The following is a 68,887-nucleotide window of genomic DNA, read 5'->3' as shown; positions in this document are numbered from 1 at the left end:
AAACCTGCTGGGGAGAGGGGCTTGCTGTGCAACTTAGAGGCTGCCATATTCTGTCCTCCAGAGGGAGTGTCTGTGTAGCTCCTGGTGCGAAAAGCACCTGATCTGGTTACTCTGTGGCTTCTGAAAGGAAATGGGGATGACAGAAGTGGTCATGTCACACCGTGCTGGAAAAGCACCCCAAGCTGAAACAAATTGTTGCATCTTTTGAACCCTAGAGAATAAAGATGTTAGTTAAATTCGAGATATAGAAACAATACAAATAGTTTACTAAAGGGATAAGCCATAGTCATGTGTAAAACAAAATCCTTTGTGAAGAGCTCAACTAGAAGGAATATAACACACACGTTATAAAAGAATTCAAAAAACAAGGGATAATTTTTAAAAGGCACTCACCCCCTAAATTCCCACACTTCCAGTAAAAAATAAAGATACCTTAGTCAGCTTGGGCTGCTATAACAAAATAACATAGACCTGGGATCAGGGGCAGGGTGCTTAAACTATAGACATTTATTTCTCACAGTGCTGAATGCTGGACGTCCTAGATCAAGATGCCAGCAGATGTGGCTCCTGGTGAGAGCTCACTTCCTGTCATGAGCTCCCTTCTCACTGTGTTCTCCCACAGCCTTTGCTATGCACTTTTGGGTGGAAAGAGCGAGATCTCTATCTTCTTCTTCTCTTAAGGGCACTAATCCCTTATAAGGGCCCCCCTATGACCTCATCTAAGCTTAATTACCTCCCAATGTCTCCACCTCCAAATACCATCCCATCAGGGATTGGGGCTTCAACATATGAATTTTTAAAATTAATTAATTAATTAATTTTTAATTTTTGGCTGCGTTGGGTCTTCGTTGCTGCACACGGGCTTTCTCTAGTTGCAGAGAGCAGGAGCTACTCTTTGTTGTGGTGTGTGGGCTTCTCATTGCGGTGGCTTCTCTTGTTGCAGAGCACAGGCTCTAAGCACAGGCTTCAGTAGTTGTGGCACATGGGCTCAGTAGTTGTGGCTCACGGGCTCTAGAGCACAGGCTCAGTAGTTGTGGTACACGGGCTTAGTTGCTCTGCAGCATGTGGGATCTTCCCAGACCAGGGCTCGACCCCATGTCCCTTGCATTGGCAGGTGGATTCTTAACCACTGTGCCACCAGGGAAGTCCCCAAAATATGAATTTTTGGGGGAGACACATTCATCCCATAGTGGAAGGTAAATTTGGTAAAAATAATCAACCATTACATAGATTTGTACAAGAGCTCAAAGAATACATTTGTTGTTTCATGAACTCCTACAACTCCTTTGACTTTGGTACCATTGTCTGCACAAGTTTTTCTGTATCTGATCACTGTCCTGCATTTTCTTTCTTTCTTTCTTGTTTCTCTAGCAGATGAATCTAAATTCTTGTTTGCTTTTGCTTATGGAAAAAGTCTAATATTTATAGCAAGGGACTCCTCGAGGGTTTCACACTCTCTTATTATTACTATTTTTTACATATGGAACGCTTCACAAATTTGCTTGTCATCCTTGTGCTGGGGCCATGCTAATCTTCTCTGTGTCGTTCCAATTTTAGTATATGTGCTGCCAAAGCAAGCTCCACACTCTCTTATTATTGTCTCTATGCATTTATGGGAAAATTTAGAGAGATGTGTCCACCAGAGAGCTCTAAGGTTATTCAGGATATAGATGACTTGCTGGCCAACAGGCAGCGCAGGACTGTGATCAGAAGGAAAACAAATGTGGTGACTGCTACGAGCAGCCTGCATTTCTGCCTGGAGGTACTTTCCAGAATATGGTGCAGGAAGAGGGGGCTCCTGAGCAGAACCAGTGGTCTCAGTTATTAGAGCTAACAAACCAACAGCAGAGAAAAAATAGAATACCAGAAAGATTTGATTAATCAAAAGAAATCAGGAATAGAGGAGAAAAGGAACAAACAACAGATGGGACAAACAGAAAATAAATAGCAAGATGATAGACTTAAACCTAACCATCACATGTAAATGGATTAAACAGACCAATGAAAAGGCAGAGATTATGAGAGTGGTTAAAAAAGTAAGACTGAGGGACTTCCCTGGTGGCACAGTTAAGAATCTGCCTGCTTTTGGGTTTTCTTACAATTTCTCCCTGAATAAGCACATAAGCCTCACCAGACGAATTGCAATCTTGCTAAACTCAGGTCAAATATTTAGAGCATCTGTTGTCAGTTGCCGGCCATAGAGTGTTAGAGTCTAGGAGTCGGCCCATTTTGCAGATAAAACAGCTTACTCAGACTGAAAATAATCAGCCAGTTTGGGGACTAGTGCAGTATAATCCACAGTGGATTCCCTCCAGCTTTTGCAGAGCACACCAAACCTCAGATGGAGCAACTGCATGGACATTCTCCCAGTCTCTGCTTTGTCTCTGGAACCTGAAGAGGCTTTTGAACAACTGAAATTGGATTCCAGTTTCTCCCCCAGCTTTGGGGGTTCCAAACTGTGAAAACCTCAACCTGATTCATCCGATATTCCTATTCATATCGCACATTTGATGACGTTTACTCATGGGTCATGTACTTGGGATAAAAGTGGCCCACTTAAATCTAAAATATGACACAAATGAACTCGTCCATGGGCTTCCTTGGTGGTCCAGTGGTTAAGATTCCGCGCTTCCACTGCAGGGAGCACGAGTTCAATCCCTGGTTGGGGAACTGAAATCCCTCATGCTGCGAGGTGCAGCCAAAAAAAAAAAAAAAAAGAATATATCTACGAAGCAGAAACAGACTCACAGACATAGAGAACAGACTTGTGGTTGCCAAGAGGATTGGGGTGGGGGAGGGAAGGAGTTTGGGATTAGCAGATGCAAACTATTATATACAGAATGGATAAGCAACAAGGTCCTACTGTATAGCACAGGGAACAACTATATTCAATATCCTGTGATAAAACACCATAATGGAAAAGAATATGAAAAAGAATGTATATATATGTATATGTATAACTGAATCACTTTGATTTGTACAGTAGAAATTAACACAACATTGTTAATCAGCTGCTATACTTCAATAAAATAAATTTAGAAAAAAAAGTGGCCCACCTAAAGCTTCCTGTACTGTGGTGACTTGTCATAAAACTGTGGATGTTTGTGTTTTGTCTGCAATTAAGCCTGAACAAGCAGACAAGTTAATGTCAGTGACTAGGGCTGCAATTCTTGGTTCTGGACTTAAAATGAATACATATTTTATATATACAGTTTATATACAACATATAAATAATAACTATATGTTTGGTATCAGGCCAAACCACAGGGTGAATTTGAAAAAATAGAGGATTTCTGGATTCCATGGGAACTAAAATATCTCATGGAAAAATTGATAGTTGATTCGTTAGAGGCTTTACAACTGCCTGCTCAGATATCAATAAATCATTGCAGAGCTCACACAGGACAGAAGGAGGAAGTTGCTAAAGGCCAGGATTGTCTGGCTAGAGCTGCCAAAGCTGCTGGTAAAACACGGCAGACTCCAAACACAGGAGCTCCGTTTTTTACAATAAGAGGCTTTTGTTCATTAAAAAAAAAAAAAAAAAAAAAAAAAAGCTCCACAGAAGGAAATGGGCAAATGAACTGAAAAGGGGGCTAAAAGAAGTCTGGGCTATGGGAATTCAAAATCGTTCTTATACCACAATCCCTATTTGCCTGGTTAGTGTTGTTGTGTCATCAACAAAAATCATCTAAGAGAGGAATTTTAAAGGTACTAGACTCTTACTATGTCCACTAAAAAAAAATGAAATTATTTGGGGCTTCCCTGGTGGTGCAGTGGTTAAGAATCCGCCTGCCAATGCAGGGGACACGGGTTCGAGCCTTGGTCGGGGAAGATCCCACATGCCGCGGAGCAAGTGAGCCCGTGTGCCACAACTATTGAGCCTGAGCTCTAGCGCCCACCAGCCACAACTACTGAACCCACATGCCACAACTACTGAAACCCACGTGCCTAGAGCCCGTGCTCTGCAACAAAGAGTAGCCCCCGCTTGCCACAACTAGAGAAAGCCTGCACGCAGCAACAAAGAACCAACACAGCCAAAACTAAATAAATTAAAAAAAAATTTTTAATGAAATTATTCAAAGCACAACAAAGAGATGTGTCATTTATCAGCAGAATCCTCTACAGGCAATTGCCAAGTTAAGCGCAGGAAGTTCTCCCTGACCCACTTTACTGGGAACCTAGTAGAACTAATGCTTGTAAAAGGTAAGAGGTTTAAAATTTGAAATAGTTTGCTCAACAGCGCTAATCATCAGGGAAATGCAAATCAACATCACAATGAGATATCACCTCACACCTGTCAGAAAGGCCATTGTCAAAAAGACCACAAATAACAAATGTTGGTGAGGATGTGGAGAAAAGGGAACCCTCCTACACTGTTCGTGGGAATGTAAATTGGTGCAGCTACTGTGGAGAACAGTATAGAGGTTCTTCAAAAGACTAAAAATAGAGTTGTCATATGATCCAGCAATCCCGCTCCTGGGCATATACCCAGACAAAACTCTAATTTGAAAACATACATGCACCCCCTATATTCATAACAACACTATTCACAATAGCCAAGACATGGAAGCAACCTAGGTGTCCCTCAATAGATGAATGGATAAAGAAGATGTGGTATATGTATATATATATGTAGTATATACACATATACTACATATATACATGACTACTATTCAGCTATAAAAAAGAATGAAATTTTCTGCAGCTAGAGGTTATCATACTAACTGAAATAAGTCAGAAAGAGAAAGACAAATACCATATGATATCTCTAATATGTAGAATCTAAAATATGCCACAAATGAACCTGTCTACAAAACAGAAAGAGACTCAGAGACAAAGAGAACAGACTTGTGGTTGCCAAGGGGGAGGGGGGGAGGGAGAGGGATGGACTGGGACTCTGGGGTTGGTAGATGCAAACTATTACATTTAGAATGGATAAACAACAAGGTCCTACTGTACAGCAAAGGGAACTATGTTCAATATCCTGTGATAAACCATAATGGAAAAGAATATTAAAAAAAAGAATGTCTATATGTGTATAACTGAGTCACTTTGCTGTACAACAGAGATTGGCACAGCATTGTAAATCAACTAGACTTCAATTAAAAAAAAAAGAATGGGGCTTCCCTGGGGGCACAATGGATAAGAATCCGCCTGCCAATGCAGGGGACACGGGTTCGAGCCCTGGTCCAGGAAGATCCCACACGTGCGGAGCAACTAAGCCCATGTGCCACAACTACTGAGCATGCGCTCTAGAGCCCACAAGCCACAACTACTGAATCCTGTGCGCCTAGAGCCCGTGCTCCGCAACAAGCCACCGCAATGAGCCCATGCACTGCAGCGAAGAGTAGCCCCCGCTCGCTGCAAATAGAGAAAGCCCTCAGGTAGCAACAAACACCCAACGCAGCCAATAAAAAAAAAAAAAATGAAATTTTCTATACTTCAATTTAAAAAATTGGTTTAAAGAAAAAGAATGAAAAATTGTCATTTGCAGCAACATGGATGGACTTGGAAGGCATTATGCTAAGTGAAATAAGTCAGACAGAGAAACACAAATACTGTATGATCTCACTTATATGTGGAATCTAAAAACTACAACAGGAACTTCCATGGTGGTTCAGTGGTAAAGAATCCACCTTCCGATGCAGGGGACACGGGTTCGATCCCTGGTCGGCGAACTAAGATCCCACATGCCACAGGGCAAATAAGCCAGCAGGCCACAACTAGAAAGAAGCCCACGCACCACAACTAGAGAGAAGCCCACGCGCCCCAACAAAGGATCCTGCATGCCTCGACAAAAGATCCCACATGCTACAGCTAAGACCCGATGCAACCAAAAAAATAAATAAAATCAATATTAAAAAAGTAGATAATTTAAAATGACAACAGGGCTTCCCTGGTGGCGCAGTGGTTGAAGGTCCACCTGCCGATGCAGGGGACACGGGTTTGTGCCCCGGTCCGGGAAGATCCCACATGCCGCGGAGTGGCTGGGCCCGTGAGCCATGGCCACTGAGCCTGCGTGTCCGGAGCCTGTTCTCCGCAATGGGAGAGACCACAACAGTGAGAGGCCCGCGTACCGCGAAAAAAAAAAAAAAAAAAAAAAGACAACAAATTAGTTGGTATAACAAAAAAGAAGCAGACTCACAGATAAAGAGAACAAACTAGTGGTTACCAGTGGGGAGAGAGGGACAATATAGGGCTGGGGGAGCGGGAGGTACAAACTACTGGGTGTAAGGTAAGCTACAAGGATGTATTGTACAACACGGGGAATGTAGCCAATATTACGTAATAACTGTAAATAGAGTGTAACCTTTAAACATTGTATAAAAAATTAAAAGACAATTACATTTAAAAAATTTGAAATAGTTTAATACTGGGAAAAAAATCATCCCACCAAGATCTCAGAGACCTTCACTAGAATAGTCCAGCAGCAATCAGCTATAGAAGAGCACTGAGATATCATTACTAGTTCAAAGTTACAGGACTATTGATATTTAAAGGAACAGTTAGGTATTGGGCCACGACTTCCAAAAGAGATGAAAGGATGGTGTTGAGAAGAAAAGAATCTAATTAATAGACAAACAGAAATCTGGCATTGCAGACAGAGGCTCCAAAAGACAGGTCTAATATCACTTGATTAACTTTCAGACACAAGCTCCCCCAATCCCAGTACGGAGGGATAAACAAAGGTTGACTTTTATTCAGGGAGATGTAGTTGACTTAACGTTATAATACTATTGATTTGGACTGATGCATGAAAAAAATGGCCCAAGGGACTGGTTTGTCCCAAGACTAAAAACAAATACGGCCATGGACGTCAAACACTGGAAGTTCCATCTGTGCCCTTGAATTGGTGCCACCTAAGACTTGGATGATGGCCATGGGTGTCTTTGTATTCCACATATGAGACACAGTATTTGAGAGATAGAACAATTACAGAAGGGCCTAAATTGATGTACATATGATGTTACCTATATATTTGATGAAAACTCAGGAGAAAGGTATTGGGCCTTACAAGAAAAACTCTTAATTAAAAATTTAAATTATAAAACTCCAGAGTTAAGCTACTCTAGACTTGGATTGGACAAGACTTTGTAAGGAACTTCAAAATAATACTCAAATAGTTAACCATTCTAAAGCTCAGTTAATAAAGAGGTCATAACAGCTAGTAAAATTAATCTATGAAGAAGGAAAATGCGCGTTGCTTCCCAAGAATCTGATTTAACCCTTCCCCATTGGTATGATGTATTTAAAGCTTGTTCTCTTCCGAGGCAAATATGGTACTGAATTGTGAAATTGTAATTTTTGTAATTGTAATTTTGTAATTTTTGTAATTTTTTTAAATTAAATTTTATTTTTTTAACATCTTTATTGGAGTATAATTGCTTTACATTGTTGTGTTTGCTTTGTTGTGTCTATAACAAAGTGAATCAGCTATATATACATATACATATATCCTCATATCCCCTCCCTCTTGCGTCTCCCTCCCACCCTCCCTATCCCACCCCTCTAGGTGGTCACAAAGCACCGAGCTGATCTCCCGGTGCTATGTGGCTGCTTCCCACTAGCTATCTATTTTACATTTGGTAGTGTATATATGTCCATGCCACTCTCTCACTTCGTCCCAGCTTACCCTTCCCCCTCCCCATGTCCTCAAGTCCATTCTCTACGTCTGTGACTTTATTCCTGTTCTGCCCCCTAGGTTCTTCAGAACCTTTTTTAAAAATTTTTTTTAGATTCCATATATATGTGTTAGCATACGGTATATGTTTTTCTCTTTCTGACTTACTTCACTCTGTATGACAGACTCTAGGTCCATCCACCTCACTACAAATAACTCAATTTCGTTTCTTTTTATGGCTGAGGAATATTCCATTGTATGTATGTGCCCATCTTCTTTATCCATTCCTCTGTCGATGGCATTTAGGTTGCTTCCATGCCCTGGCTATTGTAAATAGTGCTGCAGTGAACATTGTGGTACATGACTCTTTTTTTGAATTATGGTCTTCTCAGGGTATATGCCCAGTAGTGGGATTGCTGGGTCATATGGTAGCTCTATTTTTAGTTTTTTAAGGAATCTCCATACAGTTCTCCATGGTGGCTGTCATCCTATTGTAATTCTGATAACCGTTTTGCCTCGTATTTTTACGTCTGGCTATTTAGGCATCTGCAACTTGTCCCTTGCCCAGAAAAAGTTAAGAGGACAATGGAGATAATGAAATATTGTAATGTTACTATTTCATAGGAACACAGGGAGGCGACTGTAAGGACAAATACAAATTAAGAGTAAGAGCCTTAATTCTCCTGGGAGAAGATAAGGTGAGAGGCTCCCCTTCCTAGACATTTTCTTTCAGAATTTCTCCCTCTGTCTTTTTAAATATATGTAAATCTTTTTAATGGCTAAATAAGCGTCCGGTCATTCTCACAACTCAGGAATGTTTCCCCCCCTCCAGGGTCTGGGAGCGTCTTTTTGAATTGTAATTAAGGAAGATGCTGGCCCTGCAGACCTCCCAGCTTCCTGAAAGGAGAGGGGTCTGACTTCAGCCGACCAGACTCCAAATGGCAAAAGCGAGTGCGGGAGGCGGGGGGCAGGGCTGTTGTCGGCCACCCCTGTGGAGGAGATGTTCCTTCTGTCTCCGCATCCCTCGGGCGGGGTGCCTGCGTTTGCACAGATCATTCTGTTTTCAGGCTTTTTACACCGTTTTCTATCTTTTCTGCTTTTGTGGAGAGGTGTTCCAGGTTGGGAGATTTTGTTTTTAGTTATGTTTCTCCAACACACTTCGCAGCCAGGGAGAAAGGGCAACTTTTGCTTCAATGGAGATGCGTTCATTGAATATCCACATGGAGAAAAGTCTTCTCATTGAACTTTTCCTCAGTTGTAACCACCAGGCAGGAAAGTGAAAGGTCATAAATGTACTGAGCCTTTTTCTTCCTGAGAGCAGGAGCTAGCCCGCCTCCACGAAAGTGGCTCCGTGCACCAGGGACGGGCGCGAGGGCCTGGAAATCTGCACAGACCTTGTGAGGCTCACCCTAGTATTCCGACTTGTTTCTTTACTACCTGCCACCCAAGCCCAAACCCCTTTCTCTTGTCAATTCTTCACAAATGCAACATGCCTGTGTCTAAAAGGTAGAAAAGCTTCCCGTTCTGGTCACTTCTTTGGGTCTTCATTCTCTTGTGAAGGCTCCCAGGTACATGTAAACATTTAATAGAATGTGTATGCTCGCCTCCTGTTAATGTGTCTTGTGTCAGTTTTATTCTCAGGCCCAGCCAGAGACCCAAAGATGGTAAAGAAGCATTTACCTTCCACATCCCTTTGGGTCACCACCCTTCCCAAGAACAGAGGTGCTTTTGCAAAGCCTTCCCCAGCAGCAGCAGGAAAGATGGGGGCTGAGGGGACTTTGAGAGAAGGTGGGACCCCAGGCAGCAAGGAGAGGAAGGGTCAATTGAAGTTTGCCAAAGCGAGAGACTCCACAGCAGCCCCTCCCCCAGGAACTCAGGAGGTGCATTTCCTCCAGGAAGGAATTGTGATCTGGCCCAGAGAATTTCCAACGGCCCCCTTACAATTGAAAAATGGTCAAGCCTCGATATGGATAAGCAAATGCCTCCGCCCTCAGAAGGACTTGCATTTCAATGCACTTGAGTGCTTAGAGGAGTGGAGCTTAGTCAAAGCGAGGGCACCCACCACACCCCCTCCCCAGGAACTCACGAGATGCATTTACTCCTGGAGGACTTCGCTTAAAACTTAAAAGTGCCCAAGACCCAGTCTGTAGAAGCAAATGCCCCGCCGGCAAAGAGACTTGCATCTCAATGCAGTGTCTTTTTAAAGGAAGAGAGTACTTTGGTCAGCTTCCTGGCATTGTTAAAAATAACAATCTGGAAAACCAGCCTGGACCTCGTGATTAGACCCTACAGAGCATCTTCAACCTGGAAGAGTCTTTTTCTTCTCTTTTAAGAAAAAAAAAATCTTAACCACTGCCTGACAACATACACAAAAATCAATTTCAGTTGTACTGGAAATTAAAAATAAAAGGCAAAATGACAAAACTTGTAGAAGACGACAGGAGAACATCTTTATGATCTCGGAGTTGGGAAAGGTTTCTTAGTTGGGACACAAAAAGCACTAACCGTAGGAGAAGATATTGATAAATTAGTGTTTTCTGAGCTCTGCCGGCACTGGGCCAATTTGCTATTCTTCAAGTCTTCCCTGCACCCTGCCCCTCCCCCCGCAGCGTGGCTTCTGCTCTCTCCTTTCTCTTGACCCCCATCTCCAAGCTCCTGCTTTAGGATTACTACGTCAGGATGAGCCCCTCACCTACAGAAGTGTATTTTGTTTCTGGTGTTTTCTGAGATTTTCTGCCCCTTGGCTGCTTTTCTCCGCTCTTTACCCTTTAATTGCAAGTATCCCCTGTGTGGCTTCGGTCCGCCTCCTCCCAATGTTCCCCAGGTCCTATAGCTCTTGCTGTAGTCAGGGACATAGGGTTACCATCACAGAGTCATCTCGCTACTTGGACAGAGTGCGCTGGTCTATCTGGGACACGCCAGGGTGGGGCCGCCTCACTGTGGACTCTGCACGACGCGAATTCTAACTGCCTTGGGACTGAGGAGATCTGTCTCTTAGTTTTGCTGAAAATGGAAGTTTTTTTTGGGGGGGGTTCCATGCAACTTACTGCTTTTGTGATATCACCAGAAGAGTCAAAACACTGTCTCACTGCCTTGCACTTTAAAAAAAAATTATTTTATTGAAGTATAGTTGATTTACAATGTTGTGTTAGTTTCTGCTGTATGGCAAATTGATTCAGTTATACGAATATATACATTCTTTTCCATATTCTTTTCCATTATGGTTTATCATAGGATACTGACTATAGTTCCCTGTGCTATACAGTAGGACCGTGTCGTTTACCCAACCTATAGATACTAGTTTGCATCTGCTAATCCCAAACCCCCAATCCTTCCCTCCCCCATCCCCGCTCCCCCTTGGCAACCACAGGTCTGTCCTCTATGGCTGTGAGTCTGTTTCTGTTTCCTAGATAAGTTTGTGGCATATTTTAGATTCCACATATAAGTGATATCATATGGCATTTGTCTTTTTCTTTCTGTCTTATTTCACTAGTATAAGATCTACCTCGTACTTTTTTAAAGGAATGAGCGTTGAATTTGATCAAATGCCTTATTAGCACCGACTGATGTGATTAAGTTGTTTCCTCTAATTTGCTGAGTAATGATTTCTATGAAAAGACTTTCTCATGTTGAACTGATCTCCGGTGGCCTCGGCCTGCAGTGGCTTGAAGCAGGGCTTTGGTTCCCGGCCAGAGATTGAGGTCAGGCAGCGGCAGTGAGAGAGCTGAACCCTAACCACCAGACCACCAGGGACCAGTGGCCAGTGACAAGGCCCTGGCCCGTCAGCTGTGTAGGTGAATTTCCACATAGAGGAGGAAAATAGTGAAGCAAGTAAAGTGTTTATTAGGAGGAAAAAGAGTACAGTACGTGTGGATAGACACACGGGCGGGCTCAGAGAGTCACGCCCGCGTGGTGGTTTGAATCACTTTTATGGGGCATTTCTTCCAGGTTTCCTCTGGCCAGTCGTCTTGCTTTGCCTGGTTCTGAGTCCATATTTGGTATAACTCAGGGTCCTCCCATGTGTACGTACTCATCTCTTAGCCAAGATGGATTCTAGCGAAGAGGCCTATGGATAGTTGGCGTTACTTACTATGGGGTGGCACCCCCTCCCTTTTTGACCTCCAAGGAGCCTTTCTGAGAATGTGTAGTCAGGGAGGTCTCCTTGACTTCGGGAATGCGAATATGTGGCCTCTTATCTCTTAACTGGGCAGGGCCAGCCTCCTCCACCATCCTGTTTTTATGGAGTTTCTGTTATTATGGAGTTTCCCTCCACAGGGGAGAAACTGTTCAGCCTGGGGCCCATCTATCTCCTGCTTCAGAACTACCTTTGTATTTCTGGACTAGATCCTACTTGGTCATACATAATATCTCGTTCTTTTGGTATATTGCTGGAATCTACTCGCTTATCTTTTTAGAATTTTTGCACTTGTCTTCAAAAGTTTTCATTCTATACTCTCTTTACTAGGTTTATATATTTGGTTTATTGTTGGCTTTACGAAACAGCAAAGGTCAAGACTAGGTAGAACACCCCTGAAGAAGATGAATGAGCAGGGGCTTGCCTAGCAAATAGCAATTTTATTTATTTAATTAATTATTTGACCACGTCCCCTGGCATGTGGGACCTTAGGTCCCTGACCAGGGATCGAGCCCACGCCCCCCTGCATTGGAAGCGTGGAGTCTTAACCACTGGACGACCAGGGAAGTCCCCAGCAAATAACAATTTAAATGTCAAAAAGGAAACTTTAAAATTCATATAAGAAAATATAGGTAGGGCTTCCCTGGTGGCGCAGTGGTTGAGAGTCTGCCTGCCGATGCAGGAGACATGGGTTCGTGTCCCGGTCCGGGAAGGTCCCACATGCCGCGGAATGGCTGGGCCCGTGAGCCATGGCCGCTGGGCCTGTGCATCCGGAGCCTGTGCTCCGCAACGGGAGAGGCCACAACAGTGAGAGGCCCGTGTACCGCCAAAAAAAAAGAAAAGAAAATATAGGCAAGTATCTTTTTGACCTTGGGGTACGGAAAGACTTCTTAAACCAGACATAAAAGGCATTAATCCTTAAAAAAATTTTTTCTGGGGGCTTCCCTGGTGGCGCAGTGGTTAAGAATCCACCTGCCTCTAGACACTGTCATACAGAGTGAAGTAAGTCAGAAAGAGAAAAACAAATATCGTATATTAACGCATATATATGGAACCTAGAAAAATGGTACAGATGAACCGGTTTGCAGGGCAGAAATAGAGACACAGATGTAGACAACAAACGTATGGACACCAAGGGGGAAAGTGGGGTGGTGGTGGTGGTAGGATGAATTGGGAGATTGGGATTGGCATATATACACTGATATGTATAAAATGGATAACTAATAAGAACCTCCTGTATAAAAAAATAAATTAAATAAAATTCAAAAAAAGAAAAAAAAAAAAAAGAATCTGCCTACCAATGCAGGGGACACAGGTTTGAGCCCTGGTCCGGGAAGATCCCACATGCCGTGGAGCAACTAAGCCCGCGAGCCACAACTACTGAAGCCCGCATGCCCCAGAGCCCGTGTTCCGCAACAAGAGAAGCCACTGCAATGAGAAGCCCGAGCACCGCAACGAAGAGTAGCCCCCACTCGCCGCAACTAGAGAAAGCCCGCACGCAGCAACGAAGACCCAATGCAGCCAAAAATAAATAAATAAATAAATTTATTTTAAAAAATATTTTTTGGTAGATTTAACTACATTAGAATTGAGAACTTCTGTTTACCAAAGACTCTTTCAAGAAAGTGAAAAGGCAGGCCACAGACTGAGAGAGAATATGTGTAATATTTGTAACTGACAAAGGGTTAGTATCCAGAATATACAAACAATTCCTACAAATCAGTAAGCAAATGGAAAAAGAAAACAATACAAAAAAAGGCAAAAGTCAAAACCAGGTGTAGCATAGAAGAGAAAATGCAAATGGCCAAGAAACCACGGAAGAAAATATTTGCCTCACTAGTGTTGACGAAAATAATCAATAAACAATCTATAATAGGAATAGAAAAGATTTTTTTTTGAGCCAAACTGAGGACTCTAGCCTGGAAGACAGCCTCTCATATAACTCTGAGAAACTGCTCCAGAGAGGCATGGTTTTCAGCACAGTTTTAGAACTTGTCAGAACAAAGAACATCAAACAAGTCAAGGATACATTCCTTCAAGGTTTAAAAAAAAGAAAAAAACAGACCAGCACATACACAGCGAGTCTGTATGGCCTTGGCACCTGGGAAGGGAGTCTTATCAAATCAAAGGAGTTCTAGGAGGGGAGGCATTTCATATTTTTATCACTGACGTTCTTTACTTCTGGTCAATGCACCCTTTTCTTTAATAAAGCAGATGGACAATGTATGTTCGATAGGCCACAAACAGACTGTTTTAGTTAGCCTCAAATTCAAATGAACTCATGCATAAGCCAGAATGACTTCCCCAGACCTCAATATGTGAACATTTCTTCCATCATCAGTAATCAGGGAAATGCAAAATCATAGTGAGGGACCATTTCCACCCACAAGCCTGGCAAAAATACCAAGAGTTGAAGAAGATGTAGATCCCAAAGGATCTTTTATACATTGCTAGTGGGAGGGTGCGCTGGCGGGACCACTTTGGGAAACAACTAGGCCTCATCTGTTGGTTTGAATATGTGCACATGTTCAAGAGAAACTTCCATACACTACACTAGGAGACTGCACACAACCCACTGGTAGCAACTGAAATGCCCTTCAACAAGAGAATGGGTAGATAAATTATGCATTATTACCTATTGTTACCTATTACCTATAGCTACGAAAAACATCATGGGGAAAAGTCTTAGTTATATAATGTTGAGGGGAGAAAAGCAAGTCACAGAAGACTACAGATGAGATAGTTTTTGCATAAAGTTCAAAAATAAGCTAAACTGAAAGCATATATGATAAAACAAGGGGAAGCAACCCAAGCGTCCATGGAGAGATAACTAGAGGAATAAATGTGGTCCATTCGTACAATGGGATACCATTCATCCATAGAGAGGAATGAAGTTCTGATACACACACTACAACATGGATGAAACTTGAGGACATTATGCTGAGTAAAGTAAGCCAGTCGTGGGACTTCCCTGGTGGCGCAGTGGTTAAGAATCTGCCTGCCAATGCAGGGGACATGGATTCAGTCCCTGGGCTGGGAAGATCCCACATGCCACGGAACAACTAAGCCCGTGTGCCACAACTACTGAACCTGCGCTCTAGAGCCCGTGAGCCATAACTATTGTAGTCCGCACGCCCTAGAGCCTGCATGCCACAACTACTGAAGCCTGCATGCCTAGAGCCCATGCTCTGCAACAAGAGAAGCCACCGCAATGAGAGGCCTGTGCGCAGCAACGAAGACCCAATGCAAACAAAAATAATAAATTAAAAAATAATACTAATAAACTAACAAATGTTATACAATCCCACTTATATGAAATATCTAGAATGGACAAATTCATACAGACAGAAAGTAGATAGAAGTTACCAGGGGCTCAGGGACAGGAAGGGAGAGCTATTGCTTAATGGGTACAAAGTTTCTGTTTGAGGTGATTAAAGGGTTTTGGAGATATGGTGATGGTTGAACACTGTGAGTGTAATTAATGCCCCTGAATTGTACTTAAAAGCGGTTAAAATGGCAAATTTTGTGTTATACATATTTTTTCCCAATTTTAAAAAGCAAGAGAATGATAAATCCAACTGTGGCCTATTGGTCACTGTGTGGCATGGGGGAGGCGGGGTCAGGATGGTATACATAAGTTACTGGTAACGGTCCTGTGTCAGGGTTGGGTGTTGGCTTAGTAGGTGTTAATAAGCTTATTTTTAAAATAAACAAAATGAAAGTGGGCCTTGAGTGGACAAATTTGGTGGATAGTGAGTAATCCAATTCTGTGCATCTGAATTAAAAAAACAAAACAACAGAACAAAACTAGAAAAGCAAATACCTATGTTCCCATGAGCCAAGACATGTTCTCATATAGAACATGAGAAGCCCCCTGGGCCCACCATTTGCTTCCTCCATGTCATCAACAGGGTTTTCAGTTTTGCAAAATGGAATAGCAGAAATAGTCCCTTACAACTACTGTCAACTGATCTTTGACAAAGAGCAAAGGCAATTCAATGGAGAATGGATAATCTTTTCAACAAATGGTGCTGGAACAACTGGACGTCCACATGCAAAAAAATGAATCTAGACACAGACCTTATACCTTTCACAAAAATTAACTCAAAATGAATCGTAGACCTAAACATGAAATGCCAAACTATAAAATCCTAGAAGATGATAACCTAGAGGAACATCTAGGTGACCTTGCGTTTGGTGATGACTTCTTTGGCTTACAACACCAAAGACACGAGCAGTGGAAAATAGAGTGGCAAACACAAAGAATTAGGAGAGTGCAATCTCTTCATTCTAGGATGACAGACAGCAAAGAGTCCAGACTCTCCAGAGATGAGAAGCTGGACAGTTTCTGGGTTGTGGTCTGGCCTCTGCTTCCCTGGGAGCTCCCTTCTGGGGATGCCAGTGGACAAGGTCATGAGTGACTACTGGGAAACAGGGCTTCCCAGTTGGGCATATGGCAGGGCTGGGGTGAGGACCAGGCAGGGACCACCGTACATCCACTGGAAAAATAGGGGTTTGGCTTCCTGACCTCTTTGCAGCAATCAGGGGTGAGCTGGAGTGCAAACTTTCTGTGGGGTGACATGGTGTCCTCCGCAGGACCAAGCTTCAGGGCATGGAGAGAAAGAAACACAGAGTCACAGGATAGGACCAATCCAGATAAGAACCTGGGCTGGCTCACCTTGGTATTTGGTCTTCAGGTTAAAGAATGCTGCAATGGCCATGGAGATTATGGTGGCGACTGCCCTCACCATGTCTGTCTCTTGAGCCGGCTGTTCTGTTCCAGCCTGGCTGCCTGCCATACCTGTTGCCCTCCTTCCGTGCTGGGGCATCCCTCCACCCTCCTCCTCATTGCTGAATTGCTGAGCTCAGATTAAAGTAGCTGCTCCTCGATCGATCGACTGTCTCTGATCTTCCTCTCCCACACTCTCAGAGGGTTTTGCATGTTAGGACTTTTTGATTGCAGGAAGAAACTGACTCTACCTTAAGCAAGAAAAGGGATTTATTTGGCATGATGCTGGGTAGATCACTGAATTGGTAGAATGTCTATAAGCAGGTCTTGAGATGCACAGGTGTCACTTGTTTTGAGAGTGGTCCAGAGCAAGAAAGGGCCCTGCAGAAGATCTGGGCTGCAGTACAAGCTGCTAGGCCACTAGGGCTATAAGATGCAGCCCGTCTAAAGGCTCAAGGGGATCTGTCCATGGTAGATAATGATGCTGGGGGGAGTCTGTGGGAAGCCTCTGTAGAAGGATCCCAGTACAGACCCATAAAGGTCTGAAGCAAGGCCATATCTTCTGTGGCAGAGCTACTCACCACTCAAAAATGCAGCTGCTGGGACTTCCCTGGTGGCGCAGTGGTTCAGAATCTGCCTGCCAATGCAGGGGACACGGGTTCGAGCCCTGGTCGGGGAAGATCCCACATGCCGTGGAGCAACTAAGCCCGTGAGCCACAACTACTGAGCGCATGTGCTGCAACTACTGAAGCCAGCGCACCTAGAGCCCATGCTCTGCAACAAGAGACGCCACCGCAATGAGAAGCCCTCGCACCACAATGAAGAGCAGCCCCCGCTCACCGCAACTAGAGAAAGCCCGCATGCAGCAACGAAGACCCAATGCAGCCAAAAAAAAAAAAAAAAAGAAAGAAAAAAAAAGCAGCTGCTGTCATGCTACTGGGCCGTGGTCCAGACTTAGAGCCTGATGCCAGGATATCAAGTGCCTGTGTAACCAGAGCTGCCCATCACGAGCTGAGTATTGGCAGACCCACTGAGCCCTGCGGCCTGGCAGACACAGCAGCGATCCAATGGAGATGGCACCTTCCAGACCAGGCCCAACTGGGGCCCAAGGCTACATGGGTCAGGTACATGGACAGGTAGTCAAGACCCCACATGTCACACTGTACTCTTCCTCAGCTCACACCTGTGGGCTCATGGGCGGGGGTTCCCTGTGACTAACCCGTGGCGGGGAAGCACTGAGGCCCGGCTCATAGACGGGTCACCGCATTACGTTGGTACTAATAAAACTGGATTGCTGTCTCACTATGGTCCCATTCAGGGTGGCCCTCAGGGACAGAGGTGAGGGAAATCCCCCCAGTGAGCAATACACTTGGCCGTCCACTTGGTAGAGAGAGCTATGGCCTGAGTTAAAGGTGTCCATGGAAAACAACTTAACTGATTGGTCAGGGACCCAGGGCGAGTAAGACTGGGTCAGTAGAAAGGGCTCTGCACCCAGTTCCAGGGGGTGGGGGTGGGGTTTTCCCCAGCACCAAGCAATTCTTGCACACCAGCTGGTGTCCTATACTTCAACTCAATTCCGACACTGTCTCCCTGGAGATAGCATCAGACCCCACAGGTTAAGGGCTCAGTCCCACGAGACTACGAGACTGCCCACCCCCCACTTCAGATGCCATCTGCAAGCTCAGGTTGTCAACTGTGCTTCTGACTGACCAGCTATAGATGGGAGCTTCCCACGACCCACTCTGAGGGTTCAATTAATTTGGTTGAGCAGCTCACAGGACTCAGAGAAACACTTTACTTACTAGATCACTGACTATCATAAAAGGATATAATTGAGGAACAGCCAGATGGAAGAGATGCACAGGGCGAGGCCTGAGGAAAGGGCCCGGAGCTTCCACATCCTCACCAGGGGCCACTCTCCCAGCACCTCCATATGTTCACCAACCCAGAAGCTCTCTGAACCCAGTCCTGGTGGGTTTTCATGGAGGCTTCTTCACACAGGCATGATTGATGAAATCACTGGCCATTGGCCATTGATTCAACCTGCAGACCCTCTCCCCTCCCCAGAGGCGCAGGGGGGGAGAAAGTGAAAATCCCAACCCTCTAATCACCTGGTTGGTTCCCCTGGCAACCATCCCCCATCCTCAGGTGGGGTCCCAAAGTCACCTCATTCACTTAATAAAGACACTTTTATAGCTCTCATCACTTAGGAGATTCCAAGAGTTTTAGGAGCTCTGTGCCAGAAACAGGGACAAAGACCAAGTATATATATTTCTTATCATAACTCACAATATCACAGTCAAAGACTAGAAGATTTGGAGAAGAGCGTGGGAGCTAGCTAGCACACCGAAAGGGGTGCGTGGGAAGAGGGTGTGGGTCCTGTGTCTCTGCCTTGCGGAGGTCAGCTGGCCTTTCTCCACGGTGCCCTGGACCCATGAAGGCAGTGGCTGCAGTGGAAAGGCTGGAGGTTCTGCCAAGGCCCAAGAGTTAGGGTTTCCTCTCACCAAGGAGGCTGATTCTGCCACCACTGAGCGCCCAACCCGCCGGAGCAGTGACCAATACTCAGCCCTCAATGTGATGCCATTCCTCCAGGGGACCAGCCAGCTGTTTGGAGGCAGGGTGATTACACTGGGCTCCTTCCACACTGGAAGGGGCGGTAATGGGTTGTACTCCAGATGTGGATTGGCCTTCCTGTGCGTAGCGTGTCTGCCAGCAATCTGAGGGCTTGCGTAGTATGCCACGTAACAGTGCTTCAGAGTAAGGGACTCTTCTTCCGAGAAAGGAGGTGTGACAATAGGCACATGACCATGGGAGCCAGTGGTCTTGCTCAGCAAAGATGTCAGCTCAGGGAATACACCCTGTGGGGCTGGGGAGCGTTACTTCATAATGTGACGAATGCACTGAGTTAATGGTTAATACATAGTGCTGTGGTGCTGTGTCCCCAGTAGATAGAATCCATGGTGCTGTGAACCAAGGAATGAGAGTAGCGTTGGCTGCTCTCCCATTGATTCCCAGTGACCCATCTGGGGAATCTGTGCTCCCCATTTCTGAAATCTTAGGCCCTCCTGAGCCAGAGGTCCTGGTTTCTGGGGTGGCGGGTACTGCTTCCATCAGGGCTCACGGTAAGGGCTCTGCAGAACTTGAAATGAAACCTACCATCTGGTCACTGTGAGCTCCTCGTACCCAGGGACCATCCACTCAAGAAAAGATTGCTGTATTGGCAGGGCAGTGGATCCTGGTACATCACGAGCTAGCAAGACAGCAAGAAGTATGTCCGTGACACACGGATTCGCTAGGGTGTCTCTCGGTGTTTGTAAACAGGCGATTGCACGCTCGTGGCCTGACAAGGGGAAAGCAATGAAACGCTCTGACCTGTGGTGGATAAAGATCTGGTTCAGTCCTCCATGAAAATCACCTAGACCCGTGGAGATGCCTTCTGAGGGTGAGGAAAATCTAGAATGGGTGATGGAGGAGGGTACGGTCAATGGCAAAATGTCCACAAAGCCCTCCCATGTGGGTCTACACAGACACTCACGTTCCTATCCAGTGTGACTTTGTCGCTCCTCCCACCCAGAGGCAGAGTCCATTTCTGCGGGCTCGGAATCTGGACTTGCTGATGTGTAGTGGGTAGAATTACGTCCTCCAAAAGTTCAAGTTCCAGTCCCTGGTACCTGTGAATGTGACCTTATGTGGAATTAGAGTTTTTGCAGATGTGACCAAGCTAAGAGGAGGTCATGCTGGATTTGGGTGGGCCCTAAGTCCAATGACTGGTGCCTTTTCTTTTTTTTTTTGCCACGCAGCATGGCTTCCCACGGCAGTGAAAGCACAGAGTCCTAACCACTGGAGCGCCAGGGAACTCCCTGGTGTCCTTGTAAAGAAGAAGGAAAGTTGGACCCAGACACAGGGTAGACACATGGGGAAGAAGGTCATATGAAGATGAAGGCAAAAATTGGAGCGATACAGCTACAAGTCAAGGAACACCAAAGATGGCTAAGAGCCACCAAGCAGCTAAGCACAGGCAAAGAAGGACCCTCCCCTAGAGCCTTCAGGGGGAGCATGGCCCTGCCAGCACCTTAATTTTGGATTTGGAGACTCTAGAACTATGAAGAGAATACGTCCCTGTTGTTTTAAGCCACCGGGCTCGTGGTCTTCTGTGGTGTGGCAGTCTCCTCTTTGGGTCCGGGGCAGACAATTCTATCCAGCCAGCCCCTAGCAGAGTCAAGTCCTAGCAGCTTCAAGTGCCAGCCAACTTGATAATGTACGCTTAGAATGGCTCTCATTCCCCTGAGACCACTTTCTGACATATGCAACCTGTACACCAGTCCTTGTCTTGTCTCAAGGTCTGCTTTTTGGAACACCCACATTCCTTTTCCAGACTCCAGGCAGGCCCACCCTTCCTGATTCCTGTTCTCTAAACCAGGAGTCAGGGAGGAATGAAGGGCTTTGGAGGGGCCTTCGGCCCTGTGTGGTTAATGATTTTATCACTTGCCAAAGCCTGGAAATGAAGCATGCAACAATTTAATCAAGTGATCTGCAGCCAGAGGGCTTGGGCTCTGCAGCTCTTCCTGGCACCCCATGGGAACCCAGTCCTCAATCCGATGCTGCTTCCCAGGCTTTCCCTCTCCAGGCTTGTCCAAGAAGAGAGCAGGACAGGTTGTGGGAGAGAAGAGGTAGAGATGGAGGGAACGTTAAAGCGGTGTGCCTGAGCGCAGCCTGTGGCTGAGAGACACAGGTAGGCAGCGGACCCAGGGGGCCCAGTCATGCGCGCCGGGGCCCCAGGGCATCCCAAGCCCCTTAGTCGGCTCTCCCCAGGACCCACCCCACCTCACGCTTTTTTCTTTTTCTTCTCTTTCTTCTTAAAAAATATTTGTTTGTTTTTAAATTTTAACAAAGGTGTCCATTCCAACGACAACGAGAGAACGGCTAAGTTGAAGGAGAGAAGCACTCATTAAAGGGCAACCTGACGGAGGGCTGGAGGCATTCGGGATGCGGCGCGGAGGAACTGGGAAAGGGTCTGAAATCGCGCCCCCCTCCCGAGGCCCTGAGCTCTCTGGGGGATCGCGGGAGGCGCTGCTCCAAACAGGATCCCCTTCTCCCGGGCTGGTACAGGGCGGGCGGCACAAACTGTGCCGGGTGCTCGGAGACGGATGCCGGGGATCGCGGGGAACCGGGGACCCCCTCCAAGCCCGTCAAGGCCCCGCCCACAGCTCTCCGCGCCAGCTCCCGCGGCCTCCAGCCGCTCGCTCTCCCACCCAGCCCAGCTCCACTCTCCCGCGCGCTTGCGCCCGGTCCCCGCGCCCCTCCCCCGCCGCCTCCGCGGGCGCGCGCGCTGTGCCCGTCGTCCCGGGCGGGAGCTGGAGATCGCGGGGCTGGCTGCGGGCCCGAGAGCAGGCGCCGGGAGCGCGGCCGGGCGAGGCGGGAGCGCGGGCGCGGGCCTGGGCCGCGGGCGGGGGCCGCAGCCGCGCCGCCTCCCCCCAGTCGGCTGGCCGGGCCGCGGCGCCAAGCGCGAGGGCCGGGCTCCCGGGGCTGGTGGCCATGGGCGGGAGCCGGAGGCGGCAGCGGCAGCGGCAGCGGCGGGCCCCGCGGGCGGGGAGGCGCGCGGCCTACGGCCCCTGACGGTCCCCAGTGGCCTGGCGCGCCCCCGCGCCTCCTGGGGGGCCGTAGCCAAGCAACGCCTGGCGCGCCCGCCCATCCCCCGCTGCCCTTTTTTTCCTGGCCGGGTGCAAGGGAGCATGCCCGCGCCTGGCCTCAGCCAGCTAAGAGTTAACCCGAGGGGCGTGGAGCTGCCCCCCCCTTGGGGGCGTGCCCCCCTCCCCCGCTAGGCAGCCCGCCCCCCGCGCTAGGGTATGGCCCCCGGCCCTGGGCCGGGACCCGAGGTCCCGCGCACGGGCCAGTGAAAGGCGTTTTCCCGTTCCCGCCCTCCTTCCCTCGCCGGCCAGCACCATGGGATGTAATATGTGCGTGGTCCAGAAACCGGAGGAGCAGTACAAAGTGATGCTTCAGGTAGGGCGGCTGGGCAGCTGGGGCGAGGGGCGTGGGCGACACCTGGGGAAGAGCTGACCCGGGGGGAGGCGGCCGGGTGGAGGGCCGGGTGGAGGGGCACGAGGGCTCGAAGAGGAAGAGGTAGGGAGCCATCCTCGCCCTCAGTTTCTGGGGCTGCTGGGTGTTGGTGCTCCGTGGGAACCAGGCAAAGATGGGGGGTCCCTGCGCCGGGGTAGGGGTGCGGGGTGCTTCCCTGGCTCGCCCGGAGTACATTGATTGGGACGCGAGCCCTGGGTCCAGATCGGCCCGGGTCGGGAAGTTGGGCTCAGCCCAGGTCCTGTGCGCATACACCCCGGGCCCGGGAGCCGGGAAACGCGTTGCAGCCGGCGCCGGCGCGGGATGGGGGTTGCATAGCAACGGCCTCCGTTCCCTGCACTCGCTAGCCCCGGTGGACCCAGGGCGGAGGAGGGAGCGGGGCGGCCGCGGCGCGGTGGGGTGGGGCAGGGCAAATCCAGGTCCGGGTGGGGCAAATCCAGGTCCCCGTGGGCCAGGGGTACTGGAGCGCGCGGGCCGCCCTGGGACCCCGCCGCCGCCTGGCCAGGGTCAGGCATCTACCCCCGCACGTACTCTCCGCTCCGGCCCTGCCCAGACAAACGGTGGGCTCCCAGCCCTTGGGAGCCTCGGGTGAGTGGCTGTCGCCGGGTCTGCCAGAAGGGCAGTCTGCGGGAGTCGTTGCCCAGCCTGCCCTAGGCCCCGCAGGGCCTTGGGGTCTTGGGCGGTGGGGGGCGTGTACCGGGCAGTGCTCGGCGGGGAGGGAGGGGAGACTCGAGGTCGCGCTCTCGGACCCGGAGCTCGGCTTCCTTGCCTGTGCGTGGCGTGACTTCGTGAGTGCGTGCCTGTGCCCCGTCTGTGTGTTCGCGGAGGCTCCTCCGGCCCTGCGTGTGTGTACTTTCTGTGTGCGCTCTGAGAGCTGTCCAGAGAAATGTCCCGGGTGGCGTGGTCTGAGACGCCCCCAGGGCTCTGTGGAGGGAGTTCAAGGTTAGAGGGAGTCGGGACTCAGGGGCAGACCGGGCGCAGACAAGGTATACGTTTCTACTCTGGGTTTATTGGTCCGGACTGGGGAGCAAGTGCAGGTCGGAGAGGTGTTGGCTGGGGGAATGGGGTCTCCTTAGAAGAAAAGGGGGGACCCCTACAGGCGTCGGCCGGGGCGCGGTGGGGATTGGGGAGCCCGTGGGAGTGCTGCATTCGTGCTGAGAGCCTCTGACCGTCCTGGGCTGGAGGGGAGGAGGGCAGGACGGGAATCTTGCCTAGCCTGGCGGCGCTCCTCGTCCGCTCTCTCGGGCCGGTCTCCCGGGACGCACGGGCCCTCTGCTTTCCCCGCTCTCGGCCCTCCGCCTTCTTTCTGCCATTCTCTCCGCCTCCGCCACCCCCACCCCGCCTCGTGCTTCCTCCCATCTCTCGTTCCAGCTGTTTGGAAATCTTGCCTGGCGATTGCCATTCCCCATCATGGGATCAGGTTCGGGAATGACCCAGCCTGGACCGCGAGCAGTCCCGTGGAATCCCAGTAGTGGGCACCAGGGCTACCGGCGGGAGGTGGACTGCACTGGTTGGTTGATGAGGCCGTGGGATCCCGTCCTCATTGCTTCCTTTCTTGGAATCATTCTATCAAATGGCAAGCGAATCCTAAGAGGCTGGCTCTTGACTTCCTCCCAGAGGGATTGATGTAGTGCTTCGTTAAAGGCCAGTCCCTTGGGGATGTGTGGAAAGTGGAGGGCAACCTGCGCTGCACTGCAGGCCCGAGATGAGCCATGGTTGGGAGGCGACGCTGCTGTGACCCTTCGGGTTCCCCATGGGCAGTGGCAGGGAGGCTGCCACAGGTCTGGCTGGGACGGCCTTCAGGGAGGCTTCATGTCGCAGGAAGGCTTGAGGTGAACCTGGGCTGGAAAGTCCCGGGCCAGGCTCTTCTCCTGGAGAGAGAGCCCCAAGCCCTGGGCAAGTAGCTCCCCAGGAGGAGGGCGGCCTCAGGCCAGCCGCCTCTGCTTTTCCTCATCTGCAGCCCTCACTGACCAGTCCCCGGGGATGCTGCTCCCTTTTAAAGCTCCTGCAGAAGTTTGGACAGAATCCGAGACTGCATGCAGTTTTATTTATTTTTTATTTATTTATTTATTTTTGTGGTACGCGGGCCTCTCACTGCTGTGGCCTCTCCCGTTGTGGAGCACAGGCTCCGGATGCATAGGCTCAGCGGCCATGGCTCACAGGCCCAGCCGCCCCGCAGCATGTGGGATCTTCCCGGACCGGGACACGAACCCGTGTCCCCTGCATCGGCAGGCGGACTCCCAACCACTGCGCCACCAGGGAAGCCCAATGCAGTTTTATTTTATTTTACTTTTTAAATTTATCTTTTTAAGTTAATTTTTGTTGGCATACAGTTGATTTACAACGTTGTGTTAGTTTCAGGTGTACAGCAAAGTGAATCAGTTATACATATATCCACTCTTTTTTAGATTCTATTCCCATATAGGTCATTACAGAGTATTGAGTAGAGTTCCCTGTGCTATACAGTATGGATGCAGTTTTAAAAAAGGAACTATCCTTTAAAATTAAGGGAAGACAGGGGCTTCCCTGGTGGGCAGTGGTTGAGAGTCCACCTGCTGATGCAGGGGACGCGGGTTCGTGCCCCGGTCCGGGAAGATCCCACATGCCGCGGAGCGGCTGGGCCCGTGAGCCATGGCCACTAAGCCTGCGCGTCCGGAGCCTGTGCTCCGCAACAGGAGAGGCCACAACAGTGAGAGACCCGCGTACCGCAAAAAAAAAATTAAGGGAAGACAAAAACGAATTGAATTTAAAAAAATCTGGAGAGCAGGGAAAACCATTAACTATCCCAGATGACTCTGGGTCTGGGGACTGGCGTCCCAGGCGCAGCAGGGAGCTTCTCCTGGTCCCAGCCTCTTTTCAGAGGGGAGGGAAGCTTTTGTCCCAGAAGACCAGTCAGTTTCCAGGACCCCTTGCCTGCCCCCCGCTTAAACTCTGGTGCTTCTCAGCTTCAGAGAGGCTTCTCCATGGCTTGTCCACACCCACCTGTGGCCTCTGCACCTTACCAAAATAAGGAACCCCACCGGGATACAGTTCAGCCCAGAGAAATGCACAAGTACACCTACACCACTTGCCTTGTGGCTTCCTTTTGCTGGGGCGCCCTGGGGCCCCTTCCTAGATCCCCAGAGGTCTCTGACACCCAGGTTAAGAAGTCCCAAGTCTCTTATTCTAGTCTTGAGTTCCAGACCCTTTTCTCCCGATAGTTCACAGGCACTTAAAAAAAAAACAAACTTTATTGAGGTATAATTCACATACCCTTGTAAAACATACAATTGAGTGGTTTTTTAGTATATTCATTGAGTTGTGCAATCATTACCACTATCGAATTCCAGAACATTTTCATCACTTTGAAAAGAAACTCCGCACCCATTAGCAGTCACATTTCCCCCAATACCTCCTAGGCTCTGGCAACCACTAATCTACTTGTCTTTATGGACTTGCCTGTTCCAGACATTTCATCTCAATGAAACCATACGATACGTGACCTTTTGTTGTCCGACTTCTTTCCTTTATCGTGTTTTTAAGGTTCATCCATGTTGTAGCATGTTATCAGTACTAAATTTCTTTTTATTACTGAGTAATTTTCCATTGTATGGCTATACCACATAATATTAATCTATTCATCCATTGATGGACATTTGACTTATTTCCACCTTTTGGCTAGTGTGAACAGTGCTGCTGTGAACATGAGTGTACAAATGTCTGTTTGAGTCCCTGCTTTCAATTCTTTTTTGTATATACCCAGAAATGGAATTGCTGGATCTTATGGTAATTGTGTCTAGTATTTTGAGGAGCTGTCTGTTTTCCACAAGGGCTGCACAATTTTACGTTTTACGTTCCCACCAGCAGTGTATGAGGGTTCCAGTTTCTCCACACCCTCCCCACACACGTTTTTTATTATAACCATCCTACTGGGTTTGAGGGGACATCATATGCATTTACTGATGGGTATCTTTTCCCGTGCTATTGGCTGTTTGCATATCTTTTCTGGAGAAATGTCTATCTTTATGCCTGTAACACATTGCTTTTTTTTTTTTTAACCCCACATTTGTTTATTTATTTATTTTTGCTGTGTTGGGTCTTCGTTTCTGTGCGAGGGCTTTCTCTAGTTGTGGCAAGCGGGGGCCACTCTTCATCGCGGTGCGCGGGCCTCTCACTGTCGTGGCCTCTCTTGTTGCGGAGCACAGGCTCCAGACGCACAGGCTCAGTAGTTGTGGCTCACGGGCCTAGTTGCTCCGCGGCATGTGGGATCTTCCCAGACCAGGGCTCGAACCCATGTCCCCTGCATTAGCAGGCAGATTCTCAACCACTGTGCCACCAGGGAAGCCCCACACATTGCTTTTACTAGAGCTTTGTAAGTAACTTTTGAATTGTGGGTCTTCCAACTTTGTACTATTCAAGATTGTTTTGTCTATTCTGAGTCACTTGAGTTTCCATATGAATTTTAGGATTAGCTTGTCAATTTCAGAAAAACCAGCTGTGATTTTGTAGGAATTGCATTGAATTTGTATTGAATATTGCATTAAGTATGTATTGAATTTGCATTGAATATTGCATTGAATCTGGGAGAGTATTACCCATGAACATGGGATGCCTTTTTATTTGGATCTTCAATTTGTCGCGTCGCTTGTGGGATCTTAGTTCCCCAACCAGGGACTGACCAGGGTTTGAACTCGGCCCTCTGCAGTGAGAGTGCAGAGTCTTAACCACAGGACCGCCAGGGAATTCCCTGAATCTTCAATTTCCTTCGCCAATATTTTGCACTTTTGTTAAATTTATTCCTGAGTACTCTATTCTTTATGATGCTATTGTAAGTAGAATTGTTTTCTTAATTTCCTTTTCATTTTTCTCATTGCCACTGTATAGAAATGCAATCGATTTTTTTATATTGGTCTTGTATCTTGCAACCTTACTAAACTCATTTGTTAGCTCAAATAGTTGTTTTGAGTGGATTCTTCAGGATTTCCTATATATAAATAGAGGATAGTTTTACTTCCTTTCCCATCTGAATACCTCTCATTTCTTTTCTTTTTTTGAATTTTATTCTATTTATTTTTTATACAGCAGGTTCTTATTAGTTACCCATTTTGTACATATTAGTGTACATTTGTCAGTCCCAATCTCCCAATTCATCACACACACACCCCCGCCCCCACCATTTTCCCACCTTGGTGTCCATACGTCTGTGCTCTACATCTGTGTCTCTATCTCTGCCCTGCAAACTAAACTGGCTCATCTGTACCATTTTTCTAGGTTCCACATATATGCATTAATATACGATATTTGTTTTTCTCTTTCTGACTTACTTCACTCTGTATGACAGTCTCTAGATCCAACCACGTCTCTACAAATGACCCAATTTCGTTCCTTTTTATGGCTGAGTAATATTCCATCGTGGATACCTCTCATTTCTTTTTCTTGCCTATTTGCTCTGGTTAGCACCTCCAGTACAATGTTGAATAGAAGTGGTGAGAGTGGGTATCCTTGTCTTGCTGCTGATCTAAGAAGCTTCCAGTCTTTCACCCCTGAGTAGGAAGTGAGCTGTGGTTTGTCATAGATGCTCTTCATCTATGACATCTAGGTTGAGGAAGTTCCCTTCTATTCCTAGTTTGAGTGTTTTTATCATGAAGTGTTGTTAGGTTTTGTCAAATGCTTTTTCTGTGGCTCTTGAGATGATCCTGTGGTTTTTGGGCCCTTGATTCTACTGACATGGTCTATCACAGGCACTTTAAGTGAGGCATGTCAGAACCCCAGCTCCATTTCTGTTATCCCAGTTTTGTCCTCCAAGGATACTTAACCAAGTGTGGGCGCTGGGGGCATTCGGGGGGCACAGGGAGAGCTTGAAAAATCTGGAAATGACCCTGAGTGGGGGAGGGTCATGCATGTTGTGAGGAAGAGGAAGAAGCCAGGTCATAAAGGGCAGAAAGGGAGGTAGCCTGGTCACCTAACACTGAGACCACAGAAGCACGTTCCGAGAGCCTTTCCTGTTGTCCCTGCTTGCCGGGCCTGTGTCCTTCTCTCTGACACCATGACCCCCATGACGTGGATCTGTCTGAGCCATTGATAGAAAAATGCTAGAAAATGCAAACTCATCTATAGTGACAGAAAGTATTTGCAGGGATGGGTGGGAGGGAGGGAGCACAGACAGGAGCACGAGGACACTTTTGGGGATGATGGAAATGGTCACTATCTTGATTGTGGTGATGGCTTCACAGATGTATATGTACACCTTATATCAAAACTTTTCAAACTGTACGCTCTAAATATGTGCAGTTGATCATATGGCAATGATACCCCAGTAAAGCTTTAAAAACAAGAAACACATGTACACCTACCAAAGGAAGAAAAGCACGTGAGAGCACTTAGCCCACCAGGAGCCCCTGGTGGGGCTGAGTGGGTCTTTCTTTCCTTCTACTTCAGGATCCCTGCCAGGGAAGACAGTGTGGTGTGGGGATACTCGACGGCTCACTGGCTCAGTGCCTCAGTTTCTTCACCTGCTCTATGGGAATAAAGAGCGCCTGCCTCCCGGGGTCATTGCCATTGGGAAATCAGCGGCATTGGGTTCCCTGGGATCTCATTTGGGTGGGGGTGGAGTTGCTGCCATCAGGCCATTTGGTCAGGCGTTAAGGCGTGGAAATTGGATGGAGAAGGCATTCCTCATGAACATGTCACAATTAATGTCCAGTGACAGAAGAATGTCCAATATTATTTTGAGGGTTTTTCTAGTAAGAAAGAAGGGGGAGAAAAACAGAGGCGCCCTGAGTTGTGAAGTGTAACGTATAAGATTACTTAGGCGATGGACACATGCCAAGGTGGAGGCACATGTGGTCCTTTTGCCCGTGAGCCAAGTCAAAAGAAGAAAGATCTAGAAGCTGCGGCTCAGAGCCGGCTTTGGGTGTGACAGGCGTCTCGCCTCTTTGTAGCGCAATCTGTCTCTTCCTCATGCTTGCTTTGAGCAGTGGAAATGAAAAGCACTCCATAAAGGATATCATTTTGATTACTGCGACACAGGGAGCTTGCCTTTGGGCCAGCCAGGTTAGCCCAGAGGTGGGTGGGTGGGAGGACGTTTTCCATCATCATCCAAGGTGCCTGGGAAGCTGTGAGCACACACCCAAAGACTGATCTTTTTTTTTTTTAAAGGGTTTGAGATTTTTTTTTTTAAAGGAACTCCTTTATTTATTTATTTTTGCTGTGTTGGGTCTTCGTTTCTGTGTGAGGGGTTTCTCTAGTTGTGGCGAGGAGGGGCCACTCTTCATCGCGGTGCGCGGGCCTCTCACTACCACAGCCTCTCTTGTTGCGGAGCACAGGCTCCAGACGCGCAGGCTCAGTAGTTGTGGCTCACGGGCCTAGTTGCTCCGCGGCATGTGGGATCCTCCCAGACCAGGGCTCGAACCCATGTCCCCTGCATTGGCAGGCAGATTCTCAACCACTGCGCTGCCAGGGAAGTCCCAAAGACTGATCTTAATGATGACCTCCGGAAGTTCTTTGCTTTTCCATACTGGCCGCATGTGGGGCATCCCTCATTCCCAGCCTCTCTCTGCAGGCAGGACTTCAGAGGTGCCGGAGAGGCCTGCTCTTCCCTGGAAAGGCAGGGGGCCAGGGCAGGTGGATCAGATTTCTGCTTGCCCCATGGGCACCACCCACCCACTCCCCTTTGTGGAGTGAGAGCGGGGAGGAGAGACCCTTTGAAGCACTTGCCTGTGGTCTGAATCCTGTCAAGGTGTGTGCAAGTCCTCCCTGGTTCCTCAAGGGGGTGCTCTGGGCCAGCATGACTCTACCCTGAGGCCCTTGTTAAAATGCAGGATCTGCTTGAGCAGGTCCAGGGTGGGGCCTGGGATTCTGCATTACTCACAACCTCCCAGGGGATGTCCATGCTGCTGGTCCTCAGACTACACTTTGAGTAGCTAGGACCTCGCTCAGGACTTGGGATAAATCAGTGAAGCCCCAAATTATGTCAATATCACCTAGGAAGTGAGTTTATTACAAATAAGAGGGGGGAGGCCTCACCTCACACCTATCAAATCAATTTCCAGGGATAATTGACCAGGTGGGGCCCCAAGGGACATAATCTGTTCTTCCAGGCTACGTGCAACTAACCGAGCCTCTTCCCATCACACACATCCTTACCAACCTACAGGCAGCTCACATGGGTACCCAGACACACACACCAGCCCCAAACTACTAAAAAGTCCTTTGAGATGAAGGCTTCCTGTGCTTCTTCCTTCTCTCGCTCCTGCCCCTGGGCAGAAAGAGTGGGCACAGAGTTCTGGGGGTGGACGGTATGGCTTGTCCAGGCAGCCTCAACTGGGGGCATGCCATTCACTGGGCCAGTCACATGTTGGCGTGTAGTGCCGTGTCCCTGCTAGAATTCTAACAAATTAAGGCATTTTGCAGCCACCAATGCAATTCATCCAGTTGGGGATCATCCTTGGATGGTAAAACCGTTAGATAAAGGTTTTTGGGGAAAAGATAGTCACTGGGTCTCAAGGTGTCACCCAGATTACTTGTGCATTAGGGAGGGAAAATGCAACTTTACAAGGGAGACACCAGGTGATCAAACCGAGCCTCCCTAACGGTGGGCAGCCCGGCCCCCTGCCCCTCCTCGCCCTGTGCGGGGAGGGAGAAAGACATAGCCTGCGCTGGGCGGTGCTGTCCTCAAAACACCTAAGCTGAATCTAACCAGGAAGGAAGCGGGCAAATCCACACTGGGACTTTCTACAAGGCGAGTGCCCTAGACTCTTCCAAGAGGTCAGTGTCATGAAAGGTTTTTTTTTTTTTTTTAAATGCATAGATTGTTCTAGATTACAGGAGACTAGAGACCTAATGACCAAGTGTGTGATCCTTGACTGGATCCTGGATCTGAAAAAAAAAAAAAGAAAAAAAAACAGCTATAAGGGCATTAACAGTACAATTGGAGAGATGCAGAGGTGCTGACTGCGTCAGTGTTAAATCCCTGAGCACATTAAGGGTGTCGCGGTTTCCCGGGGGGTGGGGGTGTGTGGAGAGCGTTGGTGCCAGCATGTTGCTTGGGAATGTGTGTGTGTAGAGAGCAGGGAGCAGGTGCGGTGGAATGTGCACTCGGGGGAGAGCCGGGTGAGGGGAATGCAGATGTCCACGGTCAGATGCGCCAACGTTCCTGTGGGTTGACAATTTTTAAGCTCCAGAGATGGGAACACATGAATGAGGACTTCTGCTGGGCCACTGAAAAGATGGGAGCGCACAGAGCCTGCCTGGCTTCTTCTTTCTCGGTCCCGCTGAGCCAGACACGGCTGCGTCCAAGGTTTCCTTGCACACTCGCGACAGCAGAGCTGAGATAGCGGGTGGAACGGGGCGCCAGGGCAGAGACTAACTTCCGGTCTGTGTTCTCGCCTAGCCTAGGTTTCCCAATCCGCAGGGTGGGGTTGGGAGACTCACCCCAATCGTGGGCGCCCCTAGAATTGTGTCGTTAACCCCCTCCCCCTCGCGTTACCCTGGGTGAAAGGGGAGGTCCCTAGACCTCCTGGGGAGCCGTGGGGCCCGCGGGACCCCCAGTTACCCGGGCTGGGGCTCTTTTCTCAGCCTACCCTCCCTCTTCTCGCCCGCTCAGAGATTCCCGATCAGAGCATTTGGCAACAAGTACGGCGAGGACCTCCCACCCGGAGCCTCCGGCCCAGTCGCGCCAGGCCCCCTAGGGCGGGGTCCGGAGACCCGCCCCGGCCGGGAAGGGGGACGGAGGGGTTGGGGCGGAGGACTCGCGCCGGTTGGTCGGGCTGCGCCGGCTGCTGGCGCTGGAGACTGGCGCTGGAGACGCGGCCTACGGGCGGCCAGCCTAGCTCCCGCCGCCGCCGCCGCCGCCGCCGCCGCCGCCGCCGCCGCCGCCGCCGCCGCCGCCGCCGCCGCCGCCGCCGCCGCCGCCGCCGCCGCCGCCGCCGCCGCCGCCGCCGCCGCCGCCGCCGCCGCCGCCGCCGCGCGCTCTTTGTCTGCGGCTCCGCGCCCGGGGAGGCGGGACGAGCGAGCCTGGGCCCCGCCCCCCGCCTCCCTGGGCGCCGCCGCTCCGCAGCGGGGGTTGGGGTGGGGCCGTGCCTCCAGCTTCGCCCACCAGGCCCCTGCGGGAGCGCGACTGCCCACGGAGCTTCCTGCGTTGCTCTTGCTTGACCCCTTGTCCCCGAGTCCCCTCTTGCCCCCATGTACCCCTAGTCAACCCCCATGTCTCACCTGACACCCATATCCCTTCTGCTGCACCCCCCCGCCGTGTCCCTCCCTCCTGCCCCCGTGTTCCCTTCCCCTCTCTTATTGCCTTACCTTCTGCAGGTCTTTCCCTCGCTTTCTTTGGCATTTAAAATTTTTTCCTCTTCTGAACCTACCTTTCCCATCAAGCTTTCAGACGCTCTCAGGCGTCTGACCTGGTAAAACCCAAACGTTAGCACTCTCCCACATCCCTGAGCCACAGCCCCAAGGCGCTTCCACCCCATTCTCTGCAAAAGCTCCCAAAGGCTGAGTCTATCTATACAGGTCGGCTGGGTGTCCCCTCCCCGATTGCCCCCTTTTAGCAAATCCTGAGGACCCTTCTGCATCCTGATCCAATCCATCCTCCCCGGCCTTGGTGCGCTGTCTTGCCCAGGTTCCCTCCTTAGCTTTCCTTGTCTCTGGCTGACTTAAGCTCTGTGTCTCCTCCACTGCTCGATGTCAGGGTGCCTTAGGGTCTCCTTGGGCCTCTTATTCCTCTGCTACACTCAATCCCCAGGTGATAGCCTCCATCTCATGATTTTAAGTCAAGAACAATCAATCCCTGCTTGAATTCAGTAGCAGTGGTCATATGACACCTGGTTTGGTGGCTTGGTTTGGGATACGTGTAAGTAGAGTGGGGACACTGGGGATGTCTGCAGGTCTCAGGAACTTCAAATCAGAGATCAAGATTTGCATTGATTAAACAAGTTCCCCAGGTCCCGCCCCTCCCCCCCCCCCTGCGTCTTTTCCAGTGGTCTTCACCTCTGTAAGGGCACCGGTGGTCTCTGGATCCGGGCAGCAGTTTTAAATTTTTGTTGTGGGAAAAGATATATGGCATCAAGTTTGCCATTAGTGACATTGCGTACATCACAGGGTGGTGCAGTTGTCACCACCGGCTAGTTCCTGAGCATGTGCGTCGTCCCAGAAGGGAACTTCACACCATTAAGCCGGCAGTCCCCATTCTCCCTTTCCCCAGCCCCTGGCAACCACTCATCTACTTTCCGTCCCTATGGATTTGCCCGTTCTGGAATCATACAGTACATGGCCTTTTGTGCCTGCCTTCTCTCACTCAGCTGGTCTGTTTTCATCCACGTTGTAGCAGGTAGCAGGACTTCATTCCTTTATATGGTGGAATAATCCACTGGGTGGATGTTACCACATTATGTTTATCCATCTGTTGGTGGGCAATGTAGGTTGCTGCTGGACTTCCCTGATGGCGCAGTGGTTAAGAATCCGCCTGCCAATGCAGGGGACATGGGGTCGAGCCCTGGTCCGGGAAGATCCCACATGCCACGGAGCAACTAAGCCCGTGTGCCACAGCTACTGAGCCTGCGCTCTAGAGCCCACAAGCCACAACTACTGAAGCCCACACGCCTAGAGCCCGCGCTCCACGACAAAGAGAAGCCACCGCAATGAGAAGCCCGCACACCACAACAAAGAGTAGCCCCCACTCGCCGCAAGTAGAGAAAGCCCGTGCGCAGCAACGAAGACCCAACGCAGAGCCAAACAACAACAAAAAAGAATAGTGCTGCTGGGAATTCCCTGGCGGTCTAGGGGTTAGGACTCAGCACTTTCACTGCTGGGGCCCTGGTTCAATCCCTGGTCGGAGAAATAAGATCCTGCAAGCTGCACGGGGTGGCCAAAAAAAAAAAAAAAAGAATAGTGCTGCTATGAACATTTGTGTACAAGTTTTTGTTTGGGTGCCTGTTTTCAATTCTCGTGGTGCTGCTGGGTCATCTGGGAACTCTAGACAGTTTTCCACGTCCACTGCTGTTGACATTCCTACAAGCAGTGTGTGAGGGTTGAATTTCTCCACATCCTCATCAACTGTTGTTTTCTGTGTTTGTATTTCAGCCATCCTAGTGGGTGCGAGGGGATATCTCATTGCGGTTCTGATTTGCATTTGCCTCGTGATGAAGGACGTTGAGCATCTTCTCCTGTGCTTGTTCGTTGTCCCTCTTCCCTCACGGTTCCTTGGTCACTTTCCGCAGCTCAACAGCAGCTCATGGCAGCCCCGTCTCCACTACCACCCCCTGAGCTGAGCCATTGCAGTTGTCTGCCGGTCTGTCCCCTGCCTCCGCCCTGTCCCCTACGTGCCTTATTCTCCAGCAAGCGCTAAGTCATTCCATCCTAGGGCTTAGCACTGCCTGCAGTGTTCTTCGAAGTCCCTAGCGTGGCTGGCTCCTTGTCATCTTTCAGGTCTCAGTTCAAATGTCACCAGAGAGGCTGTCCCTGTGCGTTCTATCTAAAGCAGCCCCCGTCCGAACTCAAGGCTCTGTTCACTCATTTCTGCCCTGGCACTGGTCTCCCCAAACAACGTGGGGATCACTTCTGTCTTGCCCAAGGTTGTTCGTCCTTTTCTGCCGGTGCCCGGTGAGCCTGGGCTCTGAGCCAGCAGTGGGCCTGTCCTCGAATGCCCTGTTCGGGGACACATGCCCTCTTCCCTCCAGTGGTTCCTGGCTGACCAGGGACTGGAAGGGTCACTGGTGCACCCACACCCCATGTGCTGACCTCACCTCCTGCGCTCTGCCGTGGACCCTCTGAGCTGCAGCCTTGCCCCGCCCCTTTCCCTCCTACCTTCCAACCAGGACCCTTGTGGGAGGGGCTGCGTGCTGGATCCCACCAGGCTCAAGCCTCTGCCCACAGCTTGAAGCAGGCTGCCTCTCAGCTTCCGAAAGGGCAACCCGGCATGGCGGGGTGGGGGTGAGGGGGCGAGGAAATCCCACTCCCCCTCCCTTCCTGGGCTCATTTTCCCATGTCTCTCTGATCCCTGGAGAAGCCCCGGGGAGACAGCACAGCATGGGCTTGTGCCAGGAATCCCTTGTCCTCGGCCCCCTGGGGATAAGGGACTGGGTGTCCCCCAGGGCCCCCCTCAGCGCCTGAGCAGTGGCAAGTGGCCCAGGCACCCAGACTCCCTGCCCGGGTTCAGCCTCTGACACTGGGGGCCCTCTGTTCCTTGCTCACCCCCCAACACCCTGGATTGTTCGAAAGGCCTTCGCATACCCACTGCACTGCCTCACAGTGCTCCTTTGGAGCTTGGGTTGAGGCAGTCCCTGAGCCAGCTGTGTGCCAGCTGTGTGCCAGCTGTGTGTCAGCTGTGAGCCAGCTGTATCTCAGCTCTTCTCCCGCACCCCTCCCACCCTCACCTCACTCCCTGCCACCACAGGCACCTGCCCTCCGCTGGTGTGAGGGGCCTTGCCCCGGGGCCTGGCCTACCTTGAGGGGCTGGGGTGGGCACGGCCTCCCTCTGAAGGCAGACCTGGGGGCCTGCTGGCTGTGCTCCCCACCTCGTAGGCTGGCACCTCGTGGGTCAGTGCTTTCACACCCAGGGGCCTCCTGCCGCCCTTTGCTCAGACACTGGGCTGGGGGAGCTCAGGGCCCACTCCTCGGCCACCCGCAGAACCCTCTCTGCGAAGGCAGTCCTAGAGCCAGTGGGGGGTGGTTGTGACGGGGAGGGGCATGGGGGAAATGGGGGTCGGGAGGGTGTCTGCTCTGTCCTGTCCCAGGCCTGAGACCAGCTGGCAGCCCCATGACAAGGCCCTTCTCCAGCCTTGCAGAACCAGCTTCCTGATGCTCTGTGGGGTGGGCATGGGACCCTCCTGGCCACCTCTCCTAGGGGTGGAGGCTGTGATTCATCTCCCCCACCTTCCAGGCCGGAGGTCCTGGAGTGAAGGCTCTGCCCCCATCTGGCCTCCTTCATTCCCTCCGGGTCTCCAGGCTCCTGGGAGCTGCCCCTTCCATCTTGGGGACAGCTGGGCCAGAAAGCACGTCCCGAGCTTCCTCAGATCGGTTCTGGATGTGAAGTCTGACGTGACTTCATCGCCACTGCTCCCAAGGGGCCTGAGCCCAGAGGCTGTACCGCCTGCAGGGGCTGCCCAGGAGCAGAAGCACAAAGCAGCCCACTGCCCCCGAGCCTGGGGCCTCAGGGAAACAGAGCGCAGGCTAGATTGTTGTTGTGTTTTGTTTTGTTTTTTTTTTTTTTTGCAGTACGCGGGCCTCTCACTGTTGTGGCCTCTCCCATTGCGGAGCACAGGCTCCGGACGCGGCCATGGGTCACGGGCCCACCCGCTCCGTGGCATGTGGGATCTTCCCGGACCGGGGCACGAACCCGTGTCCCCTGCATCGGCAGGCGGACTCTCAACCACTGCGCCACCAGGGAAGCCCTGTTGTATTTTTTTTAAAATTTACTTATTTATGGCTGCGTTGGGTCTTCGTTGTTGCGCGCGGCCTTTGTCTAGTTGCGGCGAGCGGGGGCTGCTCTTCGTGGTGGTGCACGGGCTTCTCACTGTGGTGGCTTCTCTTGTTGCTCTAGGCGTGCGGGCTTCAGTATTTGTGGCACACGGGCTCAGTAGTTGTGGCGCACAGGCTTAGTTGCTCCGTGGCATGTGGGACCTTCCCGGACCAGGGCTCGAACCCATGTCCCCGCATTGGCAGGCGGATTCTTAACCACTGCCCCACCAGGGAAGTCCCTCTTTCCAGGCTTTAAAGAAGATATTGTGTGATAATTTATACTTACACACGTACCAATGAATATACATAACGGGCACATCCATTCCAAATAGTTTTCAAAGCCCTGTGAGCCCCCGTGCAACCTCTGAGCTGGCACATTTGTAGCATCATGAAGCCTCCGTGGGCTCACACCTCCCTCCCCGCCTTCACCTGTCAGCTGCCTCCCACGTGCTGAGATCCACGCTCTCAGAACTGGGGTCACCAATGCTATTTTTTTTGAAGTTTGTAAACATTTTTTCAAAAAACAATTTAGCCATGGTATATAAAGTTTGGAAAAAAGCAAATTCTCAGATTTCCATTTCCCTCGAACAATGTTTTATATATTCTTTCCCAGTCTTTTTCCATAAACATATACTTTACATGGCAATCGTCATAGTTCACATGCCATTTTATATCTTTTTTGAGAAACAGGCTTGTTATTGGAAGACTCTGGTAGGGCAGCTGTACACTTCGATGAGGCAGACACCTTTAAAACTTTTTAAAAATTTATTTATTTGGCTGCTCTGGGTCTCAGCTGCGGCGTGCGGGATCTTTAGTTGCAGCGTGCGGAATCTAGTTCCCTGACCAGGGATTGAACCCAGGCCCTTCACATTGGGAGCGCAAAGTCTTAACTGCTGGACCACCAGAGACACTTGTGCTTAAGACTGTTGTAAAGTTTTGGGCATTAAAAATAATGCTGGTACCTCAGTAAGTTAAATGTAGAATGACCATATGGCCCCAAAGATTTGAAAACGGGGACTCAAAAACGTGTACACAAATGTTCACCGCAGCGTGATTCACAGCTGCCAAAAGGTAGAAGCAAACCAATGTCTGCTGAGGTATCAACGGTCTGCCCGCACAATGCAGTAGTTTGGAATATGATGGAATATTACTCAGCCATAAGAGGAATGAAGTGCTGATGCCGGCTGTAATATGGATGGACCTAGAAAACATGCTTGAGGAAAGATGCCAGACACATCGGACCACCTGTTGTAGAATTCCATTTATGAAATGTCTAGAGGCAAAGAAAGGAGATTGGTGAGTGCCAGGGCCTGGGGTGAATTTGGAGAGAATGGGCAGGGGGTCTCCTTTTGAGGGGATGAAAATGTCCTGGAATTAAATAGATGTGATGGTTGCACAGCTATGTGAATGCACCAAATGCTACTGAATTGTACACTTGAAAATGGTTAAAATGGTCAATTTTACGTTTGGTGTATTTTACCGCCATAAAAAACATCATGAATGCCGCTCTGAACATCCTTGTGATTCATGTAATATCGATTCTGATTATTTTAGGATCTATTACTTAGAGTCAATTTACTGGATCAAAGGGTATGATGAACATTTTCAAGGTTCTTTATAGTTATTGACAGATTCCTCCAGCAAGTTTACCGTTTTATGCTCTGGGGTAACATTCAGACTGAGAGTGTGTGGTCTGTGATGGGGTCGCAGTGCGGGGGGGTCTGGAGGCGGCTGCTACTCCAGGGACCTCTCCAGCCCGCGCCCCAGCCCAGGCTCGCAGCTGCTTCCAGGGCAAGGATCTGCAGGTAAACGGGAGTCAGGCCCTCAGCGAGGGGAGGGGGAGGGCCACCTGGGCCACATTTGGGCAAAGAGGCGCCTCTGAGGCGCAGGTCCCCGCCCTCCCGGCAAGGCAAGCGCACCTTTCTGCAGAGTCCTCAGTGGAAGCAAAGCGACTTCCAGCCCAGCTGGGTCTGGGTTGGAGCTGTGGTCCACAGGGCGGTCCCCTTGGGCAGCATCTTCGAATCGATTTTCCTGACAATGGGCTCAGCGAGCAAGTATTTGCTCTCCCTGAACCAGAAGGGTTCCTGGTGAAGCTGAGCCCAGGTCCATGCGAGGTGTGGTGTGAGTGTATCCGGCCAGGCCTTCGGGTGGCCTCCAGAGCCTGATGGAAGGCGAGTCACCCTCAGACCCCCTGCTCGGCATTCTCCCTGGGTGGTTGCTAGGCCTTGAGTGGCTCTTGGGCTCGTAATGGACACGCCTGGGCACCTGGCCTTAAGTGAGTGTGGGTGACAGGAGGGGGGCAGGAGGTGATGAGCAGGTGTCCAAGCGGCAAGAAGAAGGGTGTGTGAGCGGGCGGGAGTAGGGAGCCCAAGAAATGAATAAGCTTGGCTGGAGTGCTTAGGGGGAAGGTGGCGAGGGGAGGGCCTCTGCAAGGAGAAGAGAGTCCAATGCAGGATCCTAGACCTACCCCCACTGCCACCAAGCCATCCCACCACAGCCCACGCCCCTACCCAGACCAACAGCCCAGAGCCCCCCACCTCAGCCGAGGCCCTGTCTTCTCACCCCACTCCTCCGCACCCTTCCCCCCATGGGTACCCACCACCCACACGCCCCCGGCCCCTACTATATATACAGCAAGGAGGGGGCTTCTCGAAGCTGTCCCGGCTGAGCATGCTCCCTGCCCCTCACCAGCCTGAGATGCTGACCGTGGTGGGCCTGTCCGGTGAATCCCTTAACCTCCCCAGTTTCCTCACCTGTGAGGTGGACATACCCGGAGTGCGTGTTTCATAGTGTACTGGCCGTAAAGCACTCAGAGCAGAATGGGGCGCGGTCGCCCGTTAGTGAATGGTTTGTAGCTATTATTAGTAATAATAGTCCTGGTATCCAAGCCAGTATTATAGCCACCCGGGCTGGAAACCTTTGTGCTCCCACGTCCCCAAGTCTCACCCATTCCACATCCTGATGCGTGACAAGAGCTCCCCAGCTGGCCTCCCTCCCCCTGGCTTCTCCTCCACGTGGAGATGTTCTGGAATATTTCCTGAGCTTGGGAAAGTATAAGCATCCTGAACTTGGGAAAGTAGAAGCATCCAAAATGATGTCAGCACGCGCGTGTACTGCCCCCCAGCCTCGATGTGGGCCTTGTTGGCCTCAGTGTTTTTCCCACCCCTGACCCCATTCCTCTCCTTCTCTGTCCGTGGGGATTCAGGTTTGTCATTCTGAGGCACATTTTCTACTATGTGTGCTATTCATAAGCAGGTGTGTTGTCACAAACCACATGTATGACTATACAACAATTTTTGGAGCCATTCTACCAACGCTGACCCTCAGCTCTTTCTAGTGCTCAGCTATTAAGATGACGCTGCTCACTTCTCAGCGTCCCGAAGGGGCATCAATTCAAGCTTATGGGTGGGTTCAGGCTTCCTTTTCCTGAAATGCCTGTTTTCCTACTGAGTTCTGTATTTTCCCAGTGTTTTGTAGGAATTCTTTTTTCTGGATAATCCTGTATCAGTTCTGTGCATTTGTAAGGATCTTCTCTTAGCCTGTCCTATCTTTTCCCTGTAGTTATGGCGTCTTTTGTTGTCCAGAAGTTTTACATTTTAACATAGTCAAATTTATCTTTTCCATTCTTGTTTGCCCATGTTTTGTCTTAAGGGAATTTCCTGGCCGTCCAGTGGTTAGGATTCGTCACTTTCACTGCTGCTTTCACTGCCAGGGCCCAGGTTTGATCCCTGGTCAGGGAACTAAGATCCTGCATGCCATGAGGCATGGCCAAAAAAAAAAAAAGAAAGAATTGCTTCTGTATCTCAGCATCATAAAGACACTGTTCTCTCGCCTCCAAGGTAGTTTTTTTTTTTTCTTTTTTCTTTTTTTTTTTTGCGGTATGTGGGCCTCTCACTGTTGTGGCCTCTCCCGTCGCGGAGCACAGGCTCCGGACGTGCAGGCCCAGCGGCCATGGCCCACGGGCCCAGCCGCTCCGCGGCACGTGGGATCCTCCCAGACCAGGGCACGAACCCGTGTCCCCTGCATCGGCAGGCGGACTCTCAACCACTGCGCCACCAGGGAAGCCCCCAAGGTAGTTTTAAAGCTCAGTCCGTTTAGGACTTTGATCCATTTTGAATTGCTTGGTGTGGGTTTACAGCAGTGGCAGCTGGGTAGGTGGGGAGTGCCCCCCGGCATGTGTAGACGGTGGCCTTAGCTTGAGGGGGACTCTGAAGGGAAGCTGGCCTGGGTTCAGACATTTTGGGACTGGAGCAGGGCCATTTGAATGGTGGCTTTGCCGGTGCACGCGAGTCTTTCTCTTCTTCATGGCCGTAGGGTGAGTGAGGACAAGGGCCAGAATACTGGATCCTTACCGAGTGCCGGGGCCCGCACTGCCTTGCCCGTTGCCCCGCATTTCCCCATCTTGTTGGTAGCCTTCACCCTTTCTGGGAGGGCTCCTGTCTTACCTGTCCTGGTCCCACACACCTTCATTAGCTCTTGGGGCCCATCGTGACTGCTGCAGGAGTGGCCCAGGAGCTCCAAGCCTCCACACCCAGAGGTCTGCCTCTGCTCGGCGCCACGTGGGTCAAGGGGAAGGCTGCTGGACTGTCAGGGGCATCACTCTGGTGGCCTCGATCTGCTCTGTGCCAATCCCCCTCTTGACATCCCAGACCACCCTGCACTCCCCTCCCACTGCCTGGGCCCAGTTTCCATAGCAACGCTGCTGCTGGGTAACGTTTCCAGGGAGAAATACATCCCTGTGTTTCCCAGTGTCACCTGAGTGTCCCACTGCACATGGTGAAAATGTGAAACACCCCCCACCCCCCGCCAACCCCGGTCAAAGATCCTGAGCACAGCTCTTGGCCCTTGGCCCTTCTGCTTCTTACAGGGGCCCTTGACTTAAGGGCAGTGGGGAGCCGGTAAATGTTCTGAAACCCAAAGCCCTCATTTGGAGCCTTTGTCGATTTCTGTGGTGTAAATACTCCTACCATGGCCACCAGCCCGATGTCACTGAACGCGGGGATGGGAAGACATGTGCAGTCGTACACCGTCCTATGGTGTCTCCTTCCAGACACACTAGACCGGATAAAAGTGTAGTGAAATAATGAGAAAGCCATGAGCTTGGAGGACTCATTGCCTTTGTTTTTATTTTTATTTATTTATTTAAAGTTCACACAATGAGATTCTTTAATAAGTATTCCAAGGGACTGAAGAAACATGGTAGTTTAAGATACAAAAGATAGTCACTCTAGGATTAAAAACAAAAGAAAATATTTATAATGATGATCACCATCTATATTTGGCATTTTATTTCAAAAACTGACTTCTCTCTCTCTTTTTTAACATCTTTATTGGAGTATAATTGCTTTACAATGGTGTGTTAGTTTCTGCTTTATAACAGTGAATCAGCTATACATATACATATATCACCATATCTCCTCCCTCTTGCGTCTCTCTCCCACCCTCCCTATCCCACCCCTCTAGGTGGACACAAAGCACAGAGCTGATCTCCCTGGGCTATGCGGCTGCTTCCCACTAGCTATCTATTTTACATTTGGTAGTGTGTATATATGTCTATGCCACTCTCTCCCTTCGTCCCAGCTTACCCTTCCCCCTCCCCATGTCCTCAAGTCCATTCTCTACGTCTGCGTCTATATTCCTGTCCTGCCCCTAGGTTCTTCAAAACCATTTTTTTTTTTTAGATTCCATATATATGTGCTAGCATACGGTATTTGTTTTCCTCTTTCTGACTTACTTCACTCTGTATGACAGACTCTAGGTCCATCCACCTCACTACAAATAACTCAATTTCGTTTCTTTTTATGGCTGAGTAACATTCCCTTGTATATATGTGCCACATCTTCTTGATCCATTCATCTGTCGATGGACACTTAGGTTGCTTCCATGTCCTGGCTATTGTAAATAGAGCTGCAATGAACATTGTGGTACATGACTCTTTGAATTATGGTTTTCTCAGGGTATATGCCCAGTAGTGGGATTGCTGCTGGGTCCTATGGTAGTTCTATTTTTAGAGTTTTAAGGAACCTCCATACTGTTCTCCATAGTGGCTGTATCAACTTACATTCCCACCAACAGTGCAAGAGGGTTCCCTTTTCTCCACACCCTCTCCAGCATTTATTGTTTGTAGATTTTTTGATGATGGCCATTCTGACTGGTGTGAGGTGATACCTCATTGTAGTTTTGATTTGCATTTCTCTAATGATTAGTGATGTTGAGCATCCTTTCCGGTGTTTGTTGGTAATCTGTGTATCTTCTTTGGAGAAATGTCTGTTTAGGTCTTCTGCCCATTTTTGGATTGGGTTGTTTGTTTTTTTGATATTGAGCTGCATGAGCTGCTTGTAAATTTTGGAGATTAATCCTTTGTCAGTTGCTTCATTTGCAAATATTTTCTCCCATTCTGAGGGTTGTCTTTTCATCTTGTTTATGGTTTCCTTTGCTGTGCAAAAGCTTTTAAGTTTCATTAGGTCCCATTTATTTTTGTGTTTATTTCCGTTTCTCTAGGAGGTGGGTCAAAAAGGATCTTGCTGTAATGTATGTCATAGAGTGTTCTGCCTGTGTTTTCCTCTAAGAGTTTGATAGTGTCTGGCCTTACATTTAGGTCTTTAATCCATTTTGAGTTTATCTTTGTGTATGGTGTTAGGGAGTGTTCTAATTTCATTCTTTTACATGTAGTTGTCCAGCTTTCCCAGCACCACTTATTGAAGAGGCTGTCTTTTCTCCATTGTATATTCTTGCCTCCTTTATCAAAGATAAGGTGACCAGGGCTTCCCTGGTGGCGCAGTGGTTGAGAGTCCGCCTGCCGATGCAGGGGACACGGGTTCGTGCCCCGGTCCGGGAAGATCCCACATGCCGCGGAGCGGCTGGGCCCGTGAGCCATGGCTGCTGAGCCTGCGCGTCCGGAGTCTGTGCTCCGCAACGGGAGAGGCCACAACAGTGAGAGGCCCGCATACCGCAAGAAAAAAAAATAAATAAAATAAGGTGACCATATGTGCATGGGTTTATCTCTGGGCTTTCTATCCTGTTCCATTGATCTATATTTCTGTGTTTGTGCCAGTACCATACTGTCTTTTTAAAATAAATTTATTTATTTGTTTTTATTTTTGGCTGTGTTGGGTCTTTGTTGCTGCGCGCAGGCTTTCTCTAGTTGCGGCGAGTGGGGGCTACTCTTCGTTGCAGTGTGTGGCCTCTCATTGTCGTGGCTTCTTTTGTTGCAGAGCACGGGCTCTAGGCACGCAGGCTTCAGTAGTTGTGGCATGTGGGCTCAATAGTTGTGGCTCATGGGCGCTAGAGCACAGGCTCAGTAGTTGTGGTGCATGGGCTTAGTAGTTCCGTGACATGTGGGATCTTCCTGGGCCAGGGATCGAACCCGTGTCCCTTGCATTGGCAGGTGGATTCTTAACCACTGCACCACCAGGGAAGCCCTACCATACTGTCTTGATGACTGTAGCTTTGTAGTATAGTCTGAAGTCCAGTAGCCTGATTCCTCCAGCTCCATTTTTCTTTCTCAAGATTGCTTTGGCTATTCGGGATCTTTTGTGTTTCCATACAAATGGTGAAATTTTTTGTTCTAGTTCTGTGATAAATGCCATTGGTAGTTTGATAGGGATTGCATTAAATCTTTAGATTGCTTTGGGTAGTAGAGTCATTTTCACAATGTTGATTCTTCCAATCCAAGAACATGGTATATCTCTCCATCTGTTTGTATCACCTTTAATTTCTTTCATCAGTGTCTTATAGTTTTCTGCATACAGGTCTTTTGTCTCCTTAGGTAGGTTTATTCGTAGGTATTTTATTCTTTTTCTTGCAATGGGAAATGGAAGTGTTTCCTTAATTTCTCTTTCAGATTTTTCATCATTAGTGTATAGGAATGCAAGAGATTTCTGTGCATTAATTTTGTATCCTGCTACTTTACCAAATTCATTGATTAGCTCTAGTAGTTTTCGGGTAGCATCTTTAGGATTCTTTATGTATAGTATCATGTCATCTGCAAACAGTGACAGCTTTACTTCTTCTTTTCCGACTTGGATTTCTTTTATTTCTTTTTCTTCTCTGATTGCTGTGGCTAAAACTTCCAAAACTATGTTGAATAGTAGTGGTGAGAGTGGAGAACTTTGTCTTGTTCTTGATCTTAGAGGAAATGGTTTCAGTAAAACTGATTTCTCTTTTATTCAAAGTTCTGAAAGCAGCCAGATTCATTGGAGGTAGTTTTTCCTGTAGTCACATCTGCCCGACATTATTGAATTTCCTTTTCTTAATGAATCGTGAGGGTTGAGTTAAATGCTAAATATTGGTGTTTATATAAGGAACATGCGTGTTTGCTTTTGCCTTTGTTTTTAATAAAATTCATTTAGTTGTAAGTTTGTTCCATTGAAAGGTCGATACTGGCTGTGTTTAATGCTGCCTCAAGCATTTCCTGACAGTTTTGGCTCTGCTAAGAGCTTCAAGGCCAGTCCTCACATTCCTTTGATGCCCAGCCTTTGCCAGTCCACCCTTCACATGCCTCCCCAAATACACGTCAGCAGCCAGCCCTTTTCTCCCATGCACTAGGCCCCGCGGGCTCCGTTCCCTCTTCGCTTTATAACTGCAGCCTCTCCGGCTGTCCTGATCCTCTTGGGCTGTGCTGACCACATTCTTCCAACTAATACCTTCTTGGTTGACAAGCTGTTTCCTTGATACCCTTTGATCCAATAATTCCACTTTTGGAAAATTTCTCTAACGTAACAACCATAGATTACACAAAGATATACATAGAAAATAGGTACAGAACATACAAAAATTGTGTCTCTGCAAACTTCTTTATAGTGAAATTGAAAACCACTAGTGATGGACAGTAGGGACCAAGCCAATACATAACGGATGGTCCACGCGCACCCTGGCGTGCTCCAGGCATCGGGGCGCCTGCAGTCACAAATTGAAAAAAGAGCAGGAATGAAATATGCCAACACATTCACAGCTTTTACATCCCTGAGATGGTGGGTGATTTTTGTTTTCTTCCTTACGGTTTTCTGTATTTTTCAAATGTTCTACAACGAAACTTTTTTTTTTTATAATTAGACAAACCTGATTTAAAAAATCTTTTCTGACCATGTGAAGATTACAGAGAGGGGAACATAAAAACTGAAATTACTATCTACAAGGACATAACCAAGTAGCAGCAAGGTGATTATTTGGGTTCCATGAAGCAGAGGAGCCACTGGCTGGCCAGGGGTCCCTAGGACTCCTTGTGCTTTCCTTTGACAGCCCGTCTTCCTGGAATGACATCCAGGGCTGGCCTGTTCCTTGCAGCCCGGAAGACATGATCTTGCAATTGCATTGGGCATCTCTGTGAAGAACCCCTTCTCCGGAGACTCCCGGGGAGGGGATGGCACTGTGAGAATTGAAGACTGGGACAACAGTGGTCTTGTAAGGGCCACTTCCTCAGCACCTCTCTTAGGCTTGGTGTGTGTTGGCCTTTTCTCTGTGGTGAGTCGTTGCTGCCTTGAGGACAGAGACCCTGTCCTCTGAGCCTTCTTGCTCTTCCGGACTCTCCCACCTGAACCCATTTGTTGACTGACTCCTGTCGGCAGAAGGGAGTCAAGGTCTCCCTCCCACCTTGATATGTTGGATGATCCCAGCAGATGCTCGGTCATTGCCAAGGGGGCTCCCCGTGATCTTCTCACACCAGCTCTGGCCTCAGTGCTGCTTGAAGGAGGAGGACGGCCGAAGGGTATCTAGGGCGAGGCTCCCCGGCCCTCGGGGCATGGCACCATGTGGGGGCAGGGCTGAGAAGTGGGGCTCATCTGGGAATGAGGGCGCCCAGGGGTAAGCAGGGCCTCAGCTGGTCCTCACGGGGACATGTCATGTCTCTGCTGCAGGTGAACGGGAAGGAGCTCTCCAAGCTGTCTCAGGAGCAGACCCTGGAGGCCCTGCGTGCCTCCAAGGAGCCCCTGGTGATCCAGGTGCTGAGACGCAGTCCCCGCCTACGGGGGGATGGCTCCTCCCACGACCTGCAGCTGGTGGACAGTGGCACTCAGACCGACATCACCTTCGAGCATATCATGGCGCTGGGCAAGCTGCGCCCACCCACCCCGCCCATGGTCATCCTGGAGCCGTACGTCCCGTCTGAGCTGTGAGTCACCCTCAGGAGGGCCCCGGGCCCTGCCTCCAGAGAGGGCAAGCCACCTGGGGTGGCTTCCCCGTGCCACCCAGAGGCCACACTGTCGCAGCTCTGGGCATGGCAGAGAGACCCCGACTGGCTGCCCCCGGGCAGGATGCAGGCTCCTTGGCCTCCAGAGCTGACTGTCTCACCCCTGGGCTCAGGAATCTCTGGGCCTCTAGCCTCTGGCTGGACAGCAGCTGGTGAATGGGCCTGGGGGTCCTGACACGCAGGCTCCCCACTGTATCTACCCCCAGGGCCAAGGGAGGACCGTCCCGGGACTTTGCTGCCGCAAGGTTGAGGTCCTCAGCTCCTCCTCTATCCTTTTTCCTCCTCTGCCGCCCCATCGTCTTCTGCCTCACAAGCATCACCCCTTGAATCTTCTTGCATCCTTGTCTGTCCCATTCCTCTCCCTGCTCTGAACTTCCTCCATCTCTTCGGCTTCTTTCTTTGGCCTGCTCGGAAGAAGGGCCTCTCATCCGGGCCTGGTGGCTCATGACTGTGTGAACGCTGACTCATTTCGCTAGACTCACCCCGGGCGGCAGGGAGGTCGTCCCGGGATCCCCTCCTCCACAGAGAGGTAGGCCTGGGGCTGGCAGTAGCCAAGCTTAGCCTCGGGGCAAGGAGGGCCGCCCCTGGAGAGAGACTGGGCCCTCTTCCGCTCCCCAGCAATCCTCCAGGGCCTGGATAACTCCTGGGGGCACTGCATGAGTGGGGCCAGTGCCAGGTGGGAGGGGCATCCGCAGTTTGGAGAAGTCGGTCCCTGCTGGCTGGCATGGTTAGAGGAGTCTGAGCTAGCGGACAGGACAGGATGGGGTGGGATGGGATGGGACGGGGCGGGGCGGGGAGAGCTAGGCATACCTGGGTCCTCGCTGCAGATGCCCTCGCACTCCTGTTCAAGAAATATTCCTGGTCTTTGCATAGATGCATGTAGCTCAGAAGGAGGGGGTACAGAAGAGGTAGCTGGGCCGCCACCTCCCGAGGTTGCACCCCGAGCAGGGCTCCATGCCGAGTGCATTGGGACCCGCCAGCTGGGAGCCGGGGCTAGGGAGAGAGGGGAGCAGATGGCTGGCCTGACGCCCCGCTTCTCCTGGGCAGCCCCCCCATCAGCCATGAGTATTATGACCCGGCGGAGTTCATGGAGGGCGGCCCACAGGAGGCAGACCATATGGAAGAGCTGGAGTATGAGGTGAGCTGGTGGCCAGCCTTGGGCGCCAGCCCGTAGCCCAGCTCAGGCCTGGCTCCCGAACCCCCAGGCGGCTGGGCCTCGCGGCCCTTTCCCACGCGTGGCTCAAGGGCTCAAGGGCCAAACTGGGCTGAGTTGGGGAGGGCACGGGTGATGTCCTTCTGTCAGTGTGTGCTGGTGAGTCTGTCCCACGCATGTCTGTATGCTGTGCGTCGTGTGTGTCTTGTGTGTGTCTTGGGCATTTCCCGGTAGGGGACACCACAGGACACTCGTGCCATTTGGGATGGTAAGAGAGACCTTTGGAAACTCAGCTCAGGTGACACGGTCCCGGGGGTTAGGCTGGGCGGAGGCTGCCGTCCCTGCAGCTTCTCCCTCTGCTTGTCCATCCCCCTTGTGGCAGGAGGTGGAGCTGTATAAAACCAGCCACCGGGACAAGCTGGGCCTGATGGTCTGTTACCGCACGGATGACGAGGAGGACCTGGGCATCTACGTTGGAGAGGTATGAAGGCGGGACGGGGGGCTGGAACCTTCTAGAAGGCAGTGGCGCTCCATGCGCCTTCCTGTGTGCTGGGACATGACAGCTGGACTTGGATGCCCATCTGTACAGCGCCTATGAGGGGGCCGGGGCAGCACGGTGGCAGGTGCTGAGGCAGGGTGTGGCACATGAAGACGCCCATGCCATCCTATGCTCACAGCCTTGCCATGCTGCCCAGGGCTCTGAGGCTGCCCAAAAGGAGGCAGCTTAGCGTCACAGGGAGGCTGCCAGTCGGCGAGGCCAGGGCAGCCAGCGGCTTCGCCGTGTGTCCAGCCAGGCAGTCGTCCCCAGGAGACCCGTGCCTGTAGTGGAACAGTGGGGCCTTGCGGGGTAAGGCAGGATGTGGTCCGGCCAGGCTGTGTTCTCCCGCCACGTCCTTCAGGAGCCCTGCTGGTAATCACAGGGGTTCTTCTCCCCATCCGTCTGGCAGGTGCTGGGTACTTTCCCATACTTTGCCATGCTCAAAAAATCAGCCCTCCGTTCACATTGGGGCCTCTGAGGCGTGGCTGCCCCTTCCTACCAGACGGGCACCTTAGGGAGGGGGCCGAGTCCCCATGATGCGCGTGCCTTGCAGGTGAATCCCAACAGCATCGCAGCCAAAGACGGCCGCATCCGCGAGGGAGACCGCATCATCCAGGTGAGCAGGGCAGGCAGGCCCCGCCCCCAGCTCTCCTTAGCCAATTCTAGCTCTCTCCTGCTCAGAGCCCAGCCCGATGCCGGGCGTCCCGCCATGCCTGAAACCAGGGCTAGGACTCATCTCCCTCCTGCACAACCACGCGGGTGGCTCCCGTGTGCCTGCAGGCTCTGCTGGCGTCTCTGCTTGGGCCCCTTACCAGCACATGTGCTCTTGTGTGGGCCAGGCTGTCTTCGCCCCCGGCACCTTCCACTTGTCTCCATCCTGCCAGAGCTCGAGAGCCTGTCCTGGCCCAGGGTGCTCGCTTCGGAGCTCCCTGCGAGGCGACCCCTGTAGCTCAACTGGAGCCTGCCCCAGAGCCAGCCCTGGTGTCCTCATTGATTGTCCCTTGGCCTGCCACAGATAAATGGTGTGGACGTCCAGAACCGGGAAGAAGCAGTGGCCATCCTGAGCCAGGAGGAGAATACCAACATCTCCCTGCTGGTGGCCCGGCCTGAGAGCCAGGTGTGTGTGCCCAGTAGGGTGTCCTGGGTCCCCTGACGTGGGGCTTTCTGTCTTGAAAGCTGCCGACTAGGGCGCAAACATGCCAGCAACCTGGCACTGATGGAGGGTGGGTGTCCGGAGCCCATTTCCCTTTGTGGCCTCTGGCTGAGGGGGCTGGGACCTAGACGCAAGTGGGGTCATTGTCTGCGGAGGTCCTTAAGGCAGTGGGGACAGCACGGGCCTGTCTCTGCAGCTGGCGAAGCGGTGGAAGGACAGTGACCGGGATGACTTCCTGGATGATTTTGGCTCTGAGAATGAGGGGGACCTGCAGGCGCAGAAGCTGAAATCCCCCCCTGCCCAGCAGGTGAGGAAGGAAGAAGGGCGGGGAGGGCGGGCAGGAGGGCAAGACGGAGGAGAGGCTTGGGGGGCTGCGGGAGATGGACCAGACCCGAAAGCCTTTTCGATCTCCATCCTGCCCCCCACGGCGCCCCCACTGGTGGGTCCCAGACTGAGCGGGGCTCATCTTCCAGCTCCAGCTTGGAAACGAAGAGGAGAAAGGGGCCCCTGATGCGGGCCCGGGCTTGAGCAACAGCCAGGAGCTGGACAGCGGCGTGGGCCGGACGGATGAGAGCACACGCAACGAGGAGAGCTCCGAGCACGACCTGCTGGGGGACGAGCCCCTGAGCACCGCCAACACGCCCGGGCCCCTGCGCAAGTTTGGCCTGCAAGGGGACGCCCTGCAGAGCCGCGACTTCCACTTTAGCATGGACTCCCTGCTGGCCGAGGGCGCGGGGCTGGGTGGCGGCGACGTGCCGGGCCTCACGGATGAGGAGTACGAGCGCTACCGCGAGCTGCTAGAGATCAAGTGCCACCTGGAGAATGGCAACCCCCTGGGCCTCCTCTTTCCCCGCGCCGCCGGCGGCAACGGCGCCCTGGATGTCAACCGCAACGAGAGCATGGGCCACGAGGTGGCCGTGCTGGAGGAGGAGCTGCGACACCTGGAGTTCAAGTGCCGCAACATCCTGCGGGCGCAGAAGATGCAACAGCTGCGGGAGCGCTGCATGAAGGCCTGGCTGCTGGAGGAGGAGAGCCTCTACGACCTGGGGGCTGGGGAGCCCAAGAAGCACGAGCTGTCTGACATCTCCGAGCTGCCTGAGAAGTCGGACAAGGACAGCACCAGCGCCTACAACACGGGTGAGAGCTGCCGCAGCACTCCGCTGCTGGCGGAACCCCTGCCCGAGAGCGCCCTGAGGCGGGCGACCGCGGGGGGCAACTCCAACCTGAACCGGACCCCCTCCGGACCCCCTGGCGCCGCCCACCCCAAGGCTGCCCCTCCGCAGGGGAGTCCCGCCAAGTTCCGATCCCTCTCCCGGGATCCCGAGGTGGGCCGGAGACAGCACTCAGGGGAGCGGGTCCGCCGCGGCCCCAAGACGGGGGTGACCCTGGAGCGCGTGGGCCCTGAAGGCAGCCCTTACCTGTCACGGCGCCACCGCGGCCAGGGCCAGGAGGGCGAGCACTACAACAGCTGCATGCAGCTGGCTCCGCCGCGCAGTCTGGAAGAGCTGGGCCACGGTCCCTTGAGTTTGGCCAGTGGCCCTCGGGTGGGTGGCGTGGCGGCGGTGGCCACCGATGCGCCCCGCATGGAGTGGAAGGTCAAGGTGCGCAGCGACGGGACCCGCTATGTGGCCAAGCGACCCGTGCGGGACCGCCTCCTAAAGGCCCGGGCCCTGAAGATCCGGGAGGAGCGCAGCGGCATGACGACCGACGACGACGCGGTGAGCGAGATGAAGATGGGCCGCTACTGGAGCAAAGAGCAGCGGAAGCAGCACCTGCTCCGTGCCCGGGAGCAGCGCAAGCGGCGCGAGTTCATGATGCAGAGCCGGCTGGAGTGCCTGCGGGAGCAGCAGAGCGGCGACAGCAAGGCTGAGCTCAACATCATCGCCCTGAGCCACCGCAAAACCATGAAGAAGCGGAACAAGAAGATCCTGGACAACTGGATCACCATCCAGGAGATGCTGGCCCACGGCACGCGCTCAGCCGATGGGAAGCGGGTCTACAACCCTCTGCTCTCTGTCACCACTGTCTGAGCCCAGCTGTGCTCCGGGGCACGGGTCCTCCGCCCTGGCCCAGGTCCACTGAGCCTGCCGGGACCCCGTCTTCTGCTCTCCCGTAGACTCTAGCGTGTGTCTGTGTGTGCGCGTGGGACTTTGTTACCAGACAGAAGCCCCTGAAGGAGGAGGGACGCTTCTCTCCATCGGTGACTTCCTTCTCCCCAAGTACAGCGACCACATCAACAGCTGGCCCTGGGGCAGACCCGTATCGGTCCCCCCTTCAGCCGTAGGCGTGTGTGTGTGTGAGACACGAGCCCAGACACATGTACGCACACAGACACATGCACTTCCCTCCAGAGTGCTCTCAGCGTGGGCACTTGGGGACAGGGAAGTCCACTGAAAAGAAGAGGCAAAGAAGACTGTCCTAAGCACAAGAGAATGTCCGTTACTTGTAGACAAAGGCAACCCTGATTTTTGTGGTTCTTTTCCTTTTCTGTGCTTGCCAATTGTTGTTTTTTTGGTTTGTTTGTTTTGTGGACCTGCTCTGAGGGCTGGCAGCTCCTTCAGGCAGCCTGACAGAGGTGGAATCCCCGAGTGATAGCTGGGAACGAGGGGGGTGGGGGGAAGCAAGGGAGGGGGGAGGGGGAGGGGAGGTGGGGGAATGAAGGCAAGGATGGGAAGCAGCTTTGCAGGTGGCCTCTGCTCTGAGGTGTGGGGACTGGGAGCTTCCGATGTGGCTTGCCAGGCTCACCTTGGAGGTCACCTCCTTCCCCGGCGACTGCGGGGACTGAAGGGTCAGTGTCCGTCCAAGAAGAAGGAAGCGAGCCCAGGGCTGTGCCAGACGCCTTCTGGAGCTCGGCTTCTCTCCTGAGTGGTGTGAGGGGTCCAGAAGCAAAGTCCCGTGAGTAGCAGCAGACCTTGGTGACATGACCCCCGCAGAGCTAGGGAGCGGCCTGGAGCTGAGTGACAGGCGGGCCCTGCCAGGTGGGCTGACTGGGGAGAAGATGCCCTGCGCCCCACTTTGCCAGTGTGGGCCAGGCAGCCCTCAGGGACCTGTGCATTAGTGAGAGCTGGCCTCCGGGCCCTTCCTGGCTCAGAGAGCCTCAGATGGAAGGCTGACAGGCTGCTCACCCCCGCCCCCTGCCGGCATCGTGAGAATAAAGCAAGCTGCCTTCGAGGGTGACTCCTGGCCTCCTGTGTTCATTCTCCAGCACCGGGGGCTGGTGGGGGGGCGGCCAGGCGGGTCAGGGGAAAGCTGAGCAACAGCAAGGTGTTCCGAAGTCAGCCTCCAGCACTCTGGGAGGAGGGACAGAGCCACGAGAATCATTTCAGAGGTCTGCCACGGTCACAAGGGTGGTGCCCAGGTGCAGGAAGGATGGCAGAGACCTGTCTCAGGACTGGCGACTGAGCCTGGAGCTGGCACGTGCATGAGGCCAACACCCCTGCTCTGGTCAGAGTCATAGAGAAGTGGTTCCAACCTCTCCCTGCCACGCAGCTCAGGGAGTGCCCTAGCGGGCCAATAGGCTTCTGGAAGGCACAAGCTTCCTTCCCTGTTTGGGGACCCCACAGTGCCTAGCCCTCAGAAGATGCAAAGAAGTGTCTTTTGACCAGATGAGTACCAGGTGGCTGCGGGAATTCCCAGCGGTTCCATTCAGCAGAGCAAACCACTGGGCACCTGCTCAGTGCCAGAAACTCTGCTAAGTCCTGGCTGGGGCCAAGGCCCCAAAGACTGGCAACTCCAGGGGTGCCGTCTGCGTGGTGAGCCCTTGAGTAGGCGCTCAGTCTCCTGAAAAGACACAGGACGCTGCCAGCACATTAAGTGGGTGAGGATACATTTAAAAATTCTCTTGAAAGAGCAATGTAGACCTCTTGTTAATTTTGCTAATTTGCTGAGATTGGCGTGAGCAAGAAACCTGAGCCTGCGTTCCCAGAAGCTGAGTGCCCTGCTGTCTGAACAGCTGGGAGGGAAGACCCAGCATGTCACACAGAACACCAGTGGCTTCAAGGGAGGAAAGGGCTTGTTGATGAAAAGGGACAAACACGAGACACCACCTTCCTTATCCCTCAGAGGCCTCTGGAGCTGGGGGCTAGGAACATCAACTAGTGACCAGCCCGGTTCCTCGGGAGGGCACACTCCATATAGGCTCCTGTGAAGGATGGGGTTCCAAGGACCCAGCCCATCGCAGAAAACTGGCTGGAGTTGGAGACTAGGGCCACCTGTTCCCTGGAGCATCCCTCTCTGGCTGCTGGGGGCTCACTTTGATGGCTCTAGAGGTACCTCACTTTTGCTCTGGGGTGGGGGCCAGGACAGGCCCGGATCCTGGGGTCCCTTGGCTATGTGAAAGCTGGTGCTGGGGCTTGGCTCTCACTGGCTCTGGGAGATGTTGACACCAGGAGATCTGGAAGCCCTTGGCAACCAGCGCACTGGACCAGTGACTTAACTGGGTGGAGTGGTGGAGCTGGGATCAAAAAGAGCCGCTGGGTGGCCAACAGCTGCCACTTTCCCCCTTAAAAGGAGAAGGAGCAGTGCTCAGCCAGCAGGCGCCACCTGAGCTCCCAGCAGCCCTGTCTGGAATGCAGAAAGCGCCTCAGCCAGCAGCTCTCGCCTGGCTTGGTTTTCAGGGGCCCCATGGTTCCTGTTGTGCCCGTTTTGGGAGCAAGGACGGGGCTCTTCCCCAGAGCCTCCCTATTCCTGCCAGCCACCCCATGCTGACCCGCTTCGCTTGGACTGAGGGTGTGGGGCAGGGAACGGCTGGCATCCCCTAGCCTGGAGGAGGTCCCCAGGCAGGTCCCTCCACACTCCCGTGGAGGACAAAGCCCAGAGGAGACCCCCGCCCACTCACGAAGGCTTTGAGCCTCCTTTTTGGGTGCAGCCTCCCTGTGTCTCTTTGGACGCTAATCCCAATGACCCCTCACCGACACCCTGGAGGAAGCCCGGTCACAGCTGAGCAAACCTGTGCAGCTGCGAAAGGGCTCCCCTGGGATTTGCATGCAGCCCCTTTGAACCCTAGGGCCCCCCACCTCTCCAGCCATTAGGTGGTAGCAGGGAAACTGGGCTGGTGGGAGGGCTGCGGGTTGACGTGGAGCATGGAGCCTGCACAGGGACGCCCGCCCGGTGTCTCGAGAACATCAGGTGCTGAGAGAGGGTCCGGTAGGAGGGAAGGTACAGCCGAACTGGAAAGGGCCCACGATGGGCTCCTTGGAGGCCCAGGGGTCCGGGTTCTCTCTTGTGCCTTTCTCCGTGCCCCACCCGACACGAGGTGACAGCATCCTGGGAGGCACCACGCTGGAGTGGAGAGCTTGGAAGGACCAGCCCCCTGGACAGCTACCTGGAGTAGTAGCTTCGACCGCATAAGCTCCACAGGGCCGCTCGCTGCGCCCCCCGGGAAAAGCACAGGAAGTACTTCAGTGTGTGGTTCCTGCCCAGGACTCCAAGCACGAGAGCCCTTCCGAAGGCCAGGAGGGGCTGTGGCTACGTGCACTGCTCAGTGCTGGCTTTCGGGGAAGCTCCCCACGCCACTTGCCCTGGGCAGTTGCCCTCGAAATGGCAGGTGGTCAGAGGGTCCTTCCCTAAGCGGGCCCAGGCAGGCTGGGCGAGGGCAGGAGAACAAGGCCCCTCTTTGACAGAGATTGGGGGGCGGAGGGGAGAGACAGCCCTGTGCCGCACCTGGAACCAGGCAGGCAGCCCTGGGAGACGGTGGGCACTGGGTATTAGGTCCCGAGGGCTTCACTGGGGGCTGAGAAGGGAGTGCTAACAATGGCCAAGAGTAAAGCAAACGTACACGAGGAGGAAGGGGACCTCCAGACCTGCCCCCACTCAGTGCCTGTGCCGTCCAGGCAGGCAGAGGGATGCCGGTCACCCAGCTCTGCCCGCGTGTGTGTGTGACACAGCCCTGGTGCTGGGATAGCTGGTAATTGTTTATTGAAAGAAGCAAGCGGGGTGGGGGGCGTCACCCTCAGGCCTGGATGTGGCTCTTGGCACTGAAGGCCAGGTAGTAGATCACCAGGCCGATGGCAGCGGCCAGGACCTCGGTGGAGACCCAGGGCCCATTCCAGGTGCCCTGCAAGAAAGGAGACCAAAGTCATTCTCGGGGGAAGGCGGGTGAGAAGGCCAGCCACTCCAGCCACCCTCCTTCTGGGGCGTGAAGACACACTGGTCCACCTGGCTCAGCCCCCAGCTCTCACTAAAAGGCGAGGCTTGCCACCTGCTCCCTCCTTCCCCTGGGCCGGGCCAGCCCCTTCCGGCCACTCACCCGATGGTCCACGCTGACTGTGAACAGAGGTGGGATGATGGAAATGTCCTCATTATTTCTCTGAGCCTGTGAGGGAGGTGCTGGGGTGAGGGGGCGATGCTGGGTGGGGTGGGAGAGGCAGGAACACCGGCCAGAGTCGTGGAAGGAGAAACGCGGGTGAAGGAGCGACACGGAAGGCACAGGGCCAGGTGGGGTGGGTGGGCAGGAAGGCACCCACCGGCCATCCTGCTCCAAGTCAGACAGGGGACCTCAGGGTGGAGCCAGCTGGGGCAGTGGGCTATGCCTCCCCTACTGCAGGCTTGGGTGGCCTTCGGGGACACTCACCTTCCTCAGGAGGCTGTAGGACTCCTCGTCAAAGAATCTGACCTCGTACGTGCCTGCGTGGGCGCTCTTGTGGTCTAGGCTCCAGGACACCTGGGTGGGGTGTGTTCGGCAGGGGGTGGGCAGCGCACATGGCGCCACGGCCAGCGCATCGAATTCAAGAACCCCAGCCCTGCTGGCCCGGCCCTCAAGCCACACCCGTGAACGGGTGGCCTCCCGTGAAAGTGACCACCACAGCATCTCTTACCTGGTATCGGCCCACGTCCTGGCCCCGGGTAACAGGAAACTGTTTTCCGCTGACGTCAGCATAAAGAGCCATGTTCTGGGGGAGGGGATAAGAGGAGAGTCACCTTCTCCCCTCTCTGACTGCCGGTGAGGCCCCGCCCTGCCGCCCACAGTAGCACCCTTGGCCTGTGTGTGGGTAAGGAGGCCGCCGGGCACAGCTGGGGACTGCGGTGTGTCTGGCGGGGGTACCGCGCGGGAACCATGGAGGCCAGCCTGCCACGACTCTCCACGTCTGTCTCCCTCCTTGGGGGCCACATCTCCCCTATGCCTGGCCTCCCTAACCCACAGCAAGCCTGTTAACTGAACAGGGGCAGGATGAGTGAAATGTTCTTGTTTCTCCTCTGAGCCTGGAAGGGGGTATCACGGTCGCGGACACCCAGTGAGCTGCCTAAGGAAGATGGTACCTAAAAAGGCCCAACTTCCTTCCTTCTCTGGGCCTTTAGGTTGCAGAGGCTGAGGCCAGGGCTGCTTGGTCTTGAAATGATGAAACACACATGTGGACACACACTTTGGCAAAGAGCAACCAGTAAAGGGACGCAGGAGCCTGGGGGCTGAGCCTGGCTGTCTCTCCCTTCACACATATGCTCTTTCCACACACAGCAAGGTGTCTGTCTATATCACCGCACATAGATGCAGCAGAGCAGGCAGGTGAGGGGAATGTTCTTTAAATATCTGCTAGAATCTGGCCTGGCTGTGCCCTGATCTCTCCTACACCTGGGAATCAAAACCCTGATTCTCCCCGTCCACACAGACCCCCAGGTCTGACCCCATCCACTGCCAGTGAGGGCCCAAGGTCTCAGGCTCACTGCTCACCTCTCGCCCCCACACCCTCCTGGCTGAATCCCCACTGCCTCACCTGGACCCTGTTCTTGCAAGTCAGGGAGATCTCCACGATGAAGACAGTCTCAGTAGAAATGACAGCATCCGAGGTGGTATAGTAAGAAGGGGTGATCTGGGGCTCCACACAGGCCTCTGCTGTGGAGAGGCAGAGATGAACGGCTAAGGCCTGGTTTGTGCTTGCTGGCTTAGGGGCAGAAGGGGCCACCCTAACCCCACTTCCCAGAGCTCATCAGCTGAGAACACAAAGGGCCCTCTGGACCCTGCCAGGTGGGGTCTGGGAGACAGATCCAAATGATCAGTCAGAAGTACAGTGGCAAAGAGGGGTGGGATGGCCTTGAAGGAAGGCAGGGGAAGGGAGATAGGAAGGCTTTGTACAGGTGGAACCTCAACGTACAGGCAGAACAGGTGAGTGTGCGGGGGGCGGGGGCGTGCTGCATGAATTCACTGCACAACTCGAGTCTGTGCCTGGACCTGCAGACAGGGAAGCCGTGCAATGGTTTAGGGATGCAGTCTGCCCTGGAGCACCCTAGAAGCCCAGGGGGGGCCAGGCTGACCTCAATTCAGAGCCATGCATGGCTCTGGACAGTTTACTGAAGGCGTCCTCTGCAGACACAAAGCATGGTGCTGCTGGCAACCTACAGGGGCTTTTGATATGAAGTAAAGGGTCTCTGCCCCAGACAGTTGACAGAAGGCTACGACTGGCCCCAGCGTTTCCAGAGGGAAAGAAATGGCAGAGGGTCTGGGTCCAAAAGCATAACTTGTCCCCTTGAACAGGGCTGCACTGAGAAAAAGGATGCTGCCGTAGTCATCGCCACACTGCTAGAAGCTAAAGGGAAGGAAAGGTGCCTTTCCTTTCCTAAATCACAAGGCGCCAACTGCTCTCCAAATGTGGTGTCCGGGCAGGACCGTGACTCAGGCTGAAGCAGTCAGAGGAGGCTGTGGGACTGGAATGGCGGGAGGAAGATGCCTGGGAACATGGGTGGGAGGTGGTTCTCAGGAGCCACATCCCCCAGATCCTTCCACGCTCTGCTAGACTTGACCTTTCTCCTATGGACACGGGGGAGCACAGAGGGGCTTTATAGTTAGGTCTGTCCTTTCCAGGCATCACTGGCTATAGCGTGGGGGAGTTCCTGAGGAACAGGTGAGCAGGGTGCAGGCGGGGAGGCCAGTCAGGCTGGTGAAACACTGCAGGCATCAAGAGCGCTGGCCTGAAGTAGGGCAGGTAAAGTGAATGCACTGAAAGTGGCCCTGACCCAGTCCAGGCCCCCGGGCCCGGGGTGGGCTCCTGCAAGGACCGCCTCCTAAACAAACTTCTGGACTCCGGTCTGACCTCAACCCTGCCCCTAAGTGTTAACAACCTCTCAAGAATGTGAAGCCATCTGACTCCGCTGAAAAACCCTATAAGGATATAGCAAGGCCTCAGGGGAAACAAATCAACCGCCTGATCTAGGCACTCTAGGCCCACTCATCTTTCCCTCTTCAGTTCCTTTCTAACTCGCCCGCACTCCGGGCCCCTCTGCCTGGACCGTCCCTGCTCCCTCTTCACTCAGAGCTCTCTTCCTGGAGAGGCCTGGCCCCACCGCACCGGGTCAGGTGGCTCCTCTCCACCGGCCCAGTTTCTCGCTCCGATCGCCCGGCGCTGCAGAGCTTTGCTCCTGTCCGACCCCCCTCCGGGACCGGGAGCTCCTGGAGTGGCAGCAGGGACGTGTGTCATTTTTCCTGCTGGAGCTGGGGCCAGGCGCACGGGAGAGGCTCTGGGACTCTTCCTCGCGGGAGCAGACGATGAACAGACTAGGCTGTTTCTCCTAGCAGCCCAGCTGCTTGGTAAACGTGTGTGGTGCGGGAGCGCGTGGTGGGCTCGGCTGCCGCGACCAGAGACCACCTGCCTCTCTGAGGAAGAAAGCCCAGACCCCCGCTTCGCCCGCACCCCTCCTCCCCCCACGCACCACCAGTCGTGGGTGAGAGGCTCGCCAGAAACGAGCTCCGGCCAGGCCGCTACCTGAGCAGCAGGAGAGGCCGGACAGCAGGAGTAGCGCCAGGGCGCCGAGAGATGCCAGCGCCGCCATCGCCTCTTCTCTGCCGAAGGAAAAAGAGAGCGACTCCCCTGAACACGAGGAGCAGACGAGGAAGCGCGACGCGTAAGCGGCCGCAGCAGCCAATCAGGGGCCGGCGGGCCGGGCGGGCCTGTGACGTCGCCGGCGGCACTGACGTGTCCCCTCCCCGGACCAGGGGCCCAGCTGGCCGCCCTCCCCCCCAAGATGGCGACGGCGACGGCGGCGGCGGCGGCGGCGGCGGCGGCGGCGGCGCTCTCCGCGCCGGAAGAGGGCGTGAAAACCGGCGCGGCCGTGTGCGTGCGCACTGCAGGACCACGCCCCCTCCCGGGACTTCGCGCCCCGCCGAACTCTCGCGATAGCGGCATCTGCGAGTCGGAACCTGCGGCATTTCTCACTTTCCATTATGGCGCTGAAGGTGGCGATGGCCGCGGGCGGCGCTGTGAAGGCAGTGCTCAGGCCGGCCCTCCTCTGCCGTCCTTGGGAGGTGAGAAGCAGGAGCGGGCCACGGGAACAGCCGCGGCGCTCGCTGAGGGGTACTTGCACCTCGCCAGGGTTAGGCCGGCGGCCGCCGCTCTCGAAGCGCCCTGGGGCCCGATTGGCTGCGGGTCCCTTGAGGGGAGGGGAGAGTGCTGCGGGCCAGGGTTGATTGGCCACCTTCGCTGTCAGTGAAGGGGTTAGCCAAAGTTGATTCTGGTCTGGCTTCTCAGGGGTCTGCATCTTGTGGCGGGGGAGCTCCCGACGGGCGGGGAGAGTGGACCCGTCACCCCCCTAGTGTCCTTGTGGGAACCCCCCCAAGGCGGTCACGTGGCCGGCCCGCCTTGCTCTTGCCCTCTTGGGAATCGGTTCCTGGCCGCCCTTCCTCTTCAAGTTTCCCTTTTGTGGACCGCTTTGCCACCTCTCCCAGTAGAGGTGGCGAATCGGACTTTGCCGGTGCCCCAGAGCCTCCCCCCCCACCCCCCACCGCAGGCGCCTGGAATGGGAAGGAGCTAGGATTCTTGAAGCTGGCGGGTTGGGAGGCCGAGAGGGCTTTGCTTCCGTTGTTCTCTGTTTAGGATCTTGGTTATTCAGGTCTGATTCCTCTCTCTTGACACGCTTGAATGAGGATAATTTAGTCCTTGGGTGGGTTGGAAGCCATCTGAAGCGTCATCGAGTCAGGACTGGCCTTGAGGGACGAGAGGTCTGACCTCTCTGGGCTTCAATTTCTCCTCAGTCGCAAAGGATCCACCCAACTCTGACCTTCCAGAACTCTGTGACTTTGCTGACACTACTTGTGGACATGTCTTCGGCCATGCTACCCCCCTCTGATCCCTGGGGAAGACTGCCCTGTAACAGCTTCTGGTTTATGAAATTATGTTTAAAATGCTGACTTCTCCCACTTGCTCACCAGAGGCTTTCCAGAGGTCCCTGGCAGCTAAGCTCTTGTAGGATCTTGGTGGGGACACCTATCTCCTCCCTGACTTCCCCTGTGTGTGTGCTTGTGTCCATATTGGGGCAGGGATGGGGGGCAGTGAAAGGTTGCTAGGTGGGCAATGCCTTGCCCTGAGACTGGTTGTCCTGGGTATGGGAACCTTTAGGGATGAAGCCCAGATCTTTGGTCCCACTAATTGGGACCTCGTGGGAAAACATGCAGCCACCATTGGTACTTGATCCAACAGAAACATGCTGAAGAGAGAAACCTCACTAAAATGTGGATCATGGGAGCCCTTAGGCTGGGACACGTACCATTCTGGACTCCTTTCTGTGGCACTATCAAAGGACGAGGGTAACAGCCCACCTTCCTGCTTGATGAACAAGCTGGACAGCGATGCATATATCCCATCCTGCCTCATACTGGGCCCCTTTGATAGGTAGCTTCACAGAACCTTTGTAACCTCCTGAAGGAAGGTGCCTGAATATGTCTAGAGTGAGGTCAGGGAAGTCACTATCCTGAGAGCTCTCCGGGTCTTTGGCCAAAGCTGGATGGAACATCTAGCATTGGGACCAGGTGAGAGAGGTTCAGCCCTGGTGGTAGTGATGGGGTCCAGGGTCTGGTGGGGTGTGGTTGCGCAGATGCAGAGCCAGGCCTGGTGTGAGCGCTGGCTCGCCGGCACGGCCAGGTTACCTGCCAGGTGCCAGTAGACCTCACAGGGCTGAAACCCAGGAGGAGTTACTGCTCGGGGCTGTAGGGGTCAGCCCAGCATCCCCTCACTGGCCAGCAGCCTTGAACACTGGCCTGAGGGGCTGGTGGGATAAAGGGGGGTGGCGTATGCTTTTGCATAGCCCTGTGTGCCCTTCTAGCGACTGAACAGCTTGCATACCTCTTCTTGCTTAACGTTTCCAGCAGTCAGATAAAGTAGGCTCCTCTATTCTGTGGATTTCAGGTAAGGGTGGGAAGCTCAGCAAGGTTAAGCTATTTGCCACCAAGAGTAGTAGATGGAGGATTTGGACCGAGATCTCCTTAGCCTCAAAGCCCATCATATCTTCCTTCATTTTCTGATATGCTCATTCATTCAGTAAATGTTTTTTGTGTCCCAGCTCTGGACCAGGCATTCTGCTCGGTCTTGGGGTGACAGTAGGGGATCAGACAGACATGGAGTCCACTCTCAGGGGCTTAGGGGTTGGAGAGGGAGCACAGCAGCAATAACCTAGGGAGATTGTGGTTGAGGGGAAGGGAGTGGGGTGGGTAGGGCTTTGGGAGCCCGGGGGGACCAACAGCTCAACAGCCTTAGGGCATCAGGGAAGGCTTCCTGGAGGAAAGGCAGTCTCAGTACAAACACCATCCACAAGTTTGTATTGAGAGCCTACAGATAAGATGAATCCAGATACTGACAGTTGCTAGAAGGAAAACAGAAAAGCCCCAAGTATGCGTCAGGCTGCAGACCCGGGGGCCCCATGGATCAGCAGAAACCCCCAGGGCCTCTTGTCCTATTAGTCACCCCCTTCCTAACCCTGTGCTGCCAGAGCTCTGTGCAAGTGGGAGCCTTGTGAATACCAGCCAGGGAGACCCAGATGGGGCGGTCAGCCTCTGCTTGAGCTTTCTAGACTTCTAGCAGGAAGGCATGGCTCTTTGGAAAATGGCCACAGTGACTTTGCCATTGGCTGGAACGATCTGCTGCTGCCCCAGCAGGCAAGTGGCAGGGCATTCCCAAGCGATAAGGAGGACCTTGGCCCTGCCCCTGTCTCTGGATTGAAGGGCACCCAGGTGGGGCACAACAGGGAGGAAAGTGTGTGGGCCTGTAGCCCTGCTGCGGTGGGAGCTGGGACATGGGCTGCTTCTTCCAGGAAAGTGTGGGGACTCCAGATAGGTCACTCTGAGCACCTGTCCCATTTGGCTCGGGTGGCTTTTGCTCTGAAGCTGTCAGGCGTGGCACCGATGTGACCAAGTGCGGCTGTTTCAAGTTGGGGGGTGGGGACATCTGTCATCCATGTAGGCCACGAAGCAGTTTTGCAATCCTTCATGAAAGCCTTCTGCAAGATTGGCATCTGCTATTCTGCTGAAAATGGTTGCATTTTTAGATTTCTGATTCCAGAGGGCCATTCCCCACCGTGCCAGCAGTGCTTGTCTCTGGGTGGACAGGGGGCTGGGGGCTATCTTCTTCCTTCTGAGCTTCGTGTTCTGTCCATATGCTGCTTTTGTAGTAAGAAAACATGATTTTTAAAATGATGTAAATGATGGTCGTGGTGGCCCAGTGGTTTATCACGATTTCCCTATTGTACTACATTTGGCGTGCCAACTTTTCCAAGTTACAGACATCACTGAGCAGGAATAATTGGCTGAAGAAGACCAGAAACAACAAAAGGCAGGGAGGGGGATGTAAACATTTTTTAATAAACTGACCAGGGACCTGAAGGAGGTGTAAAGGGTTGTAACGACCCTCCGCGGTGCTCCGACGGGCCGGTCTGTGTGCTGCTGTGCGCTAGACAGTGGTGCACGGGTGAGGCGCAGGGCCTGTCTGGGCGTGGTGGGGACGCTTGCCTTCCCTGCCAGGAGCTTGGCTGGCCCTTGCCAAATTGGCTTTCTGGGCTAGACAGCAACCACTGGCATCTGGGTTCTCTTTGCCAGGTTCTAGGTGCCCATGAAGCCCCCTGGAGGAGCTTCTCAGTAAGTACCCACCCGAGTGTGTGCATGCACGTGCGTGTGTTGATGTTCACGTGTGCCCGTCTGTGTGTGTGCAGAGGCGTGTGTGTACAGGCGCATGCAGTTGCATTCACAGGCAGGCGTGGGTGCAGAGGTGTGTGTGTGCGTGTGCACACGTGTGTGTCGTGCCTCTGGGCTCCCTGCCCTTCTGTGTCTCTCCCCCTGAGGTGCAGTCTCCAGAGCTCGCCCACCCCTTCTCCCCTGAACCGTGCTAGACAGCGCCCCAGGGAAACAGCCCCATTCCCCAGCAAAGCTTGTTCCTCCAACCTTGGCTGATCTGTGTCTTCCTTCCTGTCCCGCCTCTAGCAACAAACAATTGTGAGTGTTCTTCTCATCTGCCTGTTAGGTTGGGGCTTTTAGTTGCTTTGGGATTGACCCGAGTCCAGGCGGGGCCGGGGCCTGTTTCTGCTGTTGTCCTCGTGACCCAGGAGTGTCCCCCGCCGTGAGCAGCCCTGTCTGGGGTGGGTGGGGCAGGGTGTAGGGGTGTGGTACCCCAAGCTGGCGCCTCCCAGTGGGCCTTCCCGCTGGGTCAGTGCTGGAGGGACGAAGGGAACTGAAGGCCTCCCCGTCCTTCTAGCCCCCGTCGGCTAAGTATGGTGGGCGGCACACGGTCACCATGATCCCAGGGGACGGCATCGGGCCAGAACTCATGTTGCACGTCAAGTCTGTGTTCAGGTACAGAGCCCCTGGGCCCAGCCAGGGGGACCCTGAGAACTTTGTGACAAGAGGGGCAGTGAGCCAGTGGTGGGAGGCCTTTTGTCCCAGTGTCTGCGATCCTATCAGGCTGGCCCGAGCACGGGGAGGGTGGAACCGGGCCCACTAACAGCGTTGTGGAGTGTAAGTGCACACCTGTCAGCTGGCGCAGGTGGGCTCAGTCTCCCCTCAGCCAGAGCCAGGGCAGGGTGGGCAGCAGCAGGGGAGAGGCCTCTGCACCCAGTGGTCCAGGCAGGCTTCCCGGACGGAGGCCTGGGGCCGCCGCCCTGACCCTGCTCTGCCCCAGGCATGCGTGTGTGCCTGTGGACTTCGAAGAGGTGCATGTGAGCTCCAACGCCGACGAGGAGGACATCCGAAACGCCATCATGGCCATCCGGCGGAACCGCGTGGCCCTGAAGGGTGAGCTCGGGGGCCAGGATGGGGCACCGCACGTGATTCCTTTCACCTCCAAGCTGACACTTGTCCCTGCGGCCCCATTGATGCTGCGATTCTGAGATCTCAGTGGCACTAGGCTCTGCGGGAGCCCGTCCGGGGATGGGCTCCCTTCCACCCGCTTCTTCCCTCCTGAGGCAGCCCTCTCTGCTGGAGTCAGCTTTGACCCTCAGAGTCTTTCTTCACAAACCAGGTGTCACAGAGATGCAGTTCTAACCCTCTGCCTGCTGTGTTGGTTCCAGTTGGCACAGCGGTGGATGTTACCGATGGGAGCTTTACCCTTTCTGAGTTTGCCTTGGTTTGATCCAGGTCCTTAAACGGTTTCCATCACTCATTCTGCAAACTTTAGAGCATTACCTGCTCTGTGTGAGGAGTGAGTGAGCAGAGATGAACCCGACTAGAGCCCCAGGCCGTGCAGTCACGGGGGTGGGGGGGCAGCCATGTCAACTACAGGGTGCCCAAGGCACTCTGGGTGAAGGAAGTCCAGGCAGGGTGTGAGTTGGAGGGCCGGCGGCCCTGGGGGTCCTGAGAAAGCCCTTCTCTACTTGGCACCCTCTGACTGCCTTCTCTCAGCAGCTGCTGGCCCTCTGGGTGCCCTGGTCCCAGCCAAGGTGAAGCTGTGGTCTTTTCAAGGCAACCCCCGCCTGCCTCTGAGCTGGAGCTCTTGTGCTTCATTGACGCAGGGCCTGACACTAACCCTGGCCAAGGTCCCCTTGCTGGTGCCAGCCTAGCCACCAGCCAGTTAGTAAGCAAGAGTGGTCACTTTCTGTCCAGCTAGACCCTGGCCTTGCCATTCCCCGCCCAGGGTCTAGCAAGACCTTCTGGCCAGATGCCAACCCCTGTTCATTCATTCATTCGTTCAGTATTTATTGAGTGCATGCTACGTGCCAGAAGCCTATCAGTGAACCAAATGCACAGACACACGTGCCCCTCTGCCCCCACGGGGCTTACGCTGCAAGTTACGCTAGAGTGTTCCATGAAACACTTCTGCCGCCAGAAGCTGTTGTGTTCTTCTGTTGGAGTCACCCTCGGCACACATCCCCTGGGTCAGAAAGGGGAATATGGTGGTACAGCTGAGCCTGGGGCGCCCTCTCCAGCCTGCTGGTCTTGTTTCTGTCCTGCAGGCAATATTGAAACAAACCATAACCTGCCGCCATCCCACAAATCCCGAAACAACATCCTTCGGTGAGAGCCAGGTGCACGGGGTGGGGGCTTGGCGGGGGGGGGTGGTAGTGCCAGCAGAGAGACGTTGCACTTGCCGGCTGCTTCTCCCTCTGTGCCCCTAGCACCAGCCTGGACCTGTACGCCAACGTCATCCACTGTAAGAGCCTGCCGGGAGTGGTGACGCGGCACCGGGACATAGATATCCTCATCGTCCGGGAAAACACAGAGGGCGAGTATAGCAGCCTGGAGCATGAGGTGGGGGCGTGTTGCCGGGCATGAGCTCGGCTAGGGCGGTGGTCAGGAAGGCCATGCCCGAGGGGAACCTCGTGCTAGAGGGCAGGCTCAGACAGGATGTGGGTCTCTTTTCCCTCGTCCCCTTCTCAGAGTGTGGCAGGAGTGGTGGAGAGCCTGAAGATCATCACCGAGGCCAAGTCCCTGCGCATTGCTGAGTATGCCTTCAAACTGGCCCAGGAGAGTGGGCGCAAGAAAGTGACGGCTGTACACAAGGCCAACATCATGTATGCCCCCCACCTCGCCCCTCCGCGCTGCGGCCTGGGCCTGCTCTCTGGGACTCGGGGCCCGGGACTATGCCCTGTTGCCCGTTTCCCAGCTGTGGCCTCACCGCAGTGCACACCTAGGGGAGGTGCAATGGGATTCTGCCCATCCTGCAGACGGCACTGGTTATGGTTTAGAACCCAGCCTTCTGTGGCATCTGCGCGCCCCGTCCCTCTAGCTGACGGTTGCAGTGGCCAAACTGGTGTCCTGCGTCCCCCTTAGGAAACTGGGCGATGGGCTCTTCCTCCAGTGCTGCAGGGCGGTGGCAGCCCGTTACCCCCAGATCACCTTCGAGAATATGATCGTGGACAACACCACCATGCAGGTAGTTAGGCTGCCATGCTGCGCGGCCCCTGCCCTGGGCTCCCGGGGCTGCCCGTGCTCCAGGTGCTGGCTGTCCCCTCCTTGCCCCACAGCTGGTGTCCCGGCCCCAGCAGTTCGATGTCATGGTGATGCCCAATCTCTACGGCAACATCGTCAACAACGTCTGTGCGGGGTTGGTTGGGGGCCCTGGCCTCGTAGCTGGGGCCAACTACGGCCACGTGTATGCCGTGTTTGAGACGGTGAGTGCCACCAGCAGTGCCAGGGCCACTGGCTTTTGTGAACTATAGCTCACATACTTCTAGGTCACCCACTGAAAGTGTACTATTTATTGGTTTCTAAGATATTCAGAGTTGTGCAACCATCCCCACTCTCTAATTCCAGAATGTTTTCATCACCCCCCAAAGAAATCTTGTACTTGTGGCTGTCACTCTCTGTTCCCCCTTCCCAGCCCCTGGCACCGAAGTCATCTGCTTTCTGTCTCTGGATTTGCCTGTTCTGGACACTTGACACAAATGCAGTCTACACTCGACGTTCTTGTGTTTCCCAGCCCCCTCCTTTTCGTCTCGCCTCTTCCAGGCTACAAGGAACACAGGCAAGAGTATCGCCAACAGGAACATCGCCAACCCCACGGCTACGCTGCTGGCAAGTTGCATGATGCTCGATCACCTCAAGTAAGTGCCTTCTCGATGCCGGGCCGTTGGCCCCCGGCCTGCACCCAAGGCCGCGAGGACCGAAGTCTGCCCTTCTTTCTCAGGCTCCACTCCTATGCCACCTCCATCCGTAAGGCCGTCTTGGCATCCATGGACAATGAAAATGTGAGGCTCCCCCGTCCCCCCCCCCACCTGCCTCCTGTCCAACTCCCACCCCAGCCCGGGTTGAGCTGATAGGACGACTGAGGGGCTGGAAATGGTAACCCGGCACTTTGTGCTGCCCCCAAGGTGGGGGGTTGTACCAGGCAGAGTGGGCCTTTGGGGCGTTAGCTGGTATTATTGCCCTCCTGGTGGCGCTTCCAGCCCCTGCAGGCCACGGGGCACTGTGGGCAGCCCTGGGCTGCCTGCAGGCTAGGGCACAGGTATTGGCCGAGCCCCGCTGTGTGCCCAAGCTTGCCCGTCTCCTGCAGATGCACACCCCAGACATCGGGGGCCAGGGCACCACGTCAGAAGCCATCCAGGACATCATCCGCCATATCCGCGTCATCAACGGCCGGGCCGTGGAGGCCTAGGCCGTCCCCGGGACTGGCTCGGCCCACCCTTTTAGATCCCCTTCGTGCCCCCAGCACCCTAATTGGCTCGGTGGGTGGACCCAGAATAAACCCACTTCTGCCCCAGCCCTTGGCCGCGTGCTTCTGTCACTCCAGGACGCTGGTGTTTCAGTCACACTTTATTAAGAAAACAGGCAGCACGCTTCCCATTCAGAGGGCCCTCTGCGAGGGTTGGGAGCAGAATGAATTCTGAAAGGCAGGCCTGGCCCTGGTATCTGTCTGCCCTGCCGAGGGCGAGGGCGAGGGCCGTGTGAGAAAGCTCGCGCTCGGCAGGGTGGGTGGGGCGGAGCTGTCCTGCTTTCCCTGAAGGCACTGAGGGCTGGGGGTCGGGGGCAGCCAGGACCGCCCCAAGCTGCCCAAAGCACCAGCCGGGCCTAGGGATTGAGCCAAGGGTGCTGGAGGCAGTCGGCCGCGCTGGCCCGCTTTTCGGGGAGGTACTCCATCATGGGCAGCAGGAAGGCGCTGAACTGCGTGGCCTGCTCCAGGGGCCACTCGTACTTCTCCATGAGCACCTCGTACAGGCCCCAGTGCTTGAGGTTGTGGATGT

At 53.1% G+C, this 68,887-nt stretch overlaps 4 protein-coding genes across 7 annotated transcripts in view; 2 read left to right on the top strand and 2 right to left on the bottom strand.

The window, feature by feature from the left end:
• Positions 1–22,428: 22,428 nt before the first annotated feature.
• On the top strand, positions 22,429–52,056 carry PDZD4 (PDZ domain containing 4; the record flags this gene model as incomplete). The annotated part of the gene is given in 10 exon segments (XM_079727144.1): positions 22,429–22,488; positions 46,851–47,101; positions 47,103–47,104; positions 48,131–48,205; positions 48,208–48,320; positions 48,718–48,816; positions 49,427–49,489; positions 49,889–49,990; positions 50,223–50,333; positions 50,506–52,056. Coding segments are annotated over 10 exon segments (2,427 nt in total).
• Positions 52,057–55,810: 3,754 nt separating this feature from the next.
• SSR4 (signal sequence receptor subunit 4) lies at positions 55,811–59,830 on the bottom strand. Of its 3 annotated transcripts, none has more exons than XM_079727551.1 (6): positions 59,719–59,812; positions 57,736–57,851; positions 56,842–56,916; positions 56,598–56,687; positions 56,274–56,339; positions 55,811–56,081 (listed from the first exon to the last, which is right to left on the bottom strand). In XM_079727551.1, exons 1-6 carry the CDS (start codon positions 59,783–59,785, stop codon positions 55,977–55,979), a joined length of 519 nt encoding a protein of 172 aa, XP_079583677.1. In that variant the 5' UTR covers positions 59,786–59,812; the 3' UTR covers positions 55,811–55,976. The 3 variants fall into 3 exon arrangements, with proteins under 3 accessions (XP_079583677.1, XP_079583679.1, XP_079583678.1); XM_079727553.1 differs by having other exon boundaries at positions 57,736–57,854; positions 59,719–59,805; XM_079727552.1 differs by lacking the exon at positions 56,598–56,687 and having other exon boundaries at positions 57,736–57,854; positions 59,719–59,830.
• A 4,643-nt stretch (positions 59,831–64,473) lies between these two features.
• Positions 64,474–68,406, top strand: IDH3G (isocitrate dehydrogenase (NAD(+)) 3 non-catalytic subunit gamma). Of its 2 annotated transcripts, XM_079727859.1 has the most exons (10): positions 64,474–64,565; positions 64,891–65,003; positions 66,161–66,221; positions 66,323–66,455; positions 66,585–66,718; positions 66,978–67,080; positions 67,172–67,318; positions 67,656–67,750; positions 67,834–67,894; positions 68,200–68,406. In XM_079727859.1, the coding sequence occupies exons 1-10, from the start codon at positions 64,507–64,509 to the stop codon at positions 68,299–68,301; spliced, it is 1,008 nt and encodes a 335-aa protein (XP_079583985.1). In that variant the 5' UTR covers positions 64,474–64,506; the 3' UTR covers positions 68,302–68,406. The 2 variants fall into 2 exon arrangements, with proteins under 2 accessions (XP_079583985.1, XP_079583984.1); XM_079727858.1 differs by lacking the exon at positions 67,172–67,318 and having other exon boundaries at positions 64,551–64,565.
• A 308-nt stretch (positions 68,407–68,714) lies between these two features.
• SRPK3 (SRSF protein kinase 3) overlaps positions 68,715–68,887 on the bottom strand; it is a gene marked incomplete at both ends in the record, with an annotated part of 4,462 nt that continues 4,289 nt past the window's right edge. The window contains one exon of the mRNA XM_079727763.1: positions 68,715–68,887. This exon is cut by the window's right edge and continues 12 nt beyond it. Coding sequence (XP_079583889.1) covers positions 68,715–68,887 — 173 coding nt within the window.

The sequence above is a fragment of the Hyperoodon ampullatus genome (genome assembly GCF_949752795.1).
Source record: "Hyperoodon ampullatus genome assembly, chromosome: X".
NCBI lineage: Eukaryota > Metazoa > Chordata > Mammalia > Artiodactyla > Ziphiidae > Hyperoodon > Hyperoodon ampullatus.
Note: the sequence above shows the minus strand (reverse complement) of the source record. Positions and strands in the feature narration are given on the sequence as shown.

Excerpts from the sequence above, each read along its gene's own strand:
- SSR4 (XM_079727553.1), bottom strand. The coding sequence starts at position 59,785 with ATGGCGGCGCTGGCATCTCTCGGCGCCCTGGCGCTACTCCTGCTGTCC. Across the intron at positions 57,855-59,718 it reads CGGCCTCTCCTGCTGCTCAG|CAGAGGCCTGTGTGGAGCCC; the intron begins GTAGCGGCCTGG and ends GCCTCTCCACAG. Across the intron at positions 56,917-57,735 it reads CTTGCAAGAACAGGGTCCAG|AACATGGCTCTTTATGCTGA; the intron begins GTGAGGCAGTGG and ends CCCCTCCCCCAG.
- IDH3G (XM_079727859.1), top strand. The coding sequence starts at position 64,507 with ATGATCCCAGGGGACGGCATCGGGCCAGAACTCATGTTGCACGTCAAG. Across the intron at positions 66,456-66,584 it reads ATAGCAGCCTGGAGCATGAG|AGTGTGGCAGGAGTGGTGGA; the intron begins GTGGGGGCGTGT and ends TCCCCTTCTCAG. Across the intron at positions 66,719-66,977 it reads GTACACAAGGCCAACATCAT|GAAACTGGGCGATGGGCTCT; the intron begins GTATGCCCCCCA and ends CGTCCCCCTTAG.